Below are 72089 nucleotides of genomic sequence, written 5' to 3'. Positions count from 1 at the left end.
GCCACCATCTTTAGTTTGGGCAGCTCCCATCCTGGGGCACCACATTATCAAGTACCATTCATGCATCATGAACACTGGAAGGTTTGAGTAGTATATTACGGTTTTGTTATAGATTTTTATTATTATTATTTCTATCTCTTTCTATTTTTTTTTATTTTTCTCAATCTATTTTCCTCTTATCTATCTGTTTCCTTGGAGTATCTTTATCCCTTTTCTCATGCTAACAACCAACTTCTTTTAATTTTGCTTTCACTCTTCCTATAATCTATTACCTCTATATACTCACTTCTTATCTCATTAACATTACATCCTACACCCCTCCCCACCATCTTTGTCCACCATTAGAAATTGTACACCTTATTGCAAACCTATTGTTTACGCTGCAGATAATAATCGTACCCATCATCTCTGTTTATTATGACAATACTGTTAATGTTTTAATAGGGGTTATTTGCTTTAAGCCTGCATATTGTTTGTATTGTATACTGCTAATATCATTCTCCCCCTTAATGGTGAGGTATTGGAAACCTGCAGGGACACTATAAACCTATGGGGGGGGGATTGTAATTACTCAGATCTGCACTGCTAGAAGGGAAGATACATGAATAGCATGAAAAAGCAAGGGAAGAAAGCACCCCAAACAAACCAAGATGCTATATATTAATAGAATCCATTGACAGCATGGTAGGAAAAATGTCAGAAAGGGAGTTCAGAATGAATTAAAATGAAACACGAGTAAAGGATGATAAAAGAGAGCAAATACAGACAATGAATGATCACCCTAATAAACAGTTAAAAGAGCAAATACAGGAAGCAAAAGATCATTGCAATAAAGAACTAGAGATTCTATACAAGCAACAACAGGTGTTGGCGAGGATGTGGGGAGAAAGGTACACTCATACATTGCTGGTGGGGCTGCAAATTAGTGCAGCCACTCTGGAAAGCAGTGTGGAGACTCCTTAGAAAACTTGGAATGGAACAACCATTTGACCCACCTTTCCCACTCCTTGGCCTATACCCAAAGGACTTAAAATCAGCATACTACAGAGATACAGCCACATCAATATTCATAGCTGCTCAGTTCACAATAGTCAGATTGTGGAACCAACCCAGATGTCCTTCAATTGATGAATGGATAAAGAAACTGTGATATATATATATATATATATATATATATATATCACATATATATATATATATATATATATATCACATTGTGTATATATATATATATATATACATATATATATATATATATATATATATATATACACAATGGAATATTACTCAGCCATAAAGAATGATAAAATTATGGCATTTGCAGGCAAATGGATGAAATTGGAGAATATCATGCTAAGTGAGATAAGCCAATCTCAAAAAACCAAAGGACGAATGATATCACTAATAAGTGGATGATGACACATAATGGGGGGTGGGAGGGGTTAGTGTTAGGGTTAGAGTTAGGGTTAGGGAGGGGGGCAAGAATGGAGGAAGGAAGGACTGTATAGAGGGAAAAGAGGGGTGGGAGGGGTGGGGGGAAGGGAAAAAATAACAGAATGAATCAAACAACATTACCCTATGTAAATTTATGATTACACAAATGGTATGCCTTTACGCCATGTACAAACAGAGAAGCAACATGTGTCCCATTTGTTTACAATAAAAAAAAATAGAGATTCTAAAAAAAAAAAACCAGAAATTCTTGAAATGAAGGAAATAATAAACCAAATTAAAAATTCATTAGAAAGCATCACCAAAAGATTAGATCACTTGGAAGACAGAATCTCAGACAATGAAGACAAAAAATTTAATCTTGAAAATAAAGTTGACCACACAAACAAGATGGTAAGAAATCAACGGAACCTCCAGGAATTATGGGATAACATGAAAAGACCAAATTTAAGAATTATTGGGATTGAGGAAGGCACAGAGATACAAACCAAAGGAATGAACAATCTATTCAATGAAATAATTATCAGAAAATTTTCCAAACCTGAAAAATGAAATGGAAAATCAACTACAAGAGGCTTACAGGACACCAAATGCACAAAATTACAACAAAGCCACACCAAGGCACATTATAATGAAAATGCCCAACATACTATATAAAGATAGAATTTTAAAGACTACAAGAGAAAAATATCAGATTACATATAGGGAAAAAACAATATGGATATTAGCAGATTTCTCAGCCCAGGCCCTAAAAGCTAAAAGGGCCTAGAACAACATATTTCAAGCTCTGAAAGAACATGATGTCAACCAAAAATCTTATACCCAACAAAACTAACCTTCAGATTTGATGATGAAATAAAATTCTTCCATGGAAAACAACTTACAAATAGAAAGTCTGCACTACAGAAAGTTCTCAGTAAAATATTCCATGAGAAGGAAATGAAAAACAATGAAAGTCAGGAAAGGGAGGAACTACACTAAAGGAAAAGGCAATGAAAGGAGAAACCAAGTCAAGTTAAAAACCAAACCTAGGCCAAAATGACTGGGAATACAAATCATATCTCAATAATAACCATGAATATTAATGACCTAAACTCATTAATCAAAAGACCTAGACAGGCAGATTGGATTTTAAAAGAAAGACTAAACAATATGCTGTCTTCAAGAGACTCACCTCCTAAGAAAAGACATCCACAGACTGAAGGTGAAAGACTGGGAAAAATCATATCACTCACATGAACTGTCTTAACAAGCCAGGGTTTCCATCCTCATATCAGATAAAGAGGACTTCAAGTCAAAGTTAGACAGAAGGGATAAAGAAGGATATTTCAAACTGCTTAAGGGAACCATAAATCAACAAGACATAAAATATCATAAATATTTATGCCCCAAACAATGGAACACTTAAGTACATCAAAAAAATTTTTTTTCTCAATTTCAGGAATGAAACAGACCACAAAACAATGATACTGGGTGACTTTAACACAACTATCTCACCACTAGACAGATCTTCCAAACAAAAACTGAACAAAAAAACCTTAGAACTCAATAACACAATCAATAATTTAGACTTAACAGACATATATCGAATATTCCATCCATAAATGAGTGAATACACTTTCTTCTCAGCAGCTCAAGGATCCTTCTCCAAAATACACCATATGTTATACCACAAAGCTACTCTTAGCAAAAACAAAAAAATTGAGATTACCTTGAATTCTGTCAGATCATAATGGAATGAAATTAGAAATCAAAGATAAAATAAAAAATAGAAACTACTCCAACAACTGGAGACTAAAAATATACTATTGAAAGATGCATGGATAGCAGAAGACATCAGGGAGGAGATAAAAAAATTATTAGAGGTAAATGAGAACACTGATACAACAGATCAAAATCTCTGGGACATTATGAAAGCAGTACTAAGAAAATTCATTGCATGGACAGCATTCAATAAAAGAATAAAAAGTTAACAAATAAATGACCTAACATTACATCTCAAAACCCTAGGAAAAGAAAAACAGAACAATACCAAAAGTAGTATAAAACAGGAAATAATTAAAATCAGAACTGAAATCAATTAAATTGAAACAAAGAAACAATTCAATAAATTGATGAAACAAAAAGTTGGTTCTTTGAATAAATAAACAAAATTGGTAAACCTTTAGCCACACTTACAAAACTCAAATTACTAAAATTCATGATGAAAAGGAAATATCTCAACAGACACTACTGCAATACAAAACATAATTAGAAGCTATTTTGAAACTCTATACTCCAACAGAATAGAAAATCTTAAAGACATTGACAGATTTCTAGAGTCATATAATCCAGCCAAATCAAATCAGGAGGACATACACAATTTAAACAGATTAATTTCAGTGAAATAGAAGTCATCAAAAGCCTACCAACGAAGAAAAGCCTGGGACCAGATGGGTTCTTAGCCAAGTTCTACAAGACCTTTAAAGAAGAACTAATTCCAATACTTCTCAAAGTATTCCATAAAATAGAAAAGGAGGGAATCCTTCCAAACCCTTCCAAACTTATTCTATGAAGCTAGTATCAAAACCAGACACATCAAGGAAAGAAAACTTCAGATTAATATCCCTAATGAACATAGATGCAAAAATTCTCAACAAAATTCTGGCACATTGCATACAAAAACATATTTAAAAGCTAGGTAGTGCACCATGATCAAGTTGGGTTTATCCCAGGGATGCAACATTGGTTCAACATCCAGAAATCAATAAATGTAATCACCACATCAACAGACTTACAGTTGAGAATCATATGATTATTGCAATACATGCAGAAAAAGCATTTGATAAAATACAACACCCCTTTATGCTCAAAACACTAGCAAAAATAGGGACAGTAGGAACATACCTTGTAACATAACATTGTAAATGTTATCTATACTAAGACCAAGGCCAACATCATTCTAAATGAAGAAAAATTGAAAGTATTCCCTCTAAAAACTGGAACAAGACAGGGATGCACTCTTTCATACTTCTTTTCAACATTGTCAAGGAAACCCTAGCCAGAGCAGTCAGACAGATCAAAGAAATTAAAGGAATATGAATAGGAAAAGAATTCAAACTATCACTATTTGCCCATGACTTGATTCTATATTCAGAGGATCCAAAAAATTCCACCAGAAAACTTCTAGAACTAATAAATGAATTCAGTATGCTGATTTTAAGTCCTTTGGGTATAAACCAAGGAGTGGGATAACTGGGTCAAAAAGTGGGTCTATTCCAAGTTTTCTGAGGAATCTCCATACTACTTTCCACAGTGGCTGCAACAATTTGTAACTCCACCAGCAATGTACAAGTATGCCTTTTTCCCCACATCCACGCCAACACCTATTATTGCTTGTGCTCTTGATAATAGCCATTTTAAATGGAGTAAGATGAAATCTTAGGGTGGTTTATACCCAAAGAACTTAAAATCAGCATACTACAGTGATGCATCTACACCAATGTTTATAGCAGCTCAATTCACAATAGCTAGATTGTGGAAACAACCTAGAGGTCCTTCAACAGATGAATGGATAAAGAAACTGTGGTATATATACACAATGGAATATTATTCAGCCATAAAGAAGAATAAAATTATGGCATTTGCAGGCAAATGAATGGAATTGAAGAATATCATCCTAAGTGAAATAAGTCAATCCCAAAAAAGCAAAAGCCTAATGTTTTCCCTGATAGTAGATGATGACATATAATGGGGATAGAGGTGTGGAGAGTAAGAGAAGAGTGGAGGAACTTTGGATTACGTAGAGGGAAATGAGACAGGGGAGGGGGCAATATATGAAAGATGGTGGAATGAGACAGACATCATTAACCTATGTACATGTATGATTACACAAATAGTGTGAATATACATTGTGTACAGCCATAGAAACAAAAAGTTGCACCCCATTTGTATACAATGAATCAAAATGCAGTCTGTAAAAATTTTTAAAAATAAATAAATTTAGCAAAATAGCAGGATATAAAATAAACACTCATAAGTCTAATGCATTTCTATTCATTAGTGATGAATCCCCTGAAAGAGAAAGGAAAACTACCCCATTCACAATAGTCTCAAAAAAAATATTTGGGAATCAATCTAACAAAAGAGGAGGAAGACCTCTACAATAAAAACTAAAGAAAAAAATTAAAGAAAACCTTAGAAGATGGAAAAATTTCCAATGCTCTTGGATAGGCAGAATTAATATTGCCGAAATGGCCATACTACCTAAAGTGCTATACAGATTCAATGCAATTCCAATTAAAATCCCAATGATGTACCTCATGGAAGTAGAGAATCGATCATGAAGTTCATTTGGAAGAATAAGAGACCCAGAATAGCCAAAGCAATCCTTAGCAGGAAGAGTGAAGCAGGAGGAATCACAATACCAGACCTTAAACTAAACTACAGATTGTAACAAAAATGGCAAGGTATTGGCACCAAAATAGAGAGATAGACCAATGGTACAAAACAGAGGACACAGAAACAAACCCACATAAATACAGTTATCTCATACTAGACAAAGGTGCCAAAAACATACAATGAAGAAAAGATAGCCTCTTCAACAAATGGTGCTGGGAAAACTGGAAATCCATATGCACTAAATTGAAATTAAAACCCTATCTCTCACTCTGCACAACTCAAAATGAACCAAGGACTTAGGAATTAGACCAGACACCCTGTATCAAATAGAAGAAAAAGTAGGTCCTAATCTTTAATATGTCGGCTTAGGACCAGACTTCCTTAACAAGACTCCCAAAGCACAAGAAATAAAAGCAGGAATCAATAATTGGGATAGATTCAAACTAAAAAGCTTTTTATCAGCAAAGGAAACAATCAACAATGTGAAGAGAGAGCCTACAGAGTGGGAGAAAATCTTTACCACACACATTTCAATTAGAGCACTAATCTCCAGAATTTATAAAAAACTCAAAAACCTTTACACCAAGAATACAAATAACCCAGTAAATAAATGGGCTAAGAAAATGAGCAAACACTTCACAGAAGAAGATCTGCAAGCAATCAACAGATACATGAAAAAATGTTCAATATCCCTAGTAATAAGAGAAATGCAAATCAAAACTACTCTAAGATTTCATCTCACCCCAATTAGAATGGCTGTTATCAAGAATACAAGTAACAATACACAATGGAATATTACTCAGCCATAAAGAAGAATAAAATTACAACATTTTCAGGTAAATGAATGGCACTGGAGAATATCATGGTAAGTGAGATAAGTCAATCCCAAAAAACCAAAGGCCGAATAATGTATCTGGTAAGTGATGACACATAACAGGGGGTTGCAGGGGAGGGAAGAATGTAGGAACTTTGGATTGTATAGAGGGAAATAAGGGGTGGAAGGGGCTCGGGGGAAGGAAAGATAATGGAATGAGACAAACATCATTACCCTATGTACATGTATGATTACACAAATGGTGTGATTTTATGTCATATACAAGCAGAGAAATGAAAAGTTGTACTCTGTGTACAATGAATCAGAAAAAAAATAAAATTTAAAAAAAGAAAACATATATACATGCACCAAGCACAGAGCCTCAAAACACATAAATAAAAACTGAAAGAATTAACAGACTAATATACAATCACAATTTGGAACTTCAACAGAACTCTTGGTATTTGAGTTCTTTTCTTCTGGTAACTGATAAAACTGCTAGAAAGAATATCAACAAGGATATAAAAGAAATGACCGGCATGATCAACCAACAGAATCTAATCAACACATACAGAACATTCCAGCCAAAAGCAGAACATACTTTTGTTTTCCAAGTACCCATAGACATTCACAAAAATTGACTCTATCCTGAGTCATAAAACAAGCCTCATCAAATTTTAAAAAATTGAAATCACCCAGACCTATATTCTCTGGCCAAAATGAAATCAAATTGTAAATCAATAACAATGAGAGACCAAGAGAATCTCTAAAAATCTGGAAATTAAATAACATACTTTTAAATAAACTATGGATCACAAAGGAAATCATAAAAGGATGTTTATTAAAAGACACAGCATTGGATGAATGGAAATAAAACTATAAAAATGTGTGGGTTATAGCTTAAGCAGTTCAAAAGGACTTTTATAGCACCACACACCTACAATTGAAAAAAGGAAAGGCCTCAAATCAGCAATCTACAGACTGATCCCAATAAACAAGTGGAAGAAGAGAAAAACATTAACACAAAGCAAACATAAGGAAGAAAATAATAAAGACTGGAAATTAATGAAACTGAAAGTGGGTTAGATAGGGGGAAAACCAGTTAAATGGTTCTTCAAAACAGCAGTAAAATTAATAAACCTCTAGCAAGACTGACAAAGATTAAAAAAAAAAGATACAAGTAATATCAGGAATAAGATGGGAGACATCACAGTAGGCTCTATTACCATGATAACTAATAAAGAAATACAACTTTATGCTCATAAATTTGATTATTTAGAAGAAAGGTACCAATACCTCAGAAACTATACACTACAAAAATTCAAAAAGATAAAATTATCTGAGTAGTCCCATAATTATTTTAAAAACTAAACATATAACTTAAAATCTTCTGAAAAAGAAGTCTCCAGACCTAGGTTGTTTCACTGGAGAATCCTACTTAACTTTTTAAAAGATTAGCCAGATTTAACAGAATCTTTTCCAGAAAATAGAAGACTAAAGGACACTTCCCGGCACATTATGAGGCCAGTATTACCCTGAAGAAAATTCAGAGTGACCATACCAAAAAAAACCTATAAAACATTAGCAAATTAAATCCAACAATGTATAAAAACATTCATTGATGTAATTCACCATATCAACAAGTTATAAAAAATAAGATCACATTAATTGAAGCAGAAAAAATTATTTATGCAAAATCCAATATCCATTCATATCTAAAACTCTTTATTAACTTAGAAATAAAGGGGAATGATCACCATTTAGTAATGAAAATCTGCCAAAAAAAATTACAGCTAACATCACAGTAATGGTGAAAGACTGAATTATTTTTCTGCAAGGTCAGGAACATAGCAAAGATATTGACTCTTGCTGATCTTAACATCATACTGGACATTCTAGCCACTGAAAAAAGAAAAGGAAATGAGTGGCATTCAAATGAGAAATTGATAGAAATGTAAATTGTATATCCACACAGAAAAGAGTTTGGCTGTGTCTTAGCTAGCCTGGGCTACTACAACAAAAGTGACATAGACTGGGTGACTTTAACAAAAAATATTTACTTTTCATAGTTCTGAAGGATGGTAAATTCAAGTCCAAGGTATTGACAGATTCAGCATCTAGCAAGGGTCTGCTTCCTGGTTCACGTGTAGCTGCCTTGCTGTTTCATCACATGATGGAAGGGATGAGAAAGCTCTCTGGAATTTCCTTTTTAAGGGCACTAACCCTATTCATGAGGGCTTTACGTTCATGACCTAGTCACTACCCAAAGACCCATCTCCAATATCATCACTTTAGGGATTAGGTTTCAACATAGATGAACTGAGGTGTGGGATGTGGGGAGTGGCATAAACATGCAGCCTATGACAGGAGTGTTTATAGTATATAGTTAGTTTATTAAACTAAACATCTAAACATGACCCAGCAACTGAACTCTTGTGTTTTTATCACAGAGAAATCAAAATTCATGTTCCCATAAATCTTATATGTGATTATTCATATAGCTTTATTAGCAATAGCCAAAAAGTAGAAACACCTCATATGTCCTTCAACAGGTATATGGCTAAACTAGAACATATATACCATAAAACAATACCACTCAGTAATTAAAAATTAATGAACAAGTATGGTGGCACATGGCACATGACTATAATCTCAGTTACTCGAGAGGCTAACGTGGGAGGACTGCATGCAGTCTGTAAACACTTAAAAAAATAAATAATTTTTAAAAAAAGACTGCCCTGGCAAGATCCTATCTCAGAAACAAAAACAAAACAAAAAAAAAAAAAAAACAGCTAAGAATGTAGCCAGGTAGTAGAGTGACCCTAAGTTCAAAAAAAAAGCTATTCGTACACACAACAACTGGATAAATCTCAAAGGAATTATGCAGAGTTCAAAAAAATCAAATCCTAAAAGCTTATATATTACTACAATTCCATTTATATAACTCTGTTGTTTATGTGTGCATCCTAAATATAATTTTATTGAATTGTTGGTACTTTGTGATTAATGATGATTTTATTTTATTTATTTATTTTTATTTTTACAGACTGCATTTTGATTCATTGTACACAATTGGGTTACAACTTTTTGTTTCTATGGCTGTACACAATGTAGATTCAAACCACTGCTGGTGGAGTTGCAAATTGGTGCAGCCACTCTAGAAAGCAGTATGGAGATTCCTCAGAAAACCTGGAATGGACCCACATTTTGACCCAGTTATCCCACTCCTTGGTTTATACCCAAAGGACTTAAAATTAGCATTCTACAGTAACATAGCCACATCAATGTTTATAGCAGCTCAATTCATAGTAGCTGGATTGTGGAACCAACCTAGAGGCCCTTCAACAGATGAATGGATAAAGAAACTGTGGTATATATACACAATGGAAAATTATTCAGCCATAAAGAAGAATAATATTATGGCATTTGCAGATAAATGAATGGAATTGGAGAATATCATGCTAAGTGAAATAAGCCAATCCCAAAAAACCAAAGGTCAAATGTTTTCCCTGATAAGTGGATGATGATATACAATGGGGGTGGGAGGGTGAGGGGTGAGAGAAGAATGGAAGAACTTTAGAGGAAAATGAGAGGGAGGAAGGGGTAGGGGTATGAAAGATTATAGAATGAGACAGACATCATTACCCTATGTACATGTATGATTACACAAATGGTGTGAATCTATATAACATTCTTGAGAGGACAAAATTGTAGGTATAGAGATTAGTGGGTTCTGGGAATTCTCAACAGAAGTATGGGAGGGAAGAAAAGAGGTGGCTGTGTCTATAAAAGGGCAGAAAGGATTCCTATGGTAATGAAACTTTTATGTATCTTGACTATCAATATTAATACCCTATTATACTATGCTATAGTTTTTCAAGGTGATATTACTGGGAAAAACTAGATAATTGTTACACATGCTTTCTCTATATTAATTTTTACAACTGCATGTGAATGTATAATTATCTCATACTCAGAAGTGTGTATACAGCTAACTAAAAAGAATACATTAGAGCTCTATCTATTGACCTGAATACATCTGCAATGTTAATGTACTACCTGGCATAAAGTAGATGCTCATTAAATATTTGCCCAATGAGTAAAAGGAAATTGCAGAAAATATATATTACTTAAAAATTATAAAATAAAAAAAACCTAAACACTAAATATTTATGTTAGTGTAAGTACATACAAGCATATGGAAAGGTGTTAAAGGATACACAGTAAATCGTTAACAAAAATTACCTTCAGAACGGAAGAAGTGCTAGAAGGAGAGTAACAATTTTTCCCTCATCATTTTTAGTTTGTGTTGCAATAAACACTTTGAAATTTGTTATTTTGGAAGAGATAATTAATAAATAATATTTTAAAAATATAGTTAGGCAATTTGAGGAAAAGCAAACAACCTAATAAAATAAGCAAAGAATAAAAATATGAAAAGCAAAAACTAAAAATGGTTTGAATATTAGTACAGTGATGGCCAAATGGCATAAAATTCATGAAATGAGGTAAATGCAGTACTTATCTTCAAGGTAATTGTGGTGAAGGCCCAAGAGAAAAAGGAAGCTCAGAAATTTAATGACAACAAAATAAGTACAAGAAGAAAACATCAGAAAGATGAACTCAAGAGACAGTCCATAAGCAAGTTCTACAGACTACCAAACAACTCTGTGACATTGCCCCTTCCACCCAAAATGGAGGACAGGCTAGGAACACATACATGGAAGTGGTCAGCCAGTGCAGAAATGGAGGTAGATTCCAGAAGAGATGTATTTGAGTAATGTGAAACTGAGAAAAAACTGACATTTGCAATGACTCGTCAGCCCTGGCCAGTAAACACTTACAGTATAACAAGTTCTACAGGGTATAGGACATTGCAGTGAGTACACAATGGAGGGGAGAGCAGAAATGGTACTGGACAAAGAATTATGGAGCACTGAAAGTTTGTCTTTAGAGAAGGTAGAAGGTACAATTGCAGACTGTTGGTGGAAAGAACTGTGTGACATAGAATTCACAATAGCAAATACAGAGGGGAGGTGGAAAGTCCTGGATGCATCATAGACAGAAGTTATAATGAAGAATATAAAAAAGAACTGTGGTTCAACTTGGTTGAATGCAAGAATATTCAAATTTGAAGGTAAAAAGAAAAGCCATCTTATTTGCCTGCAGATTTCAAGCAAATGGTCCGTGGCTGCTCCTTCAACCTTGAATAGTGTGTTGTTCTAAGGGAAGGGAAGTATAGGCTCATGAGGAAAAGATAAAAACCAACCTGATTTTGTTTTATAAAGTCAATACAACGCTGGTACTGTGTAGTCATTAGAAGAATCCATTTGGGACTCAGACTGACCCATATTCAAATTTAGATTCATCAGAAATTTTGTGATCAGATGTAAACTACTGAGAGCTGGGGATATAGCTAAGTGGCAGAGCATTTGCCTAGCATGTGTGAGACCTGGGTTCCCATCCCCAGCACAAAAAGACTAGGAGGAGGAAGAACAGGAGGAGGTGGGGGAGGAAGGTGAGGAAGAGGAAGAGAAGGAGGAGGCAGAGCCAGGCAAAGTAGCACAGGACTATAATCCTAGCTACTCAGGAGGCTGAGGCAGGAGGATGGCAAGTTCACAGCCAACCTGGTCAACTTAGAAAAACCCCATATCAAAATGAAACTTTTAAAAAGGCTGTGGATCTAGATCAGTGGTACGGAGTTTGCCTACCATGCTCAAGGCCCTAGGTTCAATTCCCAGTACCAAAACAAAAAGAAGCAAGCTACCTATGCCTCAATTATTTCATCCATAAAATGGAAATAATAGTGTAAAGCTTTTGATTCGTAATAAGCATAAAATAATCATAACTTGGGAATGATACCAAGTGTTGTTGCAGTCTATATACTATAAAAAGAAAATAACAACGTTTTTACAACTTCAGGATAGAAGAAACAATAAATAGAATACAAAAAATGCAGGTCCTAGATATGCTTTTTTATTAAAATTTAAATTTTATATAAGATAGGTGGCACTATGAATAAAATTAAAAGACAACACACTGGAAAGTTATATTTCCAATGTAAAACAAAAGATTTGTTATCTAGAATACATAGGTAATTTCTGCATATGAATACAAGGGGAAAAGGCAAGTTAAAAGAATATAGGCAAAGGAAATTTATAGAAGAGAAATCCTAAATTACCAGTAAGTTCATAGAAAATATAAATTAAAACAAGGCAATATTTCTTATTAATCACAGCTATAAAAATATAAGAGTATGATAATATCGAGTATTGTTAAGGTTGTTAAAAAAAAAAGCAGGATTTTTCATAAAACTTCCACAGTTGGGGGACTTCCAGGGAAAAATCAAATTGAAAGAACAATTTTGTAGAGTCATTTAACAATAACTTGCTAAAGAAAATGTGCATACCTTATTATTCAGCAATTCCATTTCTAGATAGTATGTTCTAGAGAAATTCATACATGTGAAACTATTATACATTTCTCTATTTATACATGGAGACATTTACAAAGATATCAATAACAATTTTGTCTATCAATAAATATTTGGCTTAATTATATTCTATAAAACTATATAGCAAATTAAAGGGATAAAAAGATTTATTGATTTTTATAAATAGAACTATAAAATATAATTTCCTGTACAGTAATTTATATATTTCAAAGCACCAAATAGCAAAAACATTAAAAACTGAATTAGAGGGTACATTCTAAATTCATGATAATTACTTTTTAAGGTAAAATAATGAGACACTACAGGGAATAAAAGAAACTTTAATTTTATCTGAAATTGTATAGCCTTTTTAAAAACAAACCAAAGCAAGTGAGATAAAATGTTATTGACAATTCTGGGTGTATTGATATTTGTGCATGTTCTTATGCTTTGTACTTTTGTATTGATTAGCTACTTCTCAAATAAAATTATGACAAAAATAAATATAAAGAACATGTTGGAGACAAGGGGACCAGTTATGAGGATGCTGCAATATTCCAGAATAAGATTGTGAAGTATAAAACATGATACATTCCAACAGAGACAGAGAAGGGTCAGATACTCAAGCTGCTAATGAGATGGGTCTTGATGGCTATTTGGATATTGTCTTAGTCCATTCAGGCTTACATAACACAATGCCCTAGACTGGGTTGTTTAAAAAACAGAAATTTCTGTCTTACAGTCTTGGAGGCAAAAAATTCTAAGATCAAGGTGATTGCTGATCAGACTCTTGGTGGGGGCTCTCTTCCTGGCTTGTAGTCAGCTGCCTTCTCACTGGACTTGCAAGGCATGGGGTGAGAGAGACCTCGTTCTTCCCCTTCTTATGAGGACATTCATTTCATTCAGGAGGGGCCCATCCTTGTGACCTAATAAATACTTAATGACTTCCCAAAGACCCCATTTCCAAATATTATCACACTGAGGGTTGGAGCTGCAACATATACAGTGGGAGGGGCAGGGGGCACAAACATGCAGTACATAACAAATGTAAAGATGAGAGGATTTTTATCCATCTGTAGTACCATATTTGACATGTAATAAGTTCTTAATAATATTTGTTGAATCTGTGACACTGATACTTTTCCTGTTTGCATGAGTTACCCATATAGTATGAATTCAGAAGGAGGAGGTATTAATAGGAAAAAATAAAACAAAAGCACTATTATCTCAGAGAAGAACTTCAGGGAATTAACTTCTAGAAAGATGGTCTCTTAGTGTGACAAATAACTGGGGGAGGGAGAATTTAGAGAAGGAAAGATTTGTTTTGGCTTCAGTTTCAGAGGTTTCAGTCCATGGACTCCTGATAACCATTGCTTTGGGCAATATATATCAGAATATATCATGGCAGAAGGATGTGGTAGAAGCCTATCTGCTTATGGTAGCCAGAAAGTGAAGACAGAGACAGAGAAAAAGAGTAATCCCAGCAGCTTAGGAGGCTGAGGCAGGAGGATCACGAGTTCAAAGCCAGCCTCAGCAACCTCAAGGCGCTAAGCAACTCAGTGAAACCCTGTCTCTAAATAAATACAAAATAGGGCTGGGGATGTGGTTTACTGGTTGAGTGCCCCAGAGTTCAATCCCTGGTATCAAAGAGAGAGAGAGAGAGAGAGAGAGAGAGAGAGAGAGAGAGGTGTCACAGACAAGAGATACTCTTCCAAAGCATGCCCACAGTGACCTCCTTCCTCTAATCATGCCCACTACCCACAGTTTTCACCACCTCCCAGTGATTCCTTGAGCTATCTATGGATTAACCCACTGACAAGGTCAAAGCCCTCATCCAATCACTTCCCAAAAGTGCCACTTCTGAACATTGCTCCATTGGAAACCAAGACTTCAAATACATGAGGCTTTAGGCTGCAAACCATAACATATATCCTCAACCCAACCCAAAAAAAGGGAGTTACTTTAAGAACCCTCTTTTAAATACTAGAGAACCTTTTGATGAACTCTCTTGTCTTATATAAGAAACAGCTTTTGAAAATCATCAAAGCATTGGTTTCCTCAGTCATTATTAATCCAAGTGACTTAGTCAGAAAATTCCTCTTTCCCTGCCTCACATTGAAGGGAAAGAATTATTGGATAGGTGGTAGAGGGCACTGTTCAGGGTCCTAGCCTAATTTTACAGGTACAGTACTTCCTTGGAGACAAGGATGGCAGCTGTGACCTCAGCATGGAGGAATCACTGGTTATATATAACATATATGGTCACAGATAGCATCAGTTTCAAAGAAAGAATGACCTGTTACAGACAAAGGAGAGATAGATAGGGTCAGCAGATAATATCACAAGAGTTGATAAAAATTAGATATGATCTATTCCATACCCCTACCAGAACTTCGGTTCTATCGGATCCTATTATAATGGAGAGGGAGAACATTTCCTCTCAAATCTGAGGCCTTGGCGCAAGCATATCCACTATCTGGGACTGGGAACTCTCAATGCCCCAGAGATTTATGGAGTGACCATGGAAGATATAGGAACCTTGAAATGGATGGAGGAAAGTGATGCTAGAAGACAGAATGGGTGTGGTGTTTTGCTGTCTTCTTCCATATCTCCATAGGATAGTGCCACCTGATCTTACAGGGTCCCTCCATTTCTCTTGACACTCAGGAAAGGTAAGGCCTTAACTACTGTGGTACCACTAGTCACAGAGGAGTCTCACAATTTTCAATTGTGAAATTGAAAATTTGCCTTAGGAGATCTCCAAGAGGACTCAGTGTTGAGAGGCGCTCAACTAGGACCCAAGATTTTATCCATAATCTATTATGAAAATGGATAAAATACTCTTATGCGTTGTTGCTCATGGATCACTTTAAGGGGAAAAAAAACAGAACAGGTCCACATGGACATAAGCTGATATCTGAGAACCCTATTCTAGAACCCTATTCTATTGAAGATCTCCAAACAGAATCCTCATCCTGTTTTTCACATCAGCGTAGAAGCAACTTAGAGCTCCAGTGAATGGCCTCTCCTCCTCTCACCTCACTCCCTGCAGAGCCTGGCACCTTTCTCTGGGGGACAATTTCTAGAACCTAGCCTCACAAGGTCACAGGTATGTTACCAAATCCCCACCTATGATTACAGGAAAAGACCAGCCTGGTGACCCCAACGTGTGCTCGGAGAGCATCTGTAAGTATGGCTGAAGATCTAGGAGACTAATCAAGGGATTTTCTAGAGAAAAAGTTCTCTCAGTGTATCTTGGATTTCTGGAGAGCAGGAAATTCAGAACAGCACATATTTCCAAAAAATTAAGTACTTAAATTTTGGATATTTTAGACTTAGATCTGATTTAAGTTTTATCAATAATCTTTGCACAAAAAAAGGTGCCTAAGATAACCAAAAGTGTCATTAGTGCTCTCCTGAAGCCAAAAGCATTTTTCCAACCTCTTCTTCATAGTTCCCAACCCAGCTCCCACCTCCTGAGTTTTCCTCCCTTCCCCCTCAGTGGATGAGAGATCAGCATTTATTGTCAAATAATTGCAGGTCTTTCTACATATTACCATTTAGCAATCCTGGGACTACCTGCCAATCCCAAAGTCTCCAGAACTGTTTGTCCTAGGAGAAGGTACATTTTGCCCCAACTATTCTAGAAAATTCCTACTCATGTGCTAGATCTCAGCTGAAATGCTTGAAGTAATGACTACATATGGTAAAGCCAAACTGTTTTAGTATTCTAACTCTGCTATTTACTAGCTGGGTGTTCTTGGGCAAGTTACTTAATCATTCTGTGCCTTAGATTCTTTGTCTATAAGATGGGGGAAAGACTTGTACCCATCTCAAATGACTGTTGTAAGATTAGGGCTTAGAATGGTGCATGCACATAGGAAACCCTGTGGGACTTTTAGTCATTACTGATAACTCCCCAGGAAGAGTGAAAGGCTTCTTTGTGCTACCCATGTATCTGGTACTGATCTCAGTTAATGGTCTTTATAGCCCCCCAATAACTGCTTACATCATGTATCCACTAGCCTGTAAGCTCCTTAAAGAGGGTAGGGTGTTGTTATTACCACTGTATCTTCACCACATGGCACAGGACCACAAACAAAATATTCCATCGGTTCTGCTATAGTACAGGTTTTGAAATACAAATTTGTTCAGACAACTGACATATCATGGAAGTAAGCATAATGTAAATTTCATGTTTCTTTATATGTGATTCCATTTTCAAGAAACTATGTGAACACAGAAAACTGCACTCAGTGAATGGAGTTGAGTAGAAGAGCCTAGCATGCACAATCTCAAATATTTATCAGTTCCCTCAGCTTACAATTTGTTATGAACTACACCCATTCATACTTGGTGTTAAAACTTTCCACCCAATTCCAGATAAATCCCCTTCACCACTTCAAAATAATTCACAAGCTGCTTTTAACACTGACACAAGGGAAACTCCTGGTCTTTTTCAAGGGAAAGTGTCATATTTACTGTAGTATTTATGTGCTTCCTAAACATATATCAGGTGCGAAACAGTTCTACCATTTTTGTTTCTTATCTTTCATGTGTCATTGGTGAGGTTTTTGAATGTTATGTCCATACCCCATTTTTCCAAAAAGCTCCATGGTTTTATTTTATTATTTTTGCATAGTATGGTTTTTTAAGGATATGTCTCCCTAAAATATAAAGAACTATACTTGGTAATCTTGTGGTTGATGGTAAATAACACTTTTTCTCCTCTATGGGCACCTAAGACTCCTGAAACTACAGGAGCCCCTGTTAGTCATTGAAAGCTATTTGAGCTACCAGTTCTGTCCTACAATTAAAAGCAATGAATATTTATTCATAGTCATCTGCATGCCAAACATTGTAATAAGCAGTGAAGATACCATGGTTGATAAGAAGCAATGCTGTAATTCTTTCAGTCTGGGACAGGAGGGAGGGGGTAGTAGAGAAAAGTACAGTAATTACAATAGAGGGGAACATATACTATTAAAAAATAATACAAGGTTTTCTGTCCTATACTTCAGAGAGTCAGCAAAGGCCTCCCAGAGGAAATGTTCTTTCCCAGATCTTTTCACTCCATAATCTCTTTCCTTGTTTTTTTTCCTTCTCTGCCTCCTTCCTGAACTGAGTTATTACTGAGCCCATCAGCACTGGGAAAAGAAGCAGAACAGGGAAGAGTTAATATGGCACAGGTGGGAGGGAAAAGGGCCCCAAGGGAAACAAGAAGAACAGCCACATAAAGGGCCCCACAGACCTTGGTCAAGGTGAAAAGCGTTCAGGATCTTTCTCAAGTGTTGCTGGTGATTTCTTCCTCATTCAACATTTGCTAAACTTCTGCTGGAGCTAGATTCTGGGAGGAGTCTGTCTACTCATCCTGCCTTTTCCAACATCAGAGGTGATTCTTCCTCATATACCTAATATTCTGGATTGAGTGCTATGTCCTCCTCTCTATCACATACCCTCTGTGGCTCCCCATGAATAAGACTCTAGTGGGACCCCCTTCTGGATCATGAAGAATAAAAGGCAGAGTAGGGAAGTTTCTTTTCTTGATGCCATCTCTCTTTCTGTTGCTCCCCAGCCCCAACTTCAGTTCTACCTGGTGTTCAAGTTTATTAGTTCTGTATCAAATTTAAGAATAATGTGAGCACCCCACACCCCAAAATCTACCAGATTTTCTCCTATCACTCTGGATTCCCAGCTTCACTCCAGATCCAATTTGCTTCCCATTATAGTTTGTTCCTCTTTCTATTCTGCCTCCTTGCTTTTTGGAGGGTGGGTGCCAAGAATGTTAGTGCTGGGGAAGACTGAGAATCATTGTGCCCACCTCCATTATTGAGTTGGGAAAGCTGAGGCCCAGAGGTCCCTCCCAAAGATACAAAATCAAGGACTGAATAATCTAATTCCCACCTAGCACTGGCTTTTTCCCCATATACAGAGACTAAGACTGACTCTACTTGTACCCTGAAAGAGAAGAGCATTCATCTCAGTTCCACTCAGCTGACCTCCAACTGGAGGGTTCTGGCTCTATCAGCCACTGTAGCAATCACCCCCTTCCTCACTACCATTGTACCCACCTACTTACCCCCCTAAATTTATGGAGTTTTAGGAGCAAGGAATTCGTCAAACCCAGCTAGGATTGTGACCTTAATTATCCATCCAAAATCACTGTTTTCTTGGCCTTTCACTACTCCTGTACATACTCCATGAATGGTTTTGTGCCACTGTGGCACACCCCAAATCATTTTGTCCTTCTATCCAGAATCATGCCCCCATGAGCCCTAGAGCTTCATCTCCTACAGGATGGTAGAAACTCCACAGTACAACTCCACCATCCTACATCCAAACTTTTTCATGCTGACTGGCATTCCAGGTTTAGGGGGAGCCCAGGCCTGGCTGACAATGGTGTTTGGGCCCATGTACCTGCTGGCCCTGATGGGTAATGGAGCACTGCTGGCAGTGGTACAGATAGACTCCACACTGCACCAGCCCATGTTTCTATTCCTGGCCATTCTGGCAGCCACAGACCTGGGCTTAGCGACATCTATAGCCCCAGGTTTGCTGGCTGTGCTGTGGTTTGGGCCCCGACCTGTTCCATATGCTGCCTGCCTGGTCCAGATGTTCTTTGTACATGCACTGACAGCTGTAGAATCTGGTGTGCTTTTGGCCATGGCCTGTGATCGTGCTGTGGCAGTAGGGCGCCCACTACACTACTCTACAGTAGTTACCAAAGCCCGTGTGGGTTATGCAGCCTTGGCACTTATACTGAAAGCTGTAGCTATTGTTGTGCCTTTCCCTCTGCTGGTGGCACGATTTGAGCACTTCCATGCCAAGACCATACACCATGCCTACTGTGCACACATGGCAGTAGTAGAGCTGGTGGTGGGTAACACACGAGTCAACAACCTGTATGGGCTGGCACTTTCACTGGCTGTGTCAGGTGTGGATATTCTAGGCATCACTGGCTCCTATGGGCTCATTGCCCACACAGTGCTGCGGCTGCCTACCCGGGAAGCCCGTGCCAAGGCCTTTGGTACGTGTAGTTCTCACATCTGTGTCATTCTGGCCTTCTATGTGCCTGGTCTCTTCTCCTACCTCACACATCGCTTTGGGCATCACACTGTTCCAAAGCCTGTGCACATCCTTTTCTCCAATATCTACCTGCTGCTCCCACCTGCCCTCAATCCCCTCATCTATGGAGCCCGCACCAAACAGATTAGGGACCGACTCCTTGAAATGTTTACATTCAAAAAAAGCCAGTTTTAGTGGACAGTGATGACAACAAAGGCTAGGCTACGGATAGACATGGGAGAGGGGCAATTGGAGCAAAGTCTGGAGTCTGGGAGTATGGGTTGTCTGTCCCACTGTCTGCATGTGACTGTGATAACAAATATTTGCTGTGAAACTGCTACTAGGTACACCACTGTTATCTGAACCTTTTGGCCTACCCATATGTCCTGCTTGAGAGGAGGGAGGAGGCAGGAGGCAGGAGGCAGAGGCTACATGTTACCCTGCAGGGAAAATAAGATGAGGGATCATAATAATAAGATCAAACTAAAAGATATATTCTTTTCCTACTCCTACACCCATCATTTTGGTCTAAGTTGAAAAAAATGCCTTAGCTCCTCTACAGATTCCAAAATTGGGGGGCTTGGCCCTGCCACAAAGCGTGGCACTGCCTCTGAAGACAAATGCCTGGGTACTTGTCTGGGACTACAGTCCTCTTTCTTAGAGCCAGATTCTGTTTTCAGATTGTCCTCAAGGAAGGAGCTATACAGGCTAATCCCTCACCTTCTGAGAATCTGGAAAGATAATGTACCTTGTGATGGCAGAACACTGGTTTTAAAAACATTCCAAACTCAGAGGATCTTCTTGGTCTCACATGTAATTGTCATTCCTCTTCCCTCACTTCCACTGAAGTCCCAAGAATTAACAGAATTATTTTCCTGGGCCTACAGCTTCAAGGGTCAAGGGTCCGACTGAAAAAACTTTTGATGACCCAGAAAATCACTGTGATCTCTTGCAAATCTGCCCTTTTATGCACCTCAGTCAAGAATGTATATTCCCCAAATAAAGTACATCAGCACCCCTATCTATCTTGGTCAACATCACTAATAGCAAATGATGTCAGTGCAATATGATGAAATAGGAAGATTTCACACTGCTGCAGCTGCTAGTACATAGAGATACTGAACAGGAAGTATCACAATATTACCCAACAGGAGATTCATTTTCACTAAAACTGCACAAAGAAAAGAATATTGTATAAAGGTCTTTCACACCAGCATGGGGTTGAAAATGAGGATAATCTTATACAGAAGGGTGGAAATCACTGGTGTGAGTCAGAGAAAACTACAGGCTGCACAGGCAACAGGCAAACCCAAGTTCTCCAAGAAACTATCTAACCACAGGTACTAGCAATAGCCATGAAGACTTGAAGCCTGAAAACAACCAACCCACTCAGCTCTGACAGCTGGACCATGCATGATGGGACACCACACAGAAGAGGCAGCTGAAGAACTGAAAAAGCAGATGGTGCTATCTCTTAAGGCCACATGGGGTCTCAGCAGGTCCTTAACAAGGAACTAAAGAAATAGCTCTGATTTGCATGATTTTCAAATGTTGTCACACTGAACCCAAGTGGATAAGGAGAATATCTACAATCTATCCAACTGCAAGTTCACACATTCTCAAGACTAATTTTTTTCATGAGTTCTGAGTTTAAAGCCCTCTAAGCTATAATTTTGTGGATAACTGTGACAAAATATTTATGGATTACAAGTCCTTAAGATGTCCATGTCCTTCTCTTAAGTGATTTCCCTTTAATAAATCTGAGAAAATAATTGAGATATAAACAAACATATATGCAGTAAGATGTTTATTACAACATTATAAAGAAATATAAAGTAGTTCCTGTATGTTATCTCATGTCACACATACATACACACACACCATTTCTTACCATTCCCCTCTGATACATTAAAAGGGAAATCATATGCAGCCAGTATTCATAAGCATTAAATTCTATCACCCTCCCACCACAGGAAGACTCTTCTAAGGCACCTTCAATCCCTGGATGTGTACAATTCTCCAAGGTAGCTTGTTCCAAAGCTGTATGTTGTCCAATGTAAATTTATTTCTTCAAGCCAAAGATCTATTCACTTGGACATTTGTATTTTGCTCTGCATTGAGACTGCATTCATGCCTTCCTTGTGATGTGTTTAGAAAGCTTGACTAGCACACTCTGATTCCTCATAATAACCTGAGAAGACTTAATTATAAGCCCACAATCCATTACCTAAAATTCCAAAATTAAAAAAAAAAAAAATTCTGAAAAAACAAGTTTTTTTCATAACTTTGGTCCAAAACTTGGCCTCAACCATTATGACCCTATTTATAGTCTTTATCTCATTTAGTATAAACATTTATATATTTAACTGGAGAAATGTTGAGGTTGATTATAGGGCGCTGCCCTAAATTCTGCTGGGGTATTACTTAATATATATGTACTATATTCCCTTTTTATAATTTGAAAAATGCCCAACTCCAAAACATACCTATCTCCAAAAGTTTCAAATAAGGAATTAAGGACTCATCTGTATCCTTATAGCCTGAGAGAAGGGAAGAGACTTACTTGGGTTCTTTATTACTCTACAGTCTGTACTGTCAATGCTATTCTGTAGTGCCCATGAGGTACCTGCAAAGAACCTGTTCTCTGGATAAACATCCCCATATGTTCACCTCATGTTCTCCATTGAGATGACCCAATATTCTGCAGATGATCTGTGCCTCTTTTCCAAGGAGACCCCAGAATGTGCTACACTGGAAGCAAACCCCAGCAGCAGGATACCACCCAAACAGCTCATTTCTTGAGTTTACCAACTCCATTCAGGACTCAGTTGTCATTTGTTTACTTTCAGTAACTTTCAGTCTCAGACTCGGAGCCAAAAGGAAAGATTACTTACTTAATGTCAGGATAGAGCAGTATGAAATTTAGGGAGCCTAGAGACTTGCAGTAATCAGAAAGCAAGATAAAGTTGGAAGGTATAAGTCTCTGACTGAGTTCATTAGTACCCAATTTTTCCTGAGCCCATCTCCATGAACAAGAAGCTTAGAGAAATCCTCCTCATCCTATTTCACCAACAACGCACCATCTCTCTATTATAACTACCTCATCTACCCATTTCATTATGGACTCCCCTCAGTATCTACAAGTACTCCATTCTCCATCTGTTTATCAGTCATTCTCATTATCTCTGTACCTCTGAAACTGTCTCCTTGCACTGTCAGTTTTATCTCATGTTTATGTTTATTGTCCTTGTGAATATCTTTCTCCCTCTACTTTTGTCTTACTCATTGAGAATTCTCTTCTGGAGAGGAGAGGTACTCGTTAAACTACACTAAATAATCTTACCTTATGAAAATAAAAGATGTACTAAAAGGAAGTAACTTGGTTTCACTTGTCTTAGTGAGAAATTTGAGGTTTATGATTTGTTCTGTTGTGGCTTTTCTCCCATCCTACCCATTTTCTGTCCACTAAGCCACCGCATACTTTCCATCTAGCACATATCTCTCCCATCACACAAAGTGAACAGAAGGACCATGTTAATTTCTCTCTTCACCAAAAGGAATATTGTTTAATTGCTTAAGTTAGAATCAAGCTGACTTAGAATTGAATCCCAGATATTCCACTAACTCACTGAATGCCCTGGGCCAATTATTCAACTTTTCTGAGGCTTTTCTTCATTGTAGAATGGGATAATATTATTAAAGTTTCCCAAAAGGATCAACTAAAATAATGCATTAAGTATCTGTCATAGACCCTAGCATAGAAGAGCTCAACAAATATTTGATATTAACATCCCTCCTGAAAAATAGGACCAAGTCACTGTCAAATGTTTGCTCAAAGACCTGGCACCCATATATTTAGCATTATTTTCCTCTGAGGCCAGTTACATCTCCTTCAGGAAATTTTTCTTGACAACACTCTTTCCCACCACTGTAGAACCCTTCTCTGGGCCCTACCCTCATATCACCTCAGTAGCTCAGAAGACAGCCAACTTTATGGGATGGCTCTATACTCTGGGTCAAGAGAGGGGAGGACAGTCCCTACACAAAGAGGTCTTCATGGGCACAAAGGACACTTGCCAGAGAGACTGAGAGAATTCCTTGGACAGATAAGGAGTGGGAGAATAGTTATCAGGATCCATTTTCTCCAGTTAAACACTAGGTTTGAGACCTCTGGATAAAGACACAAGGAGAGATAACAGGTAAGAACTGAAGTAGGAGAGAAGGAACTAGACTCAAATCAGCCTAAGATGAGGAGTAGAACATAAAGAAATTTCCTTCAAATTTACTTGGGTAATTCTGACTTCCTGAAAATTCTTTCCAGTTACTAAGGTAACATTATCACACTTAGATTCTTACCCTCCACATTGTCACTGCTCAGCATGGCACCCTCCTACACACATGCCTGCTTTTCACTGTACTTAATAACCCACCCATTGATAATGGGTTTCAATTAAGACTGCACACTAAAATGGCCAAAGGAGTTTTTAGAAATCATGATGCCCAGGCACCTGCAGACCAATTAAATCAGAATCTCTGGGAGTAGAAGATAGACATTAGTAATTTTTAACATTCCCAGGTAATTCCAAAGTGCAGCCAAGGTTGAGAACCACTGCTTGGCTCTAAGTCTGAGCCATATTTTCATGTCTTCAGGATCTCTATTCAACCTCACAAAGAAGTCATATGGAGCTAAACAGACAGTAAATTGCTTCAGGAAGGCTACTAAAAGGAGGAGAGCCCTGATCCTGTTTCCTTAGAAAACCCAGACCAAGAACTACACACATAAACCCAGACCAAGAACTACACCCTAACAGATACCTACATTTTCCTCCCTTAAAGTAGGAGGGTGAATAGGTTACTCAGGAATATGAACCACAGGTGAGGCTAAGAAAGTTACTGTCCTCTCCTATCCAAGACTCCATCACCTAGCAGGACCTCTATGACCTCATGAGCAACAGGTCAGAGCCCAGGGCGTGGGGCCTCACCTCTCCGGGCAGCTTGGGGTTTCTGCAGCAGCCACTGCCCTATCCAATCCTTCCCACACCCCACCATGTTGGTTAGTAACCCCCACCTGCTAACACTGGATGAAGCTGATGCCACCTGGACCCTCATCAAGGATAAGGTGGGTAAAGTAAGGAGGCTAAGGAGGAAGTGAAAGTGTGACCTGGATGGGTCTGAGCAGCTTCTAAGTAGGGAAGAGTAAGTAGTCTAAGACAATAGTAAACTAACATTTTCTCATTATTTATGTGTCAGGCTCTGGGGTAGAGTGCTTTGCACAAATCATTTCATTTAATCCTAACTACAAAATTATTAATAAAGGTCCCTTAAAAAGCAATGTGTAGGGAGCTATGAGAGCACAGAAGAGAAGCAGGAAGTCAAAGATAGGACTTGGGAGGTTAGGAAGGTTTCCTAGAGAGTGACATTCTAGCTAGAGAAGAAAGATTTATACAAAAAGGGAGAGAAATAGCTGGCACATAAAGGGTACATAATAAATACCTGACTGAGTTAATAGAGGTGAATGAAGACTGAAGAGTGTACTAATTAAAGGTAAAGTATATTCAAAAACCAGGAGAAGAAAAAGAAAAATGTGCATTTCCCAATTGCAGACTTCTACAGCAAAGTAGTAGTTGTGAAAAGGAAGACACAAGAGAAAAGGGGCCGATTATAAAAAGCACTTTAAACTGCCCAAGTAATCTGGACTCACAGATATTTTCTCCACCTTAATTCCAACAAAATGAGAAATTTGGGTTTGAGCCAAATGTGTAAGTTTCAAGGAGCACAAGAGATGGTGGCTGTATTTAGGCTTCAGGCATCTAGTAAGTCCCACCAAATTACTTGTCAGCTAAAGGCTAGATAGCTGCAATTTCTCAGTTTGGAGAATCAGGTTATGGCTATGTGATTTGATGGGAAATGGATTTAAAGCATTAAAGGAAGATAGCCCACCAAGCCTAAACCCCTTTAAAGCAATGTCCACATGACTCAAAGTAGCCTTAATGGCATGTAGCTACCACTCCCTGGGAAGCTGCTCACCACAAAGATGAGGGAAACCAAAATGAAAGAGTCATGGTCTTTGCAAGTTTTGAAAGAAACTGATTTCAGCAATGGAGAAGGCTGAATCTAGATTAGTCCAATAAGAATTAGAGTGAAAGTAAAAGGGGTATCCCACTATTAGAATGCTATACCATCTCTGACTATGAAAATAAAACCTCACTATACTATTTATATGGAAAATCAGAGTAGACATATGCAGGCTAAGTCACTATTGATATGTGGCAAATTTAAGGATCAGGGTATCTTTGAGTGATCTTGTTTCCTCTCTGCAAAACTGCTAACAATTTACTCGGCACTTTGTAAAACATGTGGCTAAACAGAATCTGCCTCAAGAATTCCCCATTCAGAATTCCAAGCAAAGTGTATCTAGGAAGATAATCTACCATTTTTTCTGAGATGCCCCTAGGAAACCTGAATTTATACCCCTTTAAAGTCTGTACTTTATAGTAGTTCAGTAGTAGCAGAAAGAATAGTCTTAAATGGTGACTCTACCAAGAACACAGTCACTCTAGCAAAGAACTGAGTTCTTTAAATTTTCCTATTTTAGAATAACCACTGGGCCCTCAAGGATGAGAAGAAGGCCTAATAAACCTCCACAGAAAATTAATGCCTACATGCTAGGGGAAGAACCAATAGCTAAACCAGAAAGTCACCCTTTTAGCATAAACTTGGACAATAAGCACCAGGTATTTTAAACATCAGACTCCTATTAGATCTCTCCTGGAAACACTCCCATTTGTCTTATTTGTTCAGGATCTTAAGACACCAAAAGAACAACTAGGGTGGGATTCTGAGGTTGTCAGTGGCTATGCTTTCATTGTCATGGGGGAAAGCATTCCATCCAAAAATGCCAAAACACCAGTGTTCTGCTCTCACATCTGGAAACCCAACTGGCCCTTCTCAGAGTTCTGATTCTTCAGCCTACTGATCTCCCTCAAAAAAAAAGTGTTCCATTGTATCACTGAAGCAAAGGAGAAGGAGTGATGAAAATTCTTCCATGCATATCAAAAAAGAGCACCAGTTATTTCCTTGGCCGGATGACAAATGACAATCTTTAAAGTACATCACTTGTCCAAAGTGTAGACTAAATTCCATTATTTAGCTACCCTCTTTTTTTATACTGGGGGCAGCAAAAAGCAGATTGGTTTTAGGGGACCACTGAGTGAATCCTACCAGAAAGCCAAGAGAGTGGGCAACACCACCAGTAGGGACACAGACATGCTGAATTTGGGGGCAGGGAATAGGCAGTAAAATACAGCACTTTAAGCAATGAATTCAAATATGAAGGAGGCTCAAAAAAGGAACTTTTGTGGACCCTTTCTTTCTAGCAGAACAGAGAGCCAGAAGTCTTAGCCAACAAAATGTTGAAATGGGTTAAGATCATAACACCTAAATACAATTACTAAAGAGGATATTATAGGGTTCCCAGTTGGTCATGAAGTACGACATACTTTCTAAATCTGTGTTACCAAGCAAAAAGAAAACAAGTGGGGAACTAGAATTCCTAAAAGCATCCTGGAACTAACATTACAAAGATGAGAATCTTACTTCTTAAAGCAACTATCCTCTGCAACTAGGGTGGAAAGTATATTATTAAGAGGTACTTGATGTAGTTTATAGACAAAAAAATGGGCATTACAAATCTATTTCTGTGTATGCATTCTTGGCTAAAGCAACCAATAACCTAGGAATGATCCTTGAGAATTTCTTTTCCCATACAACTTAAGAGACCAAATTCTACTAATTCTATGATCTAAATATAGCAATATTTTCTCCACATTATTTTAGTTCAGGGATTCATCATGTTTTGCATTTCAATACTCTCAAATGACATCTCTCTCTTATTTTATGCCTTCCTTTTAAAAATCAGCTTTCTAAAACACCTTTCTGGTCCTGTCCCTCTTGCCCAGAGCCCTTCAAGTGGCTCCCCATTACCTTCAGTATAAAATTCCAATCATTTATGAAATGCATGCACACAAGACCTTTCATACTCTAGCTTCTGTGTGCCCATCTGTCTTCATACTTTACATGTAAGTAATATGAAATATTTGTTCCTAAACATGTCCCTCATGGTTTAAGAGTTCAGTTTCTTTCATTGGCTGTCCCCTCTGCCTGGAATGACTATTTTCCTATCTGATTAATTCCTTCAAAGTTTAAGTATTACAACCTAGAAACCTACTTTGATTCTCTTTCTAGCAATGACAAAGGTTGTTAGGTCACTTCTTGCCTTCATATCTTGCTATTACTTCACTCAGCTGACTATTTACACGTCTCCTTCATTAGACTGAGTTATATTGGACAAAAACAGTGTCTCACTTAACATGTATCCTAGTATCTAACATAGTCTGGCACATAGTAGACATCCAAGGTTTTGCCACAGGAGGGAACTGGTGGGTAAGCAGTAGGTATAAGTCTGGGCATGTAGAGAAGTAACTCAACAGGAAACAGTGGGAAGGTCAATCTAGAGTAGGCTACCAGTTAACTCCTGACCCTAACTCAGTAACTCACTTATAAACTGGCCACCTGCAGGTCATCGAGGAGCGCTTTGGGTCCAATGTAGTGGCAGTACCTTTCCTGTCGGATGCAGCCTGCTATGACCTACTGGGCGTGCTAGTGAAACAGTCCCGCCCAGCCCACTCCCGCCTGGCTTTGCCAGGTCGGCAGGGCCGGAGGGCTCTAAAACCAGTGGGGCCGCTACCAAACCTCCTAGAACAGGCAGGGTCTGAGGGTGCCTTTTCCCACTGCACTCGGGAATACTCACCAAATGGACGAGCAGAGATAGCCTATGAAGAGATGCGACTGCTAGATGGGCAGCCCTGCCGAATCCGCCTACATATGGGTGGCCTGCGTAAGAAGGTTGCCTTCCTGTTGCTGCCACCAGGACAGGTGAGCCTACAGCAGACTCTTCCCTGGCTCCGAAGCACCCACAGCATCTATGTCATCTATCAGGTCTTCTCCTGCTCCTGGCTGCAGCTAGGGCTGTTACCTACAGCCCGTGAGCCCCAGCTGCTTCGGTTACAGCGGTCATTGCCTGTTGCCTTCTCCTGCCTCAAGTTTTCATTGCAGCCCAAGGGTGTACTGGGACCACAGAAGCCTCTAACCAAAGACCCACTGCCCCATGGGGCCAACTGGGTCAGACCCAACCTCAGCATCATGCCAACTCTGGCCCCCACATCAGCACCTACTGATCTCCCAGAAGCTGCTGATGTTCCCCCACCTGTCCCAGCCCCACCTACAACACCACCCCAGGAAGGGCCAGAAGGCAGACCCACCAGATTCTCCTACAAGGGCCGAAACCCCTTCCGGAAAGGGCCCCAGATGCTGTCAGGTACTGCTAAGGGAAGTGACGATGCGAGGGCTGGGAGGGACAAAATGGGGCACAGAGGGGACATGGGGAGTATAGCCTAGGATATGTGGGTCACACAAGACACACAAGACTGTGCACAGGTCCTTGGTGAGAGGGATGGAGTGAAGGAGCCAGGGGTGGGTGAGATGGAAGCATGGCCCTGGTGAGGGGGCGGGGATAGCATGCAGGACCAGAGGGTGGGACCAGGGGGGCAAAAAGACCAGGGCATGAGTCAAGCTGTTACTATCCCCAACCCTGGCAGAGAACTGGCTCTTCAGCCCCCGCAGCCCCCCACCAGGAGCCCAGGGTGGGGGCCCCGGGGACCCCGATCGGCACTCCATGTCCCTGCCCCTGCTGCAGGGTCTGTCCTCGGAGTTCGACAGCGACGACTGAAGCTGAGGCGAGAGATGCAGGGGGCAAGGTCCCCAAGATACTGGTCCCCAATAAACATCAGCTGCTGCTCCCCAGAACCATCCTGGGCTCATGCTGCTTCTTCATTCTGGGGTCCAGAGACAGTTCCCACTTTTTCCCTAGGCTTCATGACCTCTTACCAGCTAAGGGCATAAGAGGTACTTGAAACCCTGGCATCGATGTCCTCACCAGAGAAAAATACCCCTGATGACCTCCCCATCTATGTACAACCTTTTTGGGGTCCCAGTCCCACTGATAAAGGGTGGGAAAGAAGAATGAGCACAGAATAGAGATTTCCCTTTTATACATATTGCAACAAGTTCTCCATAAAACATTTATCTGAAATAAATTAAAAAGTTCTTTTATCACTGCCTCCAAACATAAAAAGGAGCCTGTGCCTTGGCCTCAGTCCAGGCCACCTGTGGCCCTGATTGTCCATGGAAGAAAATTAAGGATTGAGGGGTCCAAAGCCTGAGATGGGAGGGCCAGATCCCTCCTCTGAAGTATCCAACAAGAAAGGCGAGGTGACAGCATGGGCCTGGGAGATGGCAGCCAACTCCTTGAGAAACTCAGGGAAAATGACTGCACAGTAGACAGCATTCTTGACTCGCAGAGCCTCACCTTGGCGCTCAGGGGCCCCGCCCCGGGGGAGTAGAACTGGAGTTGAAGCCCCAGGGGAGCCCCCACCTAGGCCAAGTCCTGCTCCGTCTCTCCCAGGCTGAAGGACCTGTGCCGCCTGCCGGGCCCTGGTTGGACTGTGTGCATGCCGCAGGAGTAACTCCCCCAAGGATGGCCTCCGGCTCTTCACTGAGAATAAACAGGGTTATCAAGAAGGTGCTGAGATCAAGGAACCTATCTTAGTCTGAGAGAGTATATTCCCCCACCCCCACCCCCATCCCCACCCTCAGTTTCTTGAACTTCTCCACTAGGGTTCTGAGAAAATGTAAGGACAAGATGCAGCAGAAATGAACCTCAAGTTCCATTTCTTGTTCCATCCTCGAAGTTACTCAGGACTAGAGAAGGAAGGTATTCTTTCTCATTCTAGCACCAAAATGCTACCTGCCAAGACTTTACTTCTCCACCCAGCTTCCCCATCCAGTCAACCATCATCCTCAGCCTTAACTAGTCAACACCTGAGCCACTTCATTCCCAGCTGTGATTTCCTCCTTCTTCATGCCACCTCACCAGGAGGGATTCCACCCTTTCTAATCACTATTCTATCATCACCAAGTTATTTCTTTTCAGTTTATAACATGCCCTTACTTCATGCTTTCCATCATCCTCCAAAACTATAGTCAACTACTTCCCCCTCCTCTGCCAAGCTATAACACCTGACCCACATCCTCTGCTCCTTCAATATTCACAGGGCTTATGTGTGCCATCATAGTTCAGGGACTATTTCATTTTTGTCATTTTTGTCACCTGTTCCTCTAAGATCTATTTTCTGGTAACACCACTCAACATTTATCAATCCCTGTTGTATAGCCACAAAAACCCTCCCTCCCACTGGTTGTGGTTAGACAACTTTATGTTGGTTTAGACTCAAATAAACCTTCAAAACATTGTCTTCTCTCTAATTTTCTGGAGGACTCATAGGTCTGCACCCATAACCACTATCAAGACTAGACTCTAGCCTCTAGATTATGGTACATTTCCATTCTCCACCTCTAGTATCATCTATACAGACACTATTAAATTTAGTATTCAGAAGCTTTCACAATCAGGCTCACCTCCTCTAATTTCTTCTCAACTCTCTATACCCCACCTTACTTTTACATCTACATCTATCTTCTTAGAACATAACAGATACCTTACATGCAATTATAGCTCTGTCTCCTTACATTTTGTTCTCCCTGATGTTTTGTTTTGTTTTCATCCTTTCTGACTTTTACTATCTCTACCTCTCTGAGAAACCTCCTCTGACTTGCCCTCCACTGACTTCCTATTTTATTGCCCTTATCTGAACATACTTTAATTATTTCTTCCAATGTCTTCTACCTCATGCACTAATCTGTTACCTAACTGCCAAGCCTTTACTTCTCCACCCAGCTTCCCCATCCACAGCTTAGGCTGTCTTATCTACCTTTGTATCCCTGATTCCTCCAGTAACCCCAGTACTAAAAATGTAAAAGGAAGAAATTATCACAGTATTACAGACCATGAGGAAATCATGCTAAGTAACTTCAGCAGGGTCTTCATAGCTGAGCAATAACCCTTTGTGGTATTCTCTTCCCAACTCATACATGCTTCTCCTTAAGCCTGCATTTCATCTCTGCTCTCAGCTTATCATTTTGCCTCCAATTTCTCTAGAAAAGACAAGAAATCCCTACCATCTTTCTCCACACTTCACAACTCCAGTGGTACAAGCCATTTTCATCTTTTTCCCTTCTCATTTGCCCCAAAGAGGGGGGGGGGGAAACAACCTTTTCTAGTTCGAAGTTAATTTTTTTTTCCTACTACTCTATTCCATTACTTCCACCACCTTTGGATACTTGATCCCTGTTATTATATTCCTCTAGTCACTCTCTAGATTTTATGCTCTTTGAATCCCCTGTTCCAAAAACAAAGATCAGCACAAGTCGTGTTCAGGTACTTGTTAAATTAAATATCTGAATTTAAAATTTCATGGTCTTATTTAATTTTTCCTTTCTTATCCCCACAACCACTCACCAAATTCTGCCAATATATCTATCCCATTTCTACCTTATCAAATGTTTCCTTTCTTTTCCTCTATTCTAGTTCAAACCTTGATGACCACATTTGCATTATAACAGAAGTCTCCTGCTCTTCTTGCTAACATACCTTCCAGTTCCAATTCACCTCTGCTAATTTACCCATTTTTCCACTTCTAATTTAAGAACCTCCAGTTTCTTAAAAAAGGTTTCTCTCTACCTAAAAGACTACAACATCTAACCAGCCCAATTTCTGCTTGGAGAACCTTCTGCTCTGGCCAGCTATTTCCTGCCTTACCACCAACTGTTCCACCAACTTTTAAATCCCCTGCTCCAACTAAACAGTCCAGGATATCACCTGAATAAAAGAATAAAGACCGTCTATCCCTTTGCCTACCTAAATCCTACCTATCTCTCAAGGAGTATGATAAATGTCACATCCTTAATAAGGTCTCTAAATATCTCAACCTAGGGACTACTTTGTCCTCTTGTGTGCCCATAAGTCCTAAAACTGGTTTTGCTAGTACTGCTGACTGAGCTCTTAATTGATGGACCAATGTTCTAGCCTCCGAATCAGTGCCTGAGGACAAACATCAAGATTCCATTTTCTACAGTTCTCTAGTTCCTAGCACAAGGTTTCACCTTTAATAAGAGCTCAGCTAACCTGGGCTAAAGGGGTATCTAGGAAGGGCAGGAAGAGGAGTAGAAGGATAGGCCTCACCTAGGGGATCGGAGCGGCGGGGGGCAGGTCCTGCTGTGGGACCCTCAGCCCAATCCAGCTTGCCACGGGCAATGAGGTACTTCTTGGCTTTGGATAGTAGTGCTGGGAAGTCCTCCTGAGAGGCCGCAAAGCTCTCAATCTTATTCTTCACAGAGCCCAGCACCTATGAAGCACAACTTTTATGACATTTCTGGTGGCTCTAGACTGGGAGTTCTTTCTAGTCCCACTGGGCCTATTCCCAGCCCACCCAGGGTCACTCCAGCTGCGGGCCTGGCCCACCATGGAGCCTGGACGCACCCATGCATGCATGCATCGCACACCTGCAGCAGGGACTTGACACTGGGCTGGAAGACCATGTTGGTGTTGAGCAGGAAAGAGCGGAGCAGGGGCTGGGGGTGACAGGCCAGCTGGGCCACCAGCCCCGTCAGCAGGAAGTTGACATAGACGGAGTTCTGCAGCATGTTCTCGAGTTTGGCAAAGAGCACAGCCATGAAGGGGCCTGGGGGAGGGGTGGGTACAAGGATACAAGGCCTGAACACAATGCATATCGCACTCATTCCTCCCCAAAACAAGAAACCCCCACTAGATAAAAATTATTTATATGTCAGTTTCTGGATATGTTTAAATATCCTTTGACCACCTACTCTGGAAGAAATAAGGTGGCAGACACAACATGGACAACAAGAGTCCAGATGCCAGATTTATGCACATTTGCGCCAAGGAGTCAGATCTTAGGCTCTGAAGACACAGAAATATCATTTCAGATTTCAGTTTTACCCTTTACTAGTTATATTACTAGATAAGTAAGAACTCTCCAAGCTTTAGTTTCCTACTGGTAAAATAAGAAAATATACCTACCTCATAAGGTAATTAAGAGGATCACAAAGATACCAATGTAAACTATTGTCTTTAAAGATCTGACAAATTTTAAGTGTTCAATTATAACCATAAGCCACAAATTATTTCTCAGTTTTAAAAAAGTTTCACCCAAGAAGCCCAACAAAAGAATGACTAGGCAAAGAGAGTAATTAGGATCAAAATTCAGAATCAGGTCCCACATAAGCCAGAATAACACTAAACTTGGTGAGAAAGGAAGCAAGAAAAAAGTATAGCCAAGACAAAGAGACTATATTTAAAGTTTAGAGGAGAAATCTTTGGAGGACCAGAAAAAACATGAGCTCTGTCTTTCAGGAGCTGGGAACCAAGAAGATGCAATAGAAATCTGCAGTAAAAGGATAGTTTAATTCAGGCACATAGTAAACAGACTCTTTGGGGGAAGAAGAGATAACAAAAGGGGATCAGTTTTATTTGTAAGAGACAGTCTCAACTAAAATACATCACTATCACTAGATCTAGATCCATTAGTCTTTCTGATCAGGGATTTTGGAGAAAAGGGAGTATATCTAAGAACTGTACTATGAATTAAGCCAAGATTATAATTAAGGGCAGGAGGTGGTGAATACTGAAAAAGATCTTAAAATGTCTTCTGCTCTACATTTCCACAACTAGCTTTAGCTCAAAGACAACTAACTAACTTAACAGGGTCTGAGGTAACCCATTGCTTTGTCCTTCTGTTCTTCTCATTTCCTGGGAGTTTCTTAAAAGAGACAATCTAAAAGGCTCTTATAAGAAAGAAGAAAAAAGGAGCTTCAACTAATACTTCAAGACTGTAGTAAAACGTGCATACTATCTCCTAGTGGTACTGAGCCAAGAAGCAAAGCAGATCTTAAATAAAAGGAAAACTATATTTTCTGTAGTTTCTAAGAAAAGGAAGTTGACTCCAGAGCAGAAGTCCTGATGCTATGCAGGGAGGACAGCATATTGCAGGCCCAGAATGACAAGAACTAATCAAGGCATGACAACTTGACTATAATCAACCATAAGATGAGTGGCTGAATGGTCTACTTAAATCATTCATGCACCCAGAGATCAACTTGTTGAGTTCTCACAACGTGCCAATATTAAAATAAGTGATTTACACACATCAATGGCAAAGATGAGATGTTAAGGTCTGCCTCAGTCAATGTCTGTGGTCTAAATTTTAACAATCACAAAACTTCACACAGATTTTGTTTGTTTTTCCTGGCATGAGGTGTGGAGTAAGGATTAGAGACAGATGAAGGCAATGCTTAATTTTTTAAACAGAAACAAAGGGGAGTCAGCCCAACCACTAAAGCCAGGTCTAGCTCCAGGAACATTCTAGAAAACCCAGAAGGGCTTACTTGGGAGCTCAGGACCATGCTTTGTCATTTGCCCCCAAAGAGATATTTCATCCTTTCTGCTGTCCTTACTACTAATCATAAATCCCTAAGACAGGTTTATTGGCAGTCAAGCAACCAAGAAGGTACAAGGGCAGTGGACAGAAGACTTTGGTCCCTTCTTTGAAGAGCAGGAAGGAAGAAGCTGAATAGGGTAGGAAAAAACAGAAGAGCTAACTTGGGCCACAGGAAAACTGACAGAAGACTCAACACCCAGACAGATTACTGGTGGGAACAACACAGAACAAAGGTTTACAGGTGCCTCTTAAAAAGGATAGCACATATATTCAGATATTGTTGTGATTCACCAGAAAACACCAAACATAAAATATACTAATTACAAACCCCAGAAAACAGCCAGACTAGGGGAAGAGAAGGAACATGCACATAGGACAGACATACAAGGCTCAAACATAAGTCAATACTCAAACCAGCACAAGCATGGAAGACACAAACATATACAAGAACACAAGTCTGACATGATATGTATCTGGAAGGGACCCAAGCAAAATGGATGAGGGGTAGGCAAGTATACAGGAATGACATAGCCAAGAAGTCTCAGAAATCAGCACAAACATGTTGAGAACATGCAAAAAGTACACAAAGGGGAAGGCCTAAGCTAAGTAGCTTACCAGTGAAGGGCTGGCTCGGCAGCTGGTTCAGAGTCCGCAAAGGGCTGCTGAGGAAGGGGCCGGGGGGTTCAGGGGGACTGGTGAAGCTCTCGTAGGCCTCCTCCTCCTCAAGAGGTAGTGGAGGCTCTAGGGGGGATTCTGAGCCAGCTCCACCATTGCTCAATGCCACCTCCAGCTCCTGGAGCTCTTGCCCAAAACTCTCTAGTCCTGCTATGCCCTCAGAGGTGCCCTCTAATAACTCCCCAGCTCCCTCCTGTGGCACCAGACGTGGCACCAGGCGAACCTTCTTGGCCCCCTCAGGCCATGGTCCTGGCACCCCATTGAGCTGGGGAGGGGGCAGGTGGCCAGGGCCCTCCCCTAAGCCCCCAGGCAGCCCCCTACTTCCTAGTTCCTCCTCCTCCCCTTCCCCCACATTGTCCCTGTCCTCCTCAGGCAGTAGGCTGCGTTTCTTAGTCCGGGAGCCAAGAGGATTGGGCTCAGGAGGGGGCCGTTCGCCATCATAAGGGGCAGACCAGGTACGGCAGGCTCGGACACAGCGGTCCACACCACGGCGCGCCTCACGCAGATACTCCAGGTAATTGTCTTCCAGCTCACCAGGCTCCTCTGCAGGGCTGGGTCGTCGGCCAGGGCTGGAGGCTGGGGATGTAGCAAGACCTGGTGAGCGAGGAGCTGGGCCTGGGGACTCAGAGCCACCCAGACTTTGCTGTCGAAGGAAGAAAGCCAGACGAGATGGCGTAGAGGGCCGAGGCACTGTTACCACAGAAGAGGAATCAACACTTGGGCTTCCGGGGCCTTCAGAGGGGAAAAAGAAAACATAAGAGGAATCAAAGAGACAAGAAAAGAGATAAGATACCTAGAGAGACTAATAAAGCAACGAAGAGGCTGAAACATGGAACCCATTTATATAGCTGACTCTCCAACCTCTGGACAAACCTTTCCCTTATTTGCCACCCCTTTTCACCACCACCACCATCAAAGAAATAATGAAAACAGGAATAGTAAAGGACTGGAGTGAACAAAAGAAACAGATTAGCCCAAGAGATCACTCTAAATTTCTTTGGTGATCACTCTAAATTTCTTTGGTGAGGTCACGAATCCTCTCCCTACAAGACAACTCAGCAACCTCCCCAAAAACGGAATGCCACTCATGTTCACCTCCCTCCCCTCACCCTAGCCCCACATTCTTACTAGGCTCTCCCAGAACCCAGGCCATACCCGTGATGTCCTCCCTTCTCCCTGCCTCTCTGGTAGGCCCACCTCGTGCCCACGAGGCATGCTCTGGACGAGGTGGGCTGGGGGCATGGTGTCGACAGCAGCGTGGGATTAGGGAAAGAAATTTGTCAGCTGCTCGTCCATAAAGATCCACATCACGCACAGCTGGTTTCTGGCTCAGCATCACATGGTTACATGGGACAAGATACCTGGAAAAGACAGCAGAAAGGGGACATGGTAGATAGAAAGGGAAAAGCATGCCTGGAAAAATAGGCCAATGGAACTAAATGGCTAAGCAAGGTTCCAAAAGGTACTCAAAAGTTACACCAATACAGCCCATCACCCCAGCAATGTGCAAGGCCCTAAGGGTCAGCCATCCCTCAGCCCTGCCCCCAGAGGTTACCTGAGAACCAACTGCAATAGGACATCCTCACAGCTGAGGTTCAGGAGGGTCCTGAAGAGACTCAGAGAAACCATGCAGAGCTGAGAGGAAGGAAAGAGGGAGTCACCAAAAGAGCTCTCTACCCTCCAACTTATTCACCAAATGAGAACAGACTTCCCCCAGCCCCAGGCCCAACCAACCACTCCTAGAGCAAACAAATGTACACAGGACCTGGCACATAATAGTTATTCAAGTTTTAACTAGATGATCACAAGATCTCTGGCAAGACTTCACTATTCACACATAAAAATGAACCATGTGTCAGACCCCATGGATTTTTACAGGCTATACAATTATCTCAAGATTCTCTGGCTATGTATACCTGTCAGCTAAAACTTCAGCAACACTTGAATGAAAGCCACAGAAAAAGAAACACTAAGAAATACTGTAACAGAATGAATGAATGACTAAAAGGAAATAAAACAACATAATAACCAAGTGAATGCCTGTTAGCTGGGACTATAGCAACACTAAAAGCTTACCCATAAGAAACCAGAGGGAACCTGGAAGAATCCCAACTGGGAGGTGGGTGGAGCAGTGAACAAGGAGTCTGAGTCAATCCCAAACCCCAGTGTATCTCAGAAGACAGATAAAGAAACGCTCAAGGATGGTTGACAGGAAAAGGAAAAAGTTGGTGGGTTCAGAGCAGGGAAACTTTTTGTTTTAGAAAAGGAAGAATTGTTCATCTCTGGCTAGGCAAAAAGAACAAACCTATGTAAGCTCTCCCTCATTTCTCAGAATCCCCATAGCACTCTATACTTCCCCAAGGCAAGTATGTCAGATACTCTGAGCTCTCAAGACAACTAAATGAATCTTCATCTAGGGAACTAGCTGTATAGTTTAGGTGCTAATTATTTGCTAAGTGACTGGGGAAATTAAAAGACAACCACATAACAGGAAAAAGATGAGATTTCAGTTTACATTTTGGACCGCAAGGATATTCAAGAGGCCTATCCACTTTAACAAGCAATGGACAATTAAGACTCACTGAAAAGCAAGAGGGTAGGTAAGAAAGCAGTTCCTCAAAAATGTGCACATCTGAGTCTGTAAATATTCTGAACCTGTAAATACTTTTAGCTTACACAGCAGAAAGGACTTTGCAGATGTGATTGAAATTATGAAATGTGAGACAGGGAGACTATCCCACATAATCTTGGTGTGTCCAACCAAACCAAACAGGGTTTAAAAAAAAAAAAAAAAAGCAGGGAACCTTTTCTAGCTGGGTCAAAGAGAGAAAACTGAAACAGCACTGGGTCTAAATATGGAAGAAGGGGATCCAGAGCCAAACATTTGGGAGGCTCTGCAAGTTGGGAAAGATCTTCAGTTGACAGTCAGCAAGAAAACATAGATCTGTCTCAAATCTACAAGGAAATTAATTCTGGCAACAACCCAAATGTGTCCTCAAGAACTACAAAATAATTTTTGTTTGTTTTAAGCCACTAAGTTTGTGGCAATGTTTTGCAACAGCAATAGGAAAATAATACAGATAATTAGGCACACTGATTGACTTTAAGGCACAAAAGACAGGCTATATAAATTTCAAAGTCAGTTCAACAACATCAAGTTTGAAAGAACAAGATAGTGGAAAGGAAAGCATCTACATGTTTAACACGGGCATCCTGTAATCACACAAGAGTTTTAATCTCAAGAACCAGGGACACAAAGAAGAAATACCCTAAGAACACAAGGCTCCTAAGATCAAAGATCAAATGGGAGACTAAGAGAAATAAATATTATGGACTAAAGACAATAAGGAATATTCAAAGAAGCTAAGATAAGATTAGTACAAAAGAAGATGGACAGAGCCCAACACAGGGAGAGAAAAAGTACCTGAAGAATAGTCTCTAAACATAAATGATATATTACCTGAGGCCAAATAGAACATGACCATGGCCTATCTACAGCATAATGAGGAATAAAACTTCTTTAGTATCTTTTGAAAAGTAAACTTTTGACATCTACTCCCTATTGGTTTTTATCAATAAATCTTAACCCAAGAGCACGTGAGTACTTTTTGGAGCATTTTTAAAATGTACATGCCCTACAGAATTAATATTGTTAAAATGATCACATTACCAAAACAATATATAGATTCAATGCAATCCCCATAAAAACATCAATGACATTTTTCACAAAACTAGAAAAAACAGTCTAAAAATCAATTCTCAAAGCAATTCTAAGCAAAAAAAAAAAAAAAAAAAAAAAAAAAAAAAAAAAAAAAATGCTGTAGGCATCACAATACCTGGCTTCAAATTATATTACAGAGTTACAGTAACAAAAACTGCATGGTAGTGGCATAAAAAGAGACACATAGACCAATGGTACACAATTGAAGAAAAAAAGAGACAAATCCATATAGATATTGTCATCTGATTATTGACAAAGGTGCCAAAAATATACACTGAAGAAAATATAGCCTCTTTGAACAATAGTGTTAGGAAAACTGGTTATCCATATGTAGAAGAATGAGACTAGATTCTTATCTCTCACCCTGCATGAAAGTCAACTCAAAATGGATCATAGACCTAAGAATTAAACCAGAAACATGCAACATCTAGAAGAAAACCAGGTAAACACTCCAACATACACAGACACAAGCAATAACTTTCTCTTTAGGACCTCAAAAGCTCAGGAAATAATACCAAGAGTTAATAAATGGTATGGCATCAAACGAAAAAGCTTCTGCACAGTAAAAGAAACAATTAAGAATATGAAAATAGAACCTACAGAATGAGAAAAACTCTTTGCTAGCTACTGTTTCAGCAGAGGATTAATATTTAGAATACATAAAGACCTCAAGAAACTTAACACCAAAAGAACCCCCCAAATAACCCAATTAATAAATGGGCAAATAAACTAAACCACTCAAAAGGAGAAATACAAACAGCCAACAAACAAATGAAAAAAATGTTCAACATTGTTAGAGAAATGAAAATCAAAACTAAACTGAGATTTTATCTCACTCCAGTCAGAATGGTAGTCATCAAGAATACAAACAATAAGCTGGGGACAGTGGCACACACCTATAATTCCAGCAACTCCAGAGGCTAAGGCAAGAGGATCGTGAGTTCAAAGCCAGCCTCAGCAACTCAGTGAGACACTGTCACTAAATAAAATACAAAAAAGGACTGGGGATGTGGCTTGGTGGTTGAGCACTGCCCCCTAGGTTCAACTCCCAGTACCAAAAAAAAAAAAAAAGAATACAAACAATAATATCCTGCTAATTTGCTAAATTCATTTACAAGTTCTAGAAGTTTTCTGGTGGCGTTTTGAGGGGCTTCTAAATTAATGCTGGAGAGGATGTGGAGAAAAAGGAATGCTTTTACACTGCTGGTGGGATTACAAATTAATACAACCACTACAGAAATCAGCAGGTTCCTCAAAAGACAAGGAATGTAACCACCATAATACACAGCTATGCTACTATTCAGTATTTATCCTAAAGAATTAATGTCAACATACCATAGTGATACACACATACCCATATTTATAACAGCACTATTTACACAAAAAGTCAAATTATGAAAAGTGCCTAGATGTCCATCAATGGATGAGTGAATAAAGAATGGAGTTTTATTTATCCATAAAGAATGAAATAATGTCATCTGAAGGAAAATGGAAGGAACTTGAAAACATTATGTTAAGCAAAATAAGCCAAGCTGAGAAAGTCAAGGGTCATGTTTCTCTCATATGTGGAAGCTAGAGAGGAAAAAGGAAAAGAAAGGAAGGGGGAATCTCATAAAAATCAAAGCAAGTCCTGAAGAGTAGAGGTAAAGGATCAGGGGGAAGGAGGAGGGGAGAGAAAGGGGAACTAATGAGGAATGATACTGGTCAAATTATACTGTTATATTCTGTGCATGTACAAATACATAATAACAAATTCTACCATTCTGTACAACTATAACATACCAATAAAAAATATTTGGAGAAACAATACATGCATACACTATATATATATATATATATATATTTTACATATATATTTATATTTAATATAATATAAATTAATATATATTTTTATATATTATATATTTTGTACACACACACATACACATACACACTCTAGGACAAGGATTATATATAATTCAAAAGTTCTGAGACAGTTTAGAATCTGCTGTTACTGTTGTCATGCTCAAAGCTCCCCAGATGATCCTGAATTTTACATCTGGTTCAGAAATACTGTACTAGTCTAATCAAAGTCAGTCTGGAATATACACTAACTTAGCTATTCAAAAACTGCACCTGTATAAAACACAGCTATCCAGGAATCTCAGTGACCTCAAACTATACTAACAGGTAGGTACCTTAATTCTAGAATAGTTTTCCAGAAGTCTTAATGATTGAAAAAATTCTATTTTAAACACAGGATCCAGGAATCTTCAACTATTTGTAATAAAGGAAGGAAGCAAAAATGGTCCCAGAGCCAAAATAAAGGTCACAAAGTCTATTGGTAAACTAATGCTTTACTTCCCTAAAAAGACTTTAGGTCATTTTACTTGGAAACTATTTATTCCCATCTCACATACATTTCTACTGATTAAAATTCAAACTTCTTACCTGGGTCTACAAGGTCTTGCATGATCTGAATTTTACCTATCTCTAAATTTTCATCTCACTCCTTTCTCATATACTTCAAGTTACACTGGTCTTTCATTTCCTGAAATATGGTAAGCTTTTACCCTATTTGACATCACTTTGCATGCTGCTCCCTTTGCCTAGACTGTTCCCCACTTGACATTTAATAGGCTAACACCTCAGAACTTTATGTCTCAGCTCAGTGTCACCTTCTCAGAACAGTCTTCTTTGACTACCCTACTATTTTCTAAGTAACCTGTTTGGTTTTTTTCATAACAATTACCACACTTTTTTATTATTTTATTACTGTGTTTTCGTCTCTATATTTCCCATAAAATAAGCTCCAGAAAGTCATCAATAATGTCTGTTTTTATATCCCCAGCACCAGCAAACAGTATGGCACACAATGAACATTCAATAAAAATATGTAGGAGGAAGGAATGCAGGTGGATGAATGAACACATGCCCCAAGTTACAGTTCAATGCAGCAAATCCAAAGGACTGTAACAGTGGATTACCTCTCAATGTAGACACAAACCCAAAATGATCTCTCAAGTTACCCATAGCAGACTACAAAGAGATAAATACCTGAACAGAACCTCAGAACAATGTTATGTTATAAATACGGAAGTAAGGCAAAACCTATAGTCATGATGAGCAGTCAAAGTCACCCAGAAAAGGTAACTGTTCTAGATTCATGTACAATAAAAGCAAGGAAATAGATTAAATTCTGAACCCAAAAAGGTTAAAAGTTTTATCTCTAATTTTGAAGTGACTGTTCGACACCTAAACCAAAGAAAAATAAGAATACCCTCTGAAAACAAAAGTCAGAGAGAGATGGCTCACCCAGGTTAAGCCAAGAACAGTGGTAAAGGCCATACCCGGGAGTTGCTGCCAATACGGGCAACGAGGGTGTCAAGGATGGTGTGGGTGTCATGCCGGTGTAACAACAGGAATCGCAGAAAGGTACGGAGCAAGGCAGGTTCTGAGATACTCCGTAGGAAAAGTTCCAGATAGGCGGTACTGGCGATCATCTCCTCCACAGAGGTCTGGACAAAGGGAATGGAAAGTTTGGAAACTTAGGGCTTCCCTGCACATATACTAACTCATTTTCCCTGTGTTCTAAGGAAGAACAAGAAGCAGAGAAGGGAAAAAAAGGAGGAATACCCTGCCCACTCCCTCCCACATTGATCCTATCATTGAGGTTACCACCCTACAGTCTAACCCCTAATATTTTCTTGCCACCAATGACTCTCACCTTGTGCAGGGCAGGGCCCATGACAGGCACCAGGAACCCATTATGGATATAATCAACCAGCTGCTTCTGCACCAGGGGGTGAGCCACCTATAGTGTTGTAAGAGAAAAGAAAGGGTATTATGACATCACTGTCTGGAAGGGAGTAGGACGATATAATACAGATAGGCACCCTACCCCCAAGATGCTAGAATATCAGAACTCAGAGAATGTTCCCCTTCCCACACTATCTTCCCAGAATGACCATGGGCCACACCTCCTAGGAAACCCCAATCCTACCTGAATGACTGCGTTGCAGAATTCTAGGGAACTCATAAATAGTGCAAGGGATGGCACTCCTAACCAGTCTTCCCGCCGCAGGCAGTGCCAATCATCCCCTGGAACCTCAATCTTTCGGGGCAGTGAGGAGTACAGGGCGCTTAGCCCTGTGGCCAGCACCTAGGAGAGGTTACCAAAGGTTCAGACAATATAAAGATTAGGATTTAGTCCAGAGTTTTCCTAGTAGAGGTAAGAACTATTATCAAAGCAAGTATTTAGCTACTCAACGTGCCAGGACCTCATCTGGAACACTGGTATTTGCCCTAACCACCTAAGCCCATGCTTCATCACCATTCGAACTCCAGGGGGCTGCTTTCAAATCTGGGGACCACTTCCTGGAGGAAAAGGCCTTGGCATCTAGCCTTTCCACATCACCTGGTAGGAAGGTACTGTCCAATGTTCACCTGTCTCAATCCCCTATCCTAGGAAGTCTATACAATGTCCATATGCCATACCCCATCCCATCCCATTCTAAGGGGTGCTAACCGGGCAGAAGTAAGAGTGATCCGCGATGTAGCGGCCCACCGTAGGGCTCCCCGCTGACAAAGCCATGAGCAGAAGTAGGGCATCGCGGGCCTGTTGCCCCAGGGTGCCCTCTCGATGGACGAAAGGGACAAGGCGAGAAAAGAGTAGAAGACGCGGGGCAGCTCCTGGCTCAGGAGGTGGCTGCAGGAAGAACTCAAGCAATGAAGGCTCCCGGGCCACACACACACACAGCTGGCTGAGAAGAAGCACCAAGCCTTCATCCAGTGCTGGGCTACTAGGCACAGGGCGGCCACAGGCATCCAGTAGGGTGAGCAGAGCCTCACGAACTGGACCATGCCGCAACAGGGGCTGACGAGCTTCGCTCACCAACATCTCAAATAGTTTCAATTGCTCAGCCCGCCGTTCCTCAACCCCATCCCCAAGCTCATCCCACTGCAGCTGCCATGTCAATACACGGGTCAGCAGATCCTCATGCAGAGCAAACTCAAGAAGGGGCCCCGGGACTGTGGGGGCTGAAGGGACTGCACGATCCTCTGCCAGCAGTGTTAACATTTGGTAAGTGTGGTTGCGCACAGCACTGAGATCATCTGCACCTCCAGGAGCTGCCCGAGGGCCTTGCCGCTCTAGGATTCGCACCACCTGGGGAAAACAGACAGAAGACAGAAGGATTCTAAGATGATAAAGCTACTGAATGGAATGGTTAAGAACAGTGAACCCAGAAAGTGAGGATGACTTAGGAGGCCACCAGACACTTTGGCATATAGTTCCCTACCTGGGACCAGTGATTCTTGAAGACCATGAGGCAGGTCTCAGGGTCAGCCATGACTGGAGTCTGCAGGCTGGCCCCTTGAGGTACACGGTGCCCAGGACCCCTGGAGGCCAGTCTGCTCAGCCAGTTCATCCTCTCCATGAGGAAGGCTGGACAGGTCCAGCAGCCAGAGTACTACACTCCGAGGATTTGCCAGTTGGAGGCTTTCTCCACTTCTGTCTCCAGTCTGCTTCATCCGGTCTGTATGAGCCAGTAGCTGGCCATGGAGTCAGAGGTTACACCAGATTGAAGTGGCAAGCTCAGAGAACACTGCCCAGTCCAGACTTACAAATCTAATTCAAAGAGAGAGGATGAAAAGGACACACAGAAGTTTAACTCTTTCTACTCCCCAACAGGAAGCTCTCGGAATCACCAATCCACTGAAAACTGCACACACTTACATAATACATACACACATGCATACACAGAGCCAGCACCTAAAACTTAAACACAACTTATGATTTCCACCACCAAACTTGTTATTTCCCAAGTCTTTTGTGTCTCCATAAATGATACCAGCATTCACATATATGATTTGGCCTGAGCATCAACCTAGCTTCTCCTACTCCTTCCAAGACCAATTCATTAGCAAAAGGACTCAAAATGTGTTTTACTACTGCAATAGCTTCCAATCTGGTCTCCATATTTCCATCCTTGTCATCCTAAATTTATTCTCCACATAGCAACCAGAATAATATTTTTAAAACCTAAATTATATACATCTCTCCTTTGATAATACTCTCCAATGACTTTTCTATCACACTGGTAAAAATGCAAATTCCTTACACCTTGGTCTATAGGAGCCTGTATAATCTAACCTGTACAACCTCCTATCATTCTCCTCACTCATACTTTAGTCACACAGGCCTTCTTGAGTACTTTCTGTTCCCTCGGGAATTCTCCTGCTCTTCATATTACTTTCATTGCTCAGTTCCTTTCAAACATCATCTCAGAGGCCTTGCTTAATAATTCTATCTACATGGCTCATCTTTCCACCTTCACTCTATAGCTTCTAATCCTATTCCCTTCCCTTCTTAACAGTTTCCACTATCTAAAATTATTTGCTTGTCTATCTTCCTCACTTAAAAAAAAAAAAAAAAAAAAAAACTCTTTGAAGGCAGGGTTATTCTGCCTTTTATTTTCTTTTCCCCAGAGCAGTACTGAAGGACTCAATTTTTGTTCAATGCATGAATGCTTAAGTGAATGAATGAATGAATGAACAAATAAGAAGTACCAAACTGGCTAATAGCCCAAGTCATGGTTCACAGTTTGTTCTTTCTTTTTTTTTTTTAATTAATTTTTTATTTGTTCTATTAGTTATACATGAGGAGAATGATAGGAGGTTGTACAGATTAGATTATACAGGCTCCTATAGGCATTTTGACGTACTATACACAAATGGAGCATAACTTCCTATTCCTCTGGCTGAGTCACACCAGTAGTGTAATCATTCATGTATACAGAGTAATAATGTCTAATTCTACCATCCTTCCCATCCCCACCACCCCACCCTTCCCCTCACTCCCCTCTGCATAATCCAAAATTCCTTCATTCTTCCCTACCCCACCCCCACTACACAGGTCTTTCTTGATCACTTCCACAACTCTCTTATCAGTATGGTCTCTGGCAAGCATAAAAACTTTACAGAAAGTATGGTTTAGTTGTCCTTCCTTTTTATACTCAAAAAGGGCTCAAGGAATACAGAAACCAGAAACTAGTTTCCCATTTTTCCATAAGGTTATAGTAACCAGCACCTCCTTTCATACAGATACTCTCTCACAATTACCCGATCTTAACTAAGGAAGGTAGCAACTATACTGAAGGAAACTTTCTGTAAGACAGGTGACAGTATCACAAAAGGAAGGGCCAGTCCTAAAGAGAAGGCAGGAATTTCTCATTGATTAATTCAATGTATAACCACACTGATAAATTAGTAGGCAATGTGCTAAGTAAGCACTAGAAACGGATAAGAACAGTTGGGGGGCATATAAACATAAATTCCAACAAATATCATAAATAGAAAGATTTATAAAAGTATCATAGAGGCATGAAGGAAAGCAATTAACTCTACCTTGGGTGCTGTAAGAGGGTTCTACAGAGGCAAAACATGACTTAGATCTTTAATAATGAGAATACTGGTTACATAGAGAACAAAGGGAAAGCTTTTCTTCATATTTAAAAAAGTATAAACAAAAATACTGCCCTGTGAAAGAGCGTGACAAATCAGAAGAACACTTGCAACTTCACTGTGTCTTAATCACAAACTATTCAGAGCAGAGAGGCCCAATACTAAGATATTGAGTTGAAGGGTAAATATGGGTAAAGGTACAAACATCACTGAACATCATGCTAAGGAATCTGGGTTCTATCTATTGACACCCTGGGAACAAAGGAGATTTTTAAGCAAGAAAAATGACAAGATCATATTGGCCTTTTAAATAATATGTGAGATGGCCTGGCACATGCCTATCATCCTAACATAAGGGAGGCTGAGGCAGGAAGATTTCAAGTTTGAGGCCAGTCCAAGACCCTGTCTCAAACTAAAAAATAAAAAGATCCGGGTAAGTAGCTCAGTGGTGGAATGGCCCTGGTTCAATCCTTGGTACTAAAAAACATAAAATAATAAAAAAATAAAAAACAGTGAGATAGAAATATAAGATGAAGACAGAGACAGATGGCAGTAGGCAATTTATTAAAAGTTGTTTTAATAGTCTCTTTTTTTAAAAAGACTGGGGGTGTAACTCACTGGCAAAGTACTTGCCTAGCATGCTCAAGGCCCTTCCCTTGATTCAATCCCCAGTACAGAAAATAAAAATATAAAAAAATAAAAAGTCTTGAATTAAAGTGGTAAAAATAATAATGAGAAAGCTAAATCTGCGGTCACCTCTAGCTTAACATGTTCCCATGCAATACTGAAATTATTCACACTTATAATGTGTTTACAAATGAATTATTAATACTATAATGTCTCTGTTCTTCTGAAAAACAACCATATCATTGAACCTTCTCCATAATCCCTGCCAAATAGAGCCTGGCATTCAAAAATGCTTGTGGAACTGAATGCAACTTAATGATAATTATAATAGCTAAAATATATTGAGCACGTAGTACATGCCAGGCTCCATTCTAAGCACTATATGAAGTAGCTCATTTAATCCTAATAAACTCTCTATGTACTACTATCCTCATCTTGCATGGGAGGAATTGAAACCAAGAAAGGTTAAACAAATGCCCAAAGTTAGCCAGTTAGGAGGTGGCAGGATTGGTATGCAAATGCAGGTAATCTCCCTCTTGATCGAAATTAATCACAAAGTAAAAGCAACAAAACCTGGCAAATGAATGGAGAATAAGAGATTATCAGTAAAAATAAATAAATAATGTCATTCATAGACTAAGAAACAAGGGGAACTGTGTTTTAGAAAAGAGGATGAGTACAGTTTTGAACATAGTAAGTTTTAAGACACCTGCAGGATATTAATGATAACCAGAAAGCAAGTAGAAAAATTATACTTGAGCTCAAGAGTGAAATTAAAACTAGAAATACAAACTCAAGAGTTATCAGCATATAGGTAATAGATGAAGCTATGAAAGCAGGTTGAGTTATCCAAGGAGATCACCAGGAGCTGAGGGTGAAATCCTAAGGAAAAACAGAATACAGGAAAGCTAAGAGGAGTCTTTGAAGAACAACACTGAAGGCAATAGAAATGGAAGGAGAAATTCAAGAAATAATTATCTAGAAATCAAGGAAATGATCTTTCAAGAACTGAAGATTGTCCATACTGTATAATTTTGTAGGAAAAAAATCAAGTAGAATGAAAATTGAAAATAGGTCGATAGTTTTATTAGTCAAGTTTTTTATAAACTTAGGAAAGTAGGTGCTTAAAGGATGAACAGGAGTCAAAAAATATTAAGGTGCACTTTCAGGAAATTCAGTGATATGGGGAAGGAAGAAAACAGGGCAAATAGCTTAACAAAACTGGGGTGGACGGGAAAGTCAAGAGAGTTTTCATGTTTTAATTTTGGATAGGAAGCTTCAAAAGAAAAAAGAAGTCTGGGGCTGGGGATGTATGCAGTTCTGTGATAGAGAACTTGCCTAGCATGCACAAGGCCCTGGGTCTGATTCCCAGTACTACGAAAACAAAAAAGAAAAGTCTGAAAAAAGTGAGAGGTTATAGATAAATAAGATACAAATAATGGACAGAAAAATAAAGCATAGGATGTCTGAGAAAAAAAGGTATTCCAATCTTTCTGAAAAAGAAAATAGTGATAAGGAATGGGTACCTTCAGGTTAATGTGAAAACAAGGAGAGAAGGAAGTTTCCATTTACCACCTTCATTTCTCTAATCTACCTTCCTTCTCTCATTGCCCAGGAAAGTGAGAGTAAGAGAAGTGAGGAGTGAGGAGATGGGAGAGACACAGAATGAATGCTCAGTCTTTCATACATGTTTCCTATAAACCACAGAACAGTCATCACACAGACTAGTAGCTAGGAGGAGCAAGAATGCATTGCAAAAAGTACTTACATATATTCCCAAGTACTTATGTTTCCAAGAAGGCATGGACTAAGGAAAATAATTTAAACAGTTAAATAAAAGAATTCTCTCCCTATTACTAGTCCTTCTGATTGTTCTCAGTCCTATGATACTGTATCATCCCTTGTTGGTCTCTTTAAATCCTGCCCATACCTTTGTAAACATAGATACTTTATTAAACTCTACTATCTTAGGCCATCTGTCACCTACAAGGGTTCTGACTGATGTAAGAATATTACTCTTTATAGAATTCTTTCTCCATGACATTTCATTTGAGGCCTGAAAACAAATGGAAACCCTAGGATAACATAAGAATAACAAAAAGTAAACTCAGAAAGTCAAGGGTTATATGTTTTCTCTCATATGTGGAAGCTCTAGAGAAGAAAAAAGGAAAAGAAAGATGGAGAGGCAGTCTCATGAAAACTAAAGAGAAATCAGTATAGTAAAGGACCAGGGGGAAGGAGGTAGGGAGGGCAAGGGGAAATATTAGGGAATGATATTGGCCATATTAGATTGTTATACCATGTGTATCTATAGATATAACAATGAATCCCACCATCATGTATAATTATAATACACCAATAAATAATAACACAAAGTAATAGGTAAAACTTGAGTTATGGAGTCCCTCAAAGTTGTGAATCTCAGTCAATCATTTTCCAGTGGTGTTACCTTAAATACTTCCCACAACTGAGCCTCAGTTTCCTCATCAATAAATTCCTGATAAAATAAATATTAATAGTTTTAAGAATTAAATAACTTATGTAGCACTTCAGGCATAAAGCACGGGCTCTGTAAATTACACATTTCTTTCCTCCTCCTCTTCTGATCTTGTTTAACCAAGAAGTCCAAAACTCTGAGAGATCTAACCTGCTCTGATGTGTCTGTACTCACCACCTCCCACTCATACTTCATTAAGCTTAAGAAGAGCCAAGTATTCAATCTCAGCAAAATAAGATCTTAACATGTCCAAAACTAAACAAAAAACTGTGTTCAGTAGTTCTGGAACTCAATTCCAAAGATTAACAAACTGTTCCTAACTTGTAACATACTTGGGATGTCCACTACTGCTCCATTTCTTAACCATAAAAGAATATTGCTCACAGACCCAAGAAAGACAGGTCCCCAGGACCTTTCCTTATAGCCTACCCAATCCCTGTTTAGAAACTGCAAAGAGAAGAACCACAGAGGAATCAGCATCTCAGAATCCAAAATCCAACATTTAATCTAGGCCCTGCTCATATACTGAAAAAATATAAAAGGTCATAGCTTGGTATTCCCAGCAAAGTTCAGATCAAGATGAGGAGGGTAGAGTCACGCCCTCTTCTGATGTCCTTTCCTCTCATAGAAAAGTCCAAAACAAGGGTAGACTCCCCTCTTTCCAGATTTACCTTCAAGTTAACTCACAGAGTAAAAGGGAAGAAGAAGCTGATCTCTCAGATTCCCAATGAGGTCCTTATCTTAAGGTCCAAAATACAACTTTACAGGTATATACAGCAAAAGTGTCAATCTCAGAACAGCAGACTCAGGAGAGGAAGTGGTTCAACTTTACTTAAGAACCTTTGCCCTGGGAGAGGCAAATAGGAGGGAGCTGGGGGCAGGGATATACCTGCAATACCTACATCAGGCAGGAAGAAACCAAAATAAGCTTCCAAGAATAGATCAGTAAAGTCCTGAAGTTTACCTTTCTCTACAAATGGTTCTTCATAGGCAAAAAAAACCCCTGATTACCAACATAAGAAGCATGAATGGGCTATTACCCTAAATACTCAAGTGGAAAGACCAGATTAAACCTCAAAAGAATATAAAAGGACAGGAGTTGGGGGACCATCCAGTAGGAGCCTACCAATCTCGAGCTCAGTTCACACATACTTCCCTGCTTTTCCATCCTTCACACAAATGGAGTATCAGGATATGGTTCAAACTCACACCTCCCCTCTCCCCAGTACCACCTCTACTTCTTACAGGGATCTTCTCATCTGACTTCAGCAGAGCCTTAAAATCATGAAGTGCACCTCTATCACATAGTGATTTCAGTTTATAAGATGGAATCCTCATATCACACATGGTTATCTCTACCACTGTTACCTGAGGTTGACCAAGATGTCAAAGAGGAGTTTAAACCAATCCTAAAGAATAAGGAAAGTTTACTGGGTAGAGAAGAATAGGCATGAATAGAAGAAGCAGACACTGCAAAGATTTCAAAGATCAAAGAAGTAATGTGTTCATTAGAGAACTATGAACAAACAATTTCATTCAAGCTAGAACACAAAGTAGGGAGTGGCAGAAGATGAAGCTGGAGAAGTAAAATAAGGCCAAATGAGGCCACATTAAGAATTTGGATGTTGTCCACAGGACACAGCCAAAGTTTGTAAGCAGAGGAGTTCTGTGATCAGATTTGCATTCTAGGGATGGACTAGGAAAAAGCAAGTTTTAAGGCACCTAAAAAAAAAATCATAAAAGAAATGAGGAGGACCTAAACTAAGGCCATATTAAAGCCACGGTAATGGAGATAAAGAGAAAAAAGATAATAGAGAAGAAAATGTATTAGGATTTTAGTGACTGGATTCAGGGGATAAAGGTAGAAAAAATGAAAGATGATGAAGTCTTTGCCTGAAGTGAGATATATGGTTACAACAGCAGGTTTTCAGGGCATAGACATAAGTTCTGTTTTAGACACGTTAATTTTGAGACACCTGTGGAGATAAATAGATCACTGGGTCCGTATGTTTGGAACACAGTGAGAGACAAACTAGACACAGAGAAGTAATCACCTTATTATGATATATTTTTATATTTTCACATTCTCTAAATTGAAACTATTTTTCATGTGTCTGAGAACTCCTTGAGATTTCATAGGACCATTATTCATTCTGTTATCCCATAAAATGTAAGCAACAGGAGGGCAGTCAATATGCTCAAGAAGTATTTGCTAAATGCATAAATTAATGAATATGTGAAGAATGAGTTTGTTCTCCCAGCATTTAACAGAGTGCCTGGCACATAGCAGATACAAACTAAATAGCTACATACAGCACCCCAAACATTTCTACTTCTACATCATTATCCTCATCTGTTTCGTCTTTCAGACATACTACTCAACTATATGCTATATCAAAATCTTTTATAATTTATGCACTACTGTTTCAATGAACAGTTCAGTATAGCATACAATAAGCTTACCATAAAGTACAACTCTTAAGAATCCTCTGATATCTGATATCTATCATTGTCATGTTATCCAAGTGCGTATCTATTACTATATCATTGACAAAATATTAAACATAACCTTCAACTCTATACCCTCAAAGTCTCTTTAATCTATTTGTAAACAATTATAAATCTTAAAAAAAAACTTTATCAGTACTAGATTCTCTGCCCCAAATCACTTTTATTTTTACAATTCTTTACAATTTTTATTCTTTTTTTACTCTCACTCTGAAACCAAGTTCTGAATCCAGTTTTGCCTCTTTATCCCTCTGTGACTTCTAGCTTCTGAATGTGATCCTTCATTTATAAGAATTCTTTCCTTTGCCTACAGCAAAAGGTATCAATGTAAATGCAGTAAAATTTGAAATTTCTATGTAAAGCATGTTTTTATTTTATAGCATGTTTTTATTTTATATAGATGAAAATATGAATGCTGTTCAGATGTCAGAAGTTAAACAGAATTACTGTATACGTTGTGTGCTTCCTCAACCTAACAACGGTTACCATCACACTTTAAATGTCAGGATTTTGAGAACCAGTAGAAATAAATTTTTAAAAAATACAGTTGTTGCTTTTTATTTGGGGAAATAGGACCTTTTTTAAAAAACCTCACCATCTACTGTCACCATTATTTCATAGGTGAAAGAGCACCTTAACACCAAAAGAGTAGGAATTACAATATCAGAATAAATTTACTTTATGAAAAACTCACTATGCTTTCTCTCCTTCTACTTTGTGATAGTTGAAAACTATCATGGACTAAGTGACTGGCCCAATGTTTAGGAACACTACTCTAAAACCTATATTACACATATAGATCCTATAGAGTTCTGGCTGTATGGACAGGCTGCCAAGGGTTCCACCAGTATGAAGTCCTGTATGGCCTTCAGAGAAAAGCAATGAAAATACACTACAGATAGAAGAGTTGGTTCTAAAGCCAAGACTCTGGAACAGAATGGGGACTGAGGCTGTTCTAATTCTCAGGGAATGATCTGAATAGGACATGTCTGTTTAAGATTAGAGAATCAAGACATCTTCAACTCATGGCAGACCACCAGCAGAGAGGAAAATTCAGTGTTCTGAAAGTGTCCATTATCACTGAATGACAAACCAACTTTCCAAAATTTTCATGTGTATCTGGGTTGTTGGGGAAAAGGAAATATTAATAAAGTGATGTCAATTAAAAGATGTAGCAGGAGGAATTAATTGTAAAGGAATAAGAAAGCTTCTGGGGATGGTAGAAATATTTAGTATCTTCAAAATGGTTTGGTAAACATGTATGTTTGACAAAACTCATCAAATGTACATTTTAAATATGAACAGTTGATTGTACATAAATTTACCTCAATAAAGTAATTTTTTAAGTTTAATTCCAAGAAAAGGAGAGAAAGGCTATCCTATTTGGGAGTCTAAGTGTAACCACAAGTGATACCATGTGACTCCCATGGAAGTAGAATTAGCAACTCAAAGTGGTCATTCCAATATAGGTGACAACCATAGGTGAAGAGTGACAGTGGAGTAAGGTTGCCCAGAAACAGGCAGAGAGAAAAACAAAAAAACTTCATGAAAGGGTCCACCTTTAAGTCTGTAATCCAAATGAAGAACTTGAGGGAACTGGGGCTCCAATGATTGCTCTGCTGGTGACTGAGACTCAGAAATCACTTTCATCATCATAGTTACTATTGCCCTTGACGCCTTTTTCCCCGCTCCAAACCCATGGGAGTAGGGGACACAAGTGCATAACACTTCCACCCAAGCCGTTCTACTCACTTAATCTAAAACTATTGCTTTCACTGGACATGACGATCCATCCAAGAAGGCCACAGAACCAACCACCTCACACCTTTTTCCATGTCTCACCGCCTTCTTTCCCTCCTCTCTTGTCCTGCCTTCAGCTCCCTGGTCAATTCACCGCCACCCCTAAGGCTCCCGCCTTCGCCCTTTACTCTCCCGCCCCTCACACAGGCCTTAGCGACTTACTCTGGTCCCAGGACTGTCCCTCCCCCTTGCCCTCAGCAGACCCAGTCTCTCAGTAAATCGTGTTCACGAGTTCCTTCAACTTGTCCCTTCATAAAACACCCCCTCTTCTCATATAACCAGCCTCTTACTCGTCCGCTGATCCCTAGTTTCTCACCCTGCTACCCTGCCTTCCCACTCATTAGCCCCTCACCACCTGCCAACCCCTAGCCCTGTCTCCTCACAACCAAATTCGGTGCCATCATTCCCCAGTCCCTCATTCCCTCACGTGACTTTCTGGGCCCTCCGGTCCGCGAATACTGTTCACTCACAGAACGCGGACCCTGGCCAGGCCCTGTCGTCGCGGCGGTACTAGGTGAGTTCAGGCCGCCGCCATCGTTCCTCAGGCGCATCAGCCGCGCCGCGCCCCGCCCCGCGCCACACGCAGCCCGCGCCCCCGCGCACCACACGTAACCGCCCAGCGACGCACAACTGGGCAATGGCGTGCCAGCTCATTGGCTAGGTCCGGCCAAAAACGGAGCGTTGACGCTTGTTTCCTGGCAACGGTCGAACGCAGGGGCGGAGAAACAGACGGCGGTCGGAGGAAAGAGTGCCGCTTCTCGTCCAGGTCCCACCCCGTAGCACGGTAAAACCCCGCCCCTCAGAAGAACGCCAGCGTATCATAGGGGCAGACCTCTGGGGAGGTGGAGGCACGCAGGATGCAGGCGGAGCCTGGGAAGGAAAGGTCGAACCAGAGGGCAGAAGGCAGGACCTAAGGAGGGACACGACTTTCAGAGGCCGGGAAAAGACCAGCAAGGCGGGACTTAGGAGAGGAATGGGACTGGAAAAGACTAGGACAAAAGGGGCGTGGCCACGAATACTGGGCGGTGCGTAGAGTGAAGAGTGGGCGTGGAAGGGCGTGACTAGTCCTAAATGATAGGCCTTGGGGAGGAGTTAGTAGGTGGGCAGGACCTGTGGAAAAGCGGACCCTTGGAGAATGCTGACTGCAAAAAAACTAGTTCATTTTTGCTGTAGAATACCCTGCAATTACCCCTCCCTGTCGCCCACAACACCTAGGCACTGTGTTGCTTGGTGACCCTTTGGGAACTGTTTCAGTCAAAGGAACACGAAATAAGTGCCTACATGTCAGGCTGGATTCCAGATTGATTGATTAGAACAGGTCTTTGCCCTCCAGGACCTAAGATCCTTAACCAAACACAAACTATATATATAGCACACTAGTGAGGAAAGTGCTATATTTGAAGAAACATCAAGAGCACTTATCGTGACTTGGGTATAAAGGATGGGCGGAAGAAAGAGTGAAGGGGCTCAGGGAAGACTTCACGTAGAAGATACTGTCTGAGCTAGTCTTGGGAAACAAGCTAGAGTAATTAAAGAAATGGAAGTTTCAAATCAGGTCTGTAGTTTAAAATATTGTGCCAGTGTTGATTGTCTGGTTTTGATCATTTTTTTATAGTTCTATAAGACTATAACGAGGGAAAGGTGGATAGATTTAACAACTTTCTGTATTATTTTTGCAACTTTTCTAAAGAAATCTGAAATTAGTTCAAAATTAAAGGTCTTTAAAAAGAAAAAGAAAGAGAGAGAGAGAAAGAAAGAAAAAGAAAGAAAGAAAGAAAGAAAGAAAGAAAGAAAGAAAGAAAGAAAGAAAGAGAGATGTTTCAGTCCAAAGGACCAGCATATACCCAGGCAAGGCAGAATAGATAAGCGGAGGGTGCTCTGAGAACTGCAATCAGTACAGTGTGTCCAGAGCCTAGGGAACATGCAGAGGAAAAGTTAGATGAGGCTAAAGACAGGGACAGAAGTCAAGTATAGGAGAGTTTTACAGGCCCTGTTAGAAATTTAGATTTTATCCTTGGGACAATAGAGAGTTGAACACAGTTTTATATATGGTCAGATTAATAGTAAGGGAACTTTTGTAAAAGGTCAGTCAAGAGCTGATAAGAAAAAAAAAAAAAAAAAGACCTGATAAGGCCCAAAGTAGTGTGATAAGAATGCAGAGAGGTAGACATGCAGACATTAGAAGAGGTTGATGAGGGGGCTGGGGTTGTAGCTCAGTGGGAGAGCACTTGCCTGGCACATATAAGGCATGCAAATAATTAATAAATAAATAAATACACAAAATATAAATAAATAAATAAAGGTATGTCCATCTACAACTAAAAAGAGTTGTTTCTTTTTTTAAAGAAAGATAAGCTTGATGATTAGGTATATCTGAAAGGAAAGTAAGAGGAAGGATTAAATACTGATAGTTCATATAAATTCAAAACCAGGTAAAACTAAGATAAAAATCCTGATTTTATAAGTCAGGGTAAACAGCCTTGGAAAAACATTGATTAAAAGTGAATAGACTGTGGCTCCTGAGATCTGTTTCTTGATCTAAGTGCTAATTACACAGTTGTGTTCATGTTATCAAACTATATTCTTAAAAAAATGTGCACTTTTCTATATGTTTGTTTGTTGTGGTTACTATGCTGGGCAATATACCACCCCAAACTTAGTGTCAGAAAACAGTAGCCATTTTCCTGGGCTGGAACAAATCAAGGCTAAACTCAACTGGCACTATCAAGTAGAGCTTCTCACAATGTGGTGGTTCGTTTCAAAGAAAGATATTTGTTGAGAGGAAGCTACCAGACAACAAGCATTTCAAGAGAACCAGAAAGCAGCAGCATGACTTTTTTAAATCTAACCTCAGAAGTTACACAACATCTCTCTTGCTAGTACCCTTGGTTGAAATAATCACCAGGGAACATTGTGAAAGAATTTGTGACTACTTTTTAACTGCCATTGAACAATGTATAATAATAATAATAATAATAATAATAATAATAATAATTACTGTCCTAGATCTATGACTTAAAGGACAAAGAGACAGGGATTACAGGAAAAAGAGTAGATGGGCAAAGATAATGAACACAGTTATGGACACAATGGGTTGAAGGACTGTGGGATATCCCAGTGAGGACATCCAGTAAGTAGTTACATAAATAACTGAAACTTAGGGAGAATTTTTGTTTGTTTTTGTTTTATTATAGTGGGGATTAATAAAGGCGCTTTAACATTGAGCTACATCTCCCTGCCCCCTTTTTTAAGATAGGGTCTTGCAGCCAGGTGCAATAGCTCACTCCTGTAATCCCAGTGGCTTGGGTAACTGAGGCAAGAGGATCTTGAGTTCAAAACCAGCCTCAGCAACTTAGTGAGATCCTAAGCAACTCAATAAAACCTGTCTCTAAATAAAATACAAAAAAGGGCTGGGGATGTGACTCAGTGGTAAGTGCCCCTGGGTTTAATCCCCGGTACAAAAAAAAAAAAAAGATAGGGTCTTGCTAAGTTGCTGGCTTCAAACTAGCAACCCTCCTGCCTCAGCCTCCCAAGTCACTGGATTACAGGCATGTCCACCATGCCTGGTACAGGGAAAATTCTTGAGAGTCATTAGATGTCAAAGGAAATTCTGCGGGTAACCAAGATCAACCTGAAAGGGTCAGGAGAATAGAAAGAAAGCTCTCGAACACCAATTTAGAAGAGATGGGCAGAGAAGCTTATGAAAGAGATTAAGAAGTAAACAGAAAAACAAATTATTGGGGCTGGGGAGTTAGCTCAGTCAGTAGAGTGCTTGCCTTGTAAGCACAAGGCCCTGGGTTTGATCCCCAGCACCCAAAAAAAAAAAAAAAGAAAAACAAATTATTTTATCACAAAAGCCATGGGAGGAAGGGATTTCAAAAAATAAATTGGGAACAAAATCACAAATCTGACCCTGGTTACTTATTGCCTTTGGGTAAAATTCAAGCTTTGTAACATGTCTGATAAAACTCCCTTAGTTGCCTCTTCACTTGGCCTCTTCTCTCTCCATTATCCCCATAGGTCCTCTTTTAAAGCTAAAAAATAAAAATACCAGACTGATATTCTCCTAGTCACTATGATTTTGATGTTTCTATCCCTTTGCACACTTTACTCTGCCTTGGTGCTTTTCACTGTCCCAGCTCTATACCTAACTCCTATTCATCCTACAGAACCCAACTCAATTAGGAACTTTCCTATGTACAATAACATCTTTCTGTGTAACCACTTAATTAAGAACTTATCAGTACCCTGGATATGACTGTCCCTATGTAATTACCTGATGTGTACTTACCTGTATACCTATTTCCCCTAGCAGACTGTGAGCTTTCTAGAGGGCAGAGAGTGTGTCCCGTTCACTTTTTTTTTTTTAATCCCCAATACTTAACACAGTATTCATCTGACACATAGCAGGAGTTCTGATCATGACTTGTTGACTGAGAAAGATGATAGTACTGAAAGGGACATCAGGTTAAGGGAGAATTAATAGGGTTGTTATTTTGGAATGTAGAAATTTAAGCATGTTCACAGACAGAGAAAAGTTGAAAGAGGTTAAGGATCCAGAAAACACATGAAATAGCTAGTAGCATCAGGCACTGGAGATACTAGGAAAGGAATAGGGGAAAGGGCCCCATAAGATGGTCCCCATCACACTATCCAGCAGGAAGAAGATTAAGTAGATGTGGCAGTAGATAAGGGTACAGATAATAAAAACGAGCTCACATCTGATGTGAGAGGCATCTCTGTCCCTGGAGACTAGTATAGCACCTGACACAGATGAGTCACTCAGCAAATAGTTGTTAAATAAATAAACAGTGAGACCCAAGCAGAGAATTTGAACAAGGTAAAATGGTGTATGAACCTACAATAAAACCCAGGTCTCCTGACCTAGAGGGGCCCCTATGTAGTTCAGCCTGAGGTTAAGAGAGAAGAGAAGGAAGAAATAAGATCTAGGATTCCTTCTGAGGCACACCCTACTCCATCTTCTCCAGGGACCTCATTAAAGGTGTTTAGCTGGGCAGGTGTAAGCCCAGGCCCTGGGAGACAGGGCGGGTCGCTGGAGCTATACTGCCTCCACCCCTTTGGTAACTGTTAGCCCTGGTTGTGTTGCTAAGAGCAGAAGTCACAGCTGGAGCCCAAGGGCAGCCTCTTCCAAACAGTGAGACACTAGCCCCCTCCTCCCCAAGTCACCTACAGGCAGAGAGGTCCTGGATATTGCACAGGCCAGCACCAGGCCACAGAACCATGAGCCAAGACAGCAAAGTGAGGACTACAGAATCCAGCCCTCCTGCCCCATCCAAAACCAGGTGAGGAGTCCTAGTCCTTTATGTCACATCTATCCACCTGACTCCAAAGGATCCTCATTCCGCTTGGTCACAACCATCGAATGTCTGGTGAACACATTAGGTAGGATTTCTCTTTTTGCCCACAGGAAGAAGCTACCTGTCTTGGATCCATCTGGGGATTACTACTACTGGTGGCTGAATACCATGGTCTGCCCTGTAATGTATAACCTCATCATCATCATATGCAGGTTTGGCAGGGGTGCTAAAAGAAGGGCCTTAAGTAGGGATGAAGGACAGCAGTGGGTATTTGGGCAGGGCCCAAAGTAGAAGCCGCACCCATTGCAGGGCCCAAGGCCTGCAGAGTAGTACTGAGGGGCCTGAGTTGAACCGCCTTACACACAGCTTGGCCTTTAAACCAATCTCCTCTCCTCCCACTCCCACCACCTTTCAGAGCCTGCTTTCCTGACTTACAACATGGTTACCTGTTGGCCTGGTTTGTGCTGGACTACACAAGTGACCTCCTGTACCTTCTGGACATCATAGTGCGATTCCACACGGGTCGGTGAAACCCTAGAACTTGATCCTTCATTTCTTGTTCCCTTCCTAAAGAAAGACTCTTATATCAACAAGAGCAGGGCCCCCTTCGTGATAGCACTTTGACATGTGTCTCTCTGTACCTGACAACATCGCCTTGCTCACTCCAGAAACCCTGGATTGGGTTATGCCCACCTCCACTCTGTCCCTGTGTTTGTGTCCCTGGCCTGCCCACCCTCACCTGCGGTTGATCCCAACACATCCCTCCCTTCCCTCTCCTAGGATTCTTAGAACAGGGTATCCTGGTGGTGGACAAAGGGAGAATCGCCAGTCGCTATGTCCGTACCTGGAGCTTCCTGTTGGACCTGGCTTCGCTCCTCCCCACGGATGCCCTCTACTTGCAGTTGGGCCCACACACGCCCACGCTGAGGCTGAACCGCTTTCTTCGTGTGCCTCGCCTCTTTGAGGCTTTCGACCGCACAGAGACCCGCACAGCTTACCCAAACGCCTTTCGTATCGCCAAGCTGATGCTTTACATTTTTGTTGTCATCCATTGGAACAGCTGCTTATACTTTGCCCTGTCCCAGTACCTGGGTTTTGGGCGTGACGCATGGGTGTACCCCGACCCAGCGCGGCCTGGCTTTGAGCGCCTGCGGCGCCAGTACCTTTACAGCTTTTACTTCTCCACGCTGATCCTGACAACCGTGGGCGATACACCGCTGCCAGCCAGGGAGGAGGAGTACCTCTTCATGGTGGGCGATTTCCTGCTGGCTGTCATGGGTTTTGCCACCATCATGGGTAGCATGAGCTCTGTCATCTACAACATGAACACTGCAGATGCGGCTTTCTACCCAGATCACGCGCTAGTGAAGAAGTACATGAAGCTGCAGCGTGTCAACCGCCGGCTGGAGCGGCGAGTTATAGATTGGTGAGAATGCCAGTAGAGAGAGAGGTGTGGAGGCAGAACCTGAGGGTGGGGGGCACTGCATCTGATTGTCCAGGGTGGGGAGAGGATCTAAATGTGGCACTCATTAGTAAGTCTGCTGGAGAACTTGGAAAGGAGTGTCCCCCACTGAAGGAATCTAACCTGGGGGAAGAAGGTGGGTAAGAGACTAATAGAGAAACTCATGCAAAAGGAAGGACAACATGGTGACCGGGGAATGGGAGCTGCCACTGTCTGTCAGGGCTCAGAAGGCTCTATAAAGAGTGAGTGGAGAAGGGAAATACCATCCCCACCAATGATGATGGAATATATCCAGGTAAGTCATACTGTGTTCTGAACAAAAATAAGTGTCACAAAATTGGAGAGTCAGAGAGATGGTTCTCCAAGAAGATGGGAGCTTGGTGACTGAATCAACTATCAGTGGAGGAGGTACTAACCAGTGATTATGGGTGGGATGGAGCCTGACAGAAAGTAAACAGTATGGTATTCACTGTCAAGTGGTGGAGGCTTCCGTGCCTTGGCTGAGGTCAAAGATGCCAAAACATGTCTGAAACCAAGAAAGGAGATTAGCTAACTCTCAGGTTCTTCCATGACCCCTGTGAGGCCTCAGTGTGATTGAGATCTTGGCTGATCTGAGCCCTAATGGAAGGGGTAGAGGCAGGCTGGTAAAGAAATGGTACTACCCCTTCTCCCAGGTACCAGCACCTGCAGATTAACAAGAAGATGACCAATGAGGTAGCCATCTTACAGCACCTGCCTGAGAGGCTGCGAGCAGAAGTGGCTGTGTCCGTACACCTGTCTACTCTAAGCCGGGTACAGATCTTCCAGAACTGTGAGGCCAGCCTGCTGGAGGAGCTTGTGCTGAAGCTGCAACCCCAGACTTACTCACCAGGCGAATATGTATGCCGCAAGGGGGACATTGGTCGAGAGATGTATATCATCCGAGAGGGTCAACTGGCTGTGGTGGCAGATGATGGTGTCACACAGTATGCTGTGCTTGGTGCAGGGCTCTACTTTGGGGAGATCAGTATCATCAACATCAAAGGTGGGTACCCCAGCAATTTTGCCAGGGACAGAGTAAGGAAAGAGAATTGGATAGCAGAATTCTGTGCTGGCACAAGATGGTACTTTGGGGCACATAGATGAAGGAAACCTCACCCCTTCCTGAGTCACTACAGGGCATCTGTTCACTGGGAAGAAGCTGAGCCAAGGTCATTTAGCAGGGTGGGTCCTTAGAAGAGAGAGTAAGCATACTTTGTGGGTATTGACTGAGGCACTAACAGAGCAGTGAAAAATGATGGAGGTAATAGTAATAATGACATTTATCTCATGCTTACTACATCCCCTGCTGTAAGTGTTTCTCATGAATCAATTCAAATTCTCACATATTGTACTTCATAATCTAATTGAGCTATCTTACTGTTTGTAGTAGCTGTTAATAAAATATCTTGAATCTTAAAAAAAAAGCCAAAATAAATAAATAAATATCCCTAACCCCCCCAAAAAAAAAACTCATACAGCTGTATAAGGTAGGAACTAGTCTTATTCTCATTTTAAAGATAAGGAAATTGAAGCTTAGAGAAGTTTGGCAACTTGCTCATCCCTCTACTCTTGCTCCTCCTCCTGGTTAGATTGCTCTCCTCCCACTCGCTTCCCTATTCCCCCAGTCACCTCCTACCCGGTGCAGTCATTCCTTCCTCCAGGCTTCCCTATATTCCCTGCCTCACAACCTGACACGGGCTCTTTGCCTGTCTTCCCATGGTACCTAATGCATATGTCTACCCTGCACCAACCATTCTGTTATGTAACTATCCCATTAAGTCTGTCTCTTCTAGACCATGAATTATTTGAGACACATCACTGATACCCACCCAGCACAGGGCCTGGTCCCTAGTACATTACTGAATGAAAGAATTATGCAGAAAAAGAGGTTCTGAAGCACAAATGTGGAGGGGGGAATCCTAGCTCAGGGGTGAAATGCCACCTCCCCACATTCCTGCTAACTATCCTCCCATCTATCTGCCCATGGGCCACAGGGAACATGTCTGGAAACCGTCGTACAGCCAACATTAAGAGCCTAGGTTATTCAGACCTGTTCTGCCTCAGCAAGGAAGACCTGCGGGAGGTGTTGAGTGAGTATCCACAAGCCCAGGCTGTCATGGAGGAGAAGGGTCGTGAGATCCTGCTCAAAATGAACAAGTTGGATGTAAATGCTGAGGCAGCTGAGATTGCCCTACAGGAGGCCACAGAGTCCAGGCTAAGAGGCCTTGACCAACAGCTTGATGATCTACAGACCAAGTTTGCTCGCCTACTGGCTGAGCTGGAGTCCAGTGCACTCAAGATTGCTTACCGTATCGAACGGCTGGAGTGGCAGACCAGAGAGTGGCCAATGCCTGAAGACCTGGCTGAGGCTGATGATGAGGGTGAGCCTGGGGAAGGAACTTCCAAGGATGGAAGGGGAAGAGCCAGCCAGGAGAGACCCCCAGGAACAGAATGATTCCATCTCTGTCCCCAGGATACCCACCTTCAAGTGAATCCAGAATTGTAGGAAAGCCTGCCTGCAGAAACTCTGTCATCTTGTTTGCTAGGTCACAGAGATGGGAGTGAATTGGTTTGTAGATGCCCAGCTAGAGATGTGGGGGTATAACACACTTTCATTCCCTCACTCACCAGCACATGCGCGCGCACACACACACACACACACACGCTGGCCCAGTACTGTGTATTCCATAGAATATGCTGTAGACTTCCTATTCTCAGAGCACATGCTTTTTCACAAGCATAGATACAACTTACATCACAGCATATATACACAGTCGTGTACCCCCTAAACATCTGCTACAGTCATACATCAATAGACACATAGATAACTGCTCACAGGTGCGCACATTGCTTGTGAAAACACAAAAGTACACCCAGAACCTTCTTGGTCCAAGAGGTCCTCTGAATGCTCCCCATATGGGAGGTTTGCAAGTGTACGCTGCAAATTGCACTTCAATAAAGTATTTGCCTCCTCATAAGCATTTATGGGACTAGAAAGAAAAGACAAAGCCAGTGGTGGGCCAGAATGAATTCGTCTGAATTCTGAGTCACAGGGGTAAGGAGCACAGATGTGTAGTAGCTGGTAGGTTAGGTTCAAAAAAGTTGGGGTACTTAAAAAATAGTGTACTGAGGTAAGGGAAAGTCATGCATGACATTGCTTGAAGTGTACATATCCTTTCATAGATATATTCACATCACATGCTGGTCTTTGCATCCCACATCACAGTGTATGTCCTCAACTTTATGAACTCTGAGGGGTTTGATCTAGTTTAGTGAGCCAGACCTTCTGGAATCTGCAGCCAGGGCTTCCCTGCATTCGGGGTTGTTACAAATGGGAAATAGTTCCCAGTACCTGTACCTGGCTCTTCCCTACCCAACCAGTTGTTGGAGCTGACCTTGGTGCTGTCAGAAATCCAACCCTCCTACATTGCATGATATTCACAAATATAGGATACAGCGAAGAGACTAGGTGGAGTGAAATATCATAGAGACAATTAGAGATGAGTATGTTGGGAGTTTTGGAGTAACTTTGGTGTGCTTCGAAGGAGGGCTGCTAGTTTGGGGCTGGGAAGGCATTGAGTCTACAGAGAAGTCTATCAGTTCTGAATCATATTCACCCTGAGTCACCACTTCAGCTCCTCCAGAATATGGTGGGGCTTCAGGTCTGAGCTTTGCCAGGTGATATATTAAAACAAACCTGGGGCTTAACTTCTAGGTATAACTGAGTGGTAAATTTCTACTATCATGAGAGATTATGAGGGTCATAGCCCTTCAAATCATTTAAAAATATGTAGATATTTTGTGATTTCTTCTTCATAAAATAATAAGATTCATAAGCCTGGCACTAGGTCTGTCCTGTTCATCTCTGTATTCCCAAGGCCCAAACCGTACCTGGCATATAGAGACACAAATATTTGCTAATCAGAGAGTTGAAGCACATAGAGGTCAAAATTGTAAGAAAGTATGTGTCAATTTCTCAGGAGGTTTCACTTTTTTCCCACATTTTTAAAAATCATTTATTTTTAAATTTTTTACAGATTGCATTTTGATTCATTGTTTTATTGGTACATTATAGTTGTACATAATGATGGAATTTGTTGTCACATATTCGTACATGTACAAAATATAACAATGTTATTTGACCAGTATTACTCTCCAGCACTTTGCCCTCCCTCCCCTTACTTCCACCCCCTGATCCCTTTCCTCTACTAATCTCCTTTCTATTTTCTTGAGATTCTTTCCCCTGTTTTAGTCAGCTTTTTCACTTCTGTGAAAAAGACCTTACGAGAGAAATTTTAAGGAGGAAAAGTTTATTTGGGGGGCTCAAGGTTTCAGAGGTCTTAGTCCATAGATGGCTGGCTCCATTGCTCTGGACCTGAGATGAAGCAGAACATCTTGGTGGAAGAGTGTGGTGGAGGAAAGCAGGTCAGGACATGACCACCAAGAAGCAGAGAGAGAGCTCTGCTCAACAAGAACAAAATATGTACCCAAAGGCATACCCCCAGTGACCCACCTCCTCCAGCCACACCGTACCTGCCTACTGTTCCTACCCAGTTGATACCTATCAGGAGATTAATGTACTGATTAGGTTAAGATTTTCATAACCCAACTTTCTTGTATTATTTCCACACATGAGCTTTTGGGAGACTTCTAATGTCTAAACCATGACCCCCTCCATCTTTCCTTTTTTCTTCTCTAGCTTCCACATATGAGAGAAAATATATGATCCTTGACCTTCTCTCAGGAGGTTTTTATACCATCTCTGTCCTCAAATCATGCTGAAGTAGAGTGGGTAGGTATATAGTAAAGACCATATCAGTGGTATCTGATGGATTTAGGGAATTGAAAGGAAGCTTTTTGTTGACACCACACAATGTGCAGGCTCTGTTAGAACAAGTGATCACTGCCACCCCATAGAATCCTGGTCTCCAGCATCAATAGGGGTAATAACTGACTACCTGGCATAATCTGGATGCAGAAGCAAAATTCCTCCAAGGTCAGATACATGTTTGGCTCTGAGGCTGCTGTTCCTAATGAGGGGATCAGTTTCCCGTTTCTTTTCTTTTTTTTTCTTTTTCGGTATCCAGGATTGAACCCAGGATGCTTAACCACTGAATCACATCCCCAGGTTTTTTTTTAGTTTTTATTCTGAGACAGGATCTCACCAAGTTGCTGAAACTGGTCTCAAATTAGTGATCCTCTTGCCTTAGCCTCCCAAGTTTCTGGGACTACAAGTATACACCACCACACATGGAAGATCAGATTCTTCACTGTGCCTAAGGACATCTTAAATATCAGTAATTCCATACTGGGGCCCTCTAGTTAAGGAACAATTTCTGTCACTGTGTTGAAGACAATATTTTGACAAAAAAATAAATCAAGCTGGGTAGAGTGCATGCAATTTATGTTCCTGAAATAAAAAATAATAAATATTTTTTAGTCTAGAGAATGTTAGTGTGTATCAAGCACTAGGCTAAGTATACTTATACATGTAGCAAGAAATTTTATTGAAATAGTCATTTTGGATTTTGTACATTTTATACCTCCACCTATCAAGAAGTTACCTAAATCTTTGTATTCCCTAAATTTGGTTTTTGTATGGGAATGTCCAAAACAGAAATTGTCAGAAACTCTGCCTTAGATTGTTTTATGACCAGGGATCCTGGGTTTTTACAAACAATTCACTTAGAGGTAAATTGTTGACTGCAAGGGGTTAGAGTTGAAGAAATAGAAGCTTCTGGACCTAAATAGGGAAGCTTCTCCAAGACTAAGAAAAGAAATGGGGGTCAGGTTTGGTGGCACACACCTGAAATCCCACCATTCTGAAGGCTGAGGCAGGAGGATCCAAGTTTGAGCTCAGGCTCAGTAAATTTGGAACCCTGTCTCAAAATAAAAATTAAAAGCACTGGTGATATAGCTCATTGGTAGAGAACCCCTACATTCAATTTCCAATACTGCAAAAAAAGAAGAAGGAGGAGGAGGAGGAGGAGAAAAGCAGAAAAGAAATGGGATTCTTAGAGATTATATTAGGCTTTTTTTTTTCTGTTGTAACATATTGCCACAAATTTAACAACTTAAAACAGCACCCATTTATCCTGCCATTCTGAGTCAGAAAACCAGGCTCAGCTCATAGCCTTCCAAGACTGAAATCAAGGTGTCAGCTGGGTTGAGCCCTTAACTGGAGGCTCTGGGGAACAATCTTCTTCCAAACTCATTCAGACAGTTGGCAGAATTCACATCTCTTTGATTGTAGGACTGAGCTCTCTGTGTCCTTGATACAAGTCCCCTTCATCTTCAAGGCAACAAAGGTACATTAAATCTTTCTCATTTTTTTCACTTCTCCTTCTACTACAAGTTGAGAAAGATCTTCAGGGCTCATCTGATTAGATTAGATCTACCTGAATAAGCCAAGACAATTTCCCTATTACAAGGTCAGCTGATTATTAACCTTAATTACATTGGCAAAATTCCATTTGCCATATTCACAAGAATAACACCAGAAAGCAAAGGTAATAGGAGCCAAAATTGTGTATCACAGTGTCTCTGGGGAGGAAAGCAGCCTGGAACCCATTTCCACAAAGCACCCAGAATACTAATAACACTAAGAGTTAAGATTGGAAACTGAAGAATGGTCACTATACCAGAGGTCCCATAGAGGTATGCAGGCTTGAACAAGGCACATATCAGCATAATCAGCATGGTCTAAAGACCAGAGACCCTGTCCCAGATATCCTGTCTAACATAAAACACCCAGAAATGTTTCTAAGACTATAACTAGGAAAAGAGAGACCAGAAAGAATGCCACAAAACACAACTGAGATCAAATCCCCCATAAGGTAGGTGGTTAAAAGCATAAATGCAAATTGTCTGATTTAGAGAATCAAGTAAATGTATAGTATTTTTATAACTGTCATTGAATCATTCCAAACTGCTATACATACATTATCTCATTTTGTCATTATAACAATATCAGTAAGTTTAAGTTATTATTATGTTCATTTTTACCAATCAGGAAGCAGAGGTTCATAAAGCAACTAAAAATACTAGATTTGATTTGTTGAGAAGTTGCTTTATGCTAGGTCCTAAGCCAAGTGCATTGTCTCAATTAATCCTTACAACTATTTGAGAAATATGCCACTATCATCTCATTCTGAAGCTCTGGAATTAGGTTACCTAATATCACATGGAATGAAACCCAGGACTGTCATAATTTTTCTCATGGGGAGATAAAGGGACTTCCTGAGCTAGACAAGCTGCTTGCTTCCTGGGGAATGACAGTTGTAGGCAGTAACTGTGGTAACCATGAGAGAATGAGTTACCAAAAGGAAAGCTTGTGAATCCCTAACAAATCTGCCCAATGTGCTGAAGTGTGGTATCAGGACTGCAGCCCAAAACAAGGGACCACCTGCTGCTCTGGAGGAGAGATGCCAATAGCCAGGCCTGCACACATGCAGTTGTCAGAGGAGGCAGGAGTTTTTGGAGTCACTGCTAGATTTCTACAGGGCTGTCAAGACTGTGCAAGGGCCCTCCTGCTGAGAGCAAACTGCTTTTTGTTTAGCTCTTCTGCTTCCCACAGGGTCTCAGGCCTCACCCACTTCTCTCCTTAAGTTATTACTGTGGGATCCCTCAGCCTGGCTAAGATTTGGAACATACACCCCTCTCTACAGGGTTCCCAGTTAGCTTCTCCCCAACAAAAGCTTCTTCAGCTCAACCCAACACACCTTTTTCTTTGTTTGGCTGTTAATCTCAGAAGACAGATGGAAATAAAGTATCAAGCTTGGGAGAAAATCAGATTCATAGGGCCAGGGGTCATTCGGCTGGAGAAAGATCTAGTGCAAGCACTAGGAGTCAGGAGCAGGAGGCAAGGTGGGTGGATTCTGTCTGGAGGCTAGAATCAGGGATGTATGATCAAGTTGGATTAGAGCTGGAAACAGAGTCACGGCCCAAATCAGGGCAAGTGTTAAGTTGACCTTAAAGTACAAAGTATGAGAAAGAGCATGTATTTGGAACCAATCGGAGTTGGGTTTGGGTTCTGAAACATCACTGTCTCAAGAACTCTCAGCCTCTTCTATAAAATCTTTCAGGATTGTTAATAGGAAATGCAATAGCATTGAAATGTAAATGAGATAATGAATGTAAACTGCCTACCAGTTTCTGGAAGATAGTGATTTCTAAATAATGAATAGCAGTTATGATGTTATTTGTGTCCCTCTGATAGTGATTTTGCTTTGAAGGTTCTGGGGTATGGTTGTCCTGCTCTGCTTGGGTCAAGACTCCAGGGGCTTCTGGGCTATGCTGACGATGCCAGGCTTGGCCAGCAGAGGGCGCAAGGCACTCCTTCCTGCCCCTCCTTCCAACTGCCTCCCAGACCTCAGAATTGCATTGCTTTTGAAAACCTGGGAGAATTACCCAGGGAGAAATGAAATCTTTGTGACAAGGAATGATGTTAGGAAATCGTGATCTCAATCGGTCTGTGAAAACCCTTCTTCACACTTTTTACACAAGGACTAAAACATATCAGTGGTGATGCTAAGAAACATTACTGAAGAGATTGTGCCCAAATCAGAGTCTAAAGCAGCTCTGTTGAGAGTAGCACCACTGACGGCTAGGAACATTCAAGACTACCCTCCTCACAGAATGAAAATTCCCTGTACTTTTCACCCCCAAATTGCACAAATCCTTTCCTGTCACTGCCTTTCCACTTTCCGTACCTTAGCCTGCTGACTTAAGTCTTTACCTTCATCAACAGATCGATCCTACAGGGCCCCAGAGACTAGTAACTTGGGGCATTTGTGGAAGCCCTCTTTCTGAATGACCTTCCTTTGGCTCTTCTAGCCCTCAAGTGATGCCCCGACTGGGCAGATGCAGACTTCTCTTAGCCTACCTATGAAGGCCTATGTGGAAAGCAAAGTATGAACATCTAGCCAGAGCCAGCCTCTGGATATGTGCCTCTGCTATCTCCTAGCACAAGCCCAGGGACACAGAAGGCCAGTCCTGTCCCTGGTTTCTTTCTTCTACGCAACATCCCTTCCTGCTCTGGCTCCAACCACCTGCTTTCTCAGCCTGCTCCCTCCTTGTTTATTCCAAGAGAAGAGCCTCCTGCGTGGGCAGGGGTTGCGTAGGCAGAAAGTCAGCACAGAAGCATATCTGCACATCATAGAATTGCAGTGAAGAGAAGGCCTTGAAAGGTATGGAAGAGGCAACCTAATCAGACACCGAGAGAGGAGGTAAGCAAAGGGGGAAGGGGCAAGCAGGCACCCCAAGGACTAAACTATGATTGGTTTCTCTCCTAGCACTGAATCCGAGCTGCTTGAGTGTTAGAGCCAGGGTGCTGGAGGAAGAGCATATGACATGACTCCAGGTATCCTGGACCTGCAAAACTACTTGGAATAAGTAGTACCTAATAAAACAGGTTATCTTGCAGTGTGTTAGGCACTATAGTCTCCTTTCTTTGGCTGTTTCTCCTGAACACTTACTGAAGCATTAAGTGTTCCCCTCTTATCTCAGTTGTGTTATAGAATATTGGAAGAAGGATCTTGTACTCATATTTGAGCACAGGTGGCTGAAATTTCCCCAAAGGAAAGATAAACTGTTCTAGAGTAAAGCAAGGTGGTCCAAAATCCTCCTCCAAAGAGCAAAGCAAAACAAAAGAAAACAAAAAAAGAGCAAATAACATTGACAGGTTAAAACTTGAGTTAAAGACATCTTCACTCAGGACTGACCCTGACCCTTCTTCAGCATGTCTTGCAATTGTTTCCTGTGACTGTCCATATTGACTTTGCATTTCCCTCCTTGCTCAGATTTAAAACTTCCCTGTTCCTGGAGCTGAGCAATCCCATTCTCTCCATATGCTGGATTACTCTTGGCATAGATGAAATTTCCTAATGTTGAGATATGAGTGGCTACCCTCTTAGCACTACATTTTTATCCCCTCTCTTCCTTCTTCTGCTCATGGTATCTCCCCCTTCTCCACTGTAACTATTCCTCCTCCTCCTCCTTCTTTTGCTGGCCCTCTTCATAAACTATCTTCATGAAATCATTCTAACCCACCATCTCCTGGCTTTCACTTCCCATTACCCATTGGCAATTAGAGAATATGAGCAAGTTCCAAAGATGATGAATCATATTGCACAAACAAGAAAATAGAAAGCAATTCAAGGTTCTTGAAGTCAAGCATGAACATTCAGCTGGAGCTAGAATCTCTGTGTGAGAAAAATAGACAGAAAACAAGTAATGAGAGAAGTGTGGGGAGTGCTTTGAGAAGCTACTGAAGAAAGAGGTATGTATTAGTCTGTGCAGGCTGCCATAATAAAATACCACAAACTCTGTGGCTTAAACACCAGAAAGACATTTCCTCACAGTTTCAGAGCTAGAAGTCCTAGGTAAAGGTACTGGACAAT

General features: G+C 40.7%; 4 protein-coding genes across 7 annotated transcripts; 3 read left to right on the top strand and 1 right to left on the bottom strand.

Moving 5' to 3' along the window:
• The first annotated feature begins 19376 nt into the window (after nt 1–19376).
• LOC124958514 (olfactory receptor 52W1) lies at nt 19377–20339 on the top strand. The gene has a single exon (XM_047516613.1). The coding sequence runs from the start codon at nt 19377–19379 to the stop codon at nt 20337–20339; it is 963 nt and encodes a 320-aa protein (XP_047372569.1).
• Nucleotides 20340–21936: 1597 nt separating this feature from the next.
• On the bottom strand, nt 21937–55493 carry Fhip1b (FHF complex subunit HOOK interacting protein 1B). 4 transcript variants are annotated; one of them, XM_047516608.1, is made up of 12 exons: nt 55359–55493; nt 45293–45621; nt 44521–45159; nt 43996–44154; nt 43720–43806; nt 43343–43510; nt 37848–37927; nt 37448–37653; nt 36233–37024; nt 33663–33841; nt 33343–33505; nt 21937–30756 (listed from the first exon to the last, which is right to left on the bottom strand). In XM_047516608.1, the coding sequence occupies exons 2-12, from the start codon at nt 45428–45430 to the stop codon at nt 30398–30400; spliced, it is 2970 nt and encodes a 989-aa protein (XP_047372564.1). In that variant the 5' UTR covers nt 45431–45621; nt 55359–55493; the 3' UTR covers nt 21937–30397. The 4 variants fall into 4 exon arrangements, with proteins under 4 accessions (XP_047372564.1, XP_047372568.1, XP_047372565.1 ...); XM_047516612.1 differs by having other exon boundaries at nt 36827–37024; XM_047516609.1 differs by having other exon boundaries at nt 37490–37653.
• C11H11orf42 (chromosome 11 C11orf42 homolog) lies at nt 25192–29931 on the top strand. Its single transcript, XM_047516614.1, has 3 exons — nt 25192–25263; nt 28722–29525; nt 29803–29931. Exons 1-3 carry the CDS (start codon nt 25192–25194, stop codon nt 29929–29931), a joined length of 1005 nt encoding a protein of 334 aa, XP_047372570.1.
• On the top strand, nt 47644–65765 carry Cnga4 (cyclic nucleotide gated channel subunit alpha 4). Its single transcript, XM_047517940.1, has 8 exons — nt 47644–47647; nt 55361–55496; nt 55550–55672; nt 60317–60418; nt 60622–60728; nt 60987–61632; nt 62343–62692; nt 63684–65765. The coding sequence occupies exons 1-8, from the start codon at nt 47644–47646 to the stop codon at nt 64142–64144; spliced, it is 1929 nt and encodes a 642-aa protein (XP_047373896.1). The 3' UTR covers nt 64145–65765.
• Nucleotides 65766–72089: the final 6324 nt, after the last annotated feature.

The sequence above is a fragment of the Sciurus carolinensis genome, chromosome 11, assembly GCF_902686445.1.
Source record: "Sciurus carolinensis chromosome 11, mSciCar1.2, whole genome shotgun sequence".
NCBI classification, from domain to species: domain Eukaryota; kingdom Metazoa; phylum Chordata; class Mammalia; order Rodentia; family Sciuridae; genus Sciurus; species Sciurus carolinensis.
Note: the sequence above shows the minus strand (reverse complement) of the source record. Positions and strands in the feature narration are given on the sequence as shown.

Bases quoted from the DNA above. Each gene is read 5' to 3' on its own strand.
- C11H11orf42 (XM_047516614.1), top strand. From the start codon at position 25,192: ATGTTGGTTAGTAACCCCCACCTGCTAACACTGGATGAAGCTGATGCC. The intron at 25,264-28,721 runs GTGGGTAAAGTA...GGCCACCTGCAG, and splicing joins GGACCCTCATCAAGGATAAG to GTCATCGAGGAGCGCTTTGG. The intron at 29,526-29,802 runs GCTAAGGGAAGT...ACCCTGGCAGAG, and splicing joins CCCAGATGCTGTCAGGTACT to AACTGGCTCTTCAGCCCCCG.
- LOC124958514 (XM_047516613.1), top strand. From the start codon at position 19,377: ATGGTAGAAACTCCACAGTACAACTCCACCATCCTACATCCAAACTTT.
- Cnga4 (XM_047517940.1), top strand. The intron at 55,497-55,549 runs GTAACCGCCCAG...CTCATTGGCTAG, and splicing joins CGCGCCCCCGCGCACCACAC to GTCCGGCCAAAAACGGAGCG. The intron at 61,633-62,342 runs GTGAGAATGCCA...CCCTTCTCCCAG, and splicing joins GAGCGGCGAGTTATAGATTG to GTACCAGCACCTGCAGATTA.
- Fhip1b (XM_047516608.1), bottom strand. From the start codon at position 45,430: ATGGAGAGGATGAACTGGCTGAGCAGACTGGCCTCCAGGGGTCCTGGG. The intron at 37,025-37,447 runs GTATGGCCTGGG...TCCCCTCTGAAG, and splicing joins GAGAAGGGAGGACATCACGG to GCCCCGGAAGCCCAAGTGTT. The intron at 30,757-33,342 runs GTGAGGCCTATC...GTTTATTCTCAG, and splicing joins CCGCCGCTCCGATCCCCTAG to TGAAGAGCCGGAGGCCATCC.